This window comes from Catharus ustulatus, chromosome 10 (assembly GCF_009819885.2).
Source record: "Catharus ustulatus isolate bCatUst1 chromosome 10, bCatUst1.pri.v2, whole genome shotgun sequence".
NCBI classification, from domain to species: Eukaryota; Metazoa; Chordata; class Aves; order Passeriformes; family Turdidae; genus Catharus; species Catharus ustulatus.
This window is the reverse complement of record NC_046230.1, coordinates 4,796,995-4,865,171: the sequence shown is the minus strand read 5'-3', so window position 1 is coordinate 4,865,171 and position 68,177 is coordinate 4,796,995. Positions and strand designations below refer to the sequence as shown.

Below are 68,177 nucleotides of genomic sequence, written 5' to 3'. Positions count from 1 at the left end.
TATTTTGTTCAGAAATGATTGTTTGGGAATGTGAGCTAATCACATAGTGCTAAAAACCATGATCTAAAGGAAATGTTTTGAAATTGTGAAAGGGTAAGGTTGCAGCCAACCTGAGACTGCAACTTTCTTCTGCTGATGAAGCTTTCCAAGAACAGAAGTTTTGTCTGGATTGGAGATGGGAGGGGTTGGAGGTTCCTTGAGTTCTCCAGGTTTGAGAAACCTGAGACTACAGCAAAGCAGGGCTCAGATCTCTCAGTTGTTACCAGTTTTCCTTCCATTTCTTCATGGAAAACTGACAGAGGTTTTTATGGAAAACCAACAGGACAGTGCTCCTCCATCCAGTGCTCTGGATGTGGGTCCACAGGGACCTGCTCCCACCCATTCCACAGAGGAGATGCAAAAAGGCTCCTCCTCCTGTCAGGAAGAAACCAAGAGCTTCAAAAACCACCCCCAGGTCTCCTGGTGACCTGTTCTGTGACATGTCACATTCCAGTACTGTTTTTCTCCTCGTTTGTTGGCCTTCCCTCAAGCTCCTCAATCCAAAACACATCCCACTGGATGTCTTGCCCTCCATTTTCCACATTCAAATGGGTGTTTCCATGAGCTGTGCCCATGGGGACTGCTTGGATGGCTCTCCATCCCCCTGGATGTGATGGTTGGATGGCTCTCTCCATGTGGTTCCATGGATCCCTCCTGCTGAAGTGGGAAGGGCCAGACAAGGATGGAAACTGTGATGGAAACGACTTCTGTGTTCATCAGCACAAATGTCATTTCCATCGGAAAATATTTCAAGGTGCTGCAGCCTTTCAAGATGAAACAAAATCATTCCTTGCAAAATGTCCATTCCAGCCATTGTTCCAGTTGGGCTTGCCTGTTCCAAGGAAAACAAATCTCACTTGCAAGGGCTCATGCCGATAGCAGCTCTTCATCAGCTCTTACCTGCCCACACTCAGAGTTTGGAGAGGCTCTTGTGATCCAAAACCTTCTCACTGTTTTGATTCCAGCTTCTCCAAACAGAACGTTTCCAGCACTCTTTGTAGGACGGACATTGCAGTTTTCCATCCTGCCCTGGGCGCCGCCCGCATTCTCCTCTTGGAGCGACGCCCGGGATGTGGCCAGAGCCGCCAGTACCAGGGGATGGCCAAGCCTCCACCTTAACTCTGGGGTCTGAGCTGCTAAATCTCAGTGCTGGGGGGAGCCCCACGGCCAGAGACACCCTCCAAAGATGTTTTGTGTGGGGACATAAAGAGCTCATAGTAGTGGTGTCTCCTTGGAAAACCTCGGGGAGGAATGAAAACCTTGGGGAGGAATGGAGAGGTGAAACCTGGGAGGAATGAAAACCTCGGGGAGGAATGGAGAGGTGAAACCTGGGAGGAATGAAAACCTTGGGGAGGAATGGAGAGGTGAAACCTGGGAGGAATGAAAACCTTGGGGAGGAATGGAGAGGTGAAACCTGGGAGGAATGAAAACCTTGGGCAGGAATGGAGAGATCCAACTGCTTTGAGCATCCAGAAATGGGTCTGTCCACCCCGATTCCCAAATCAGGGCTGTACAAAACTCGTGTCAGCAGGGCTTACTGGCTGCCCAACGTGCCCAGCCTGAGCAGAGAAGGTTTAGTGGTTTGTCCTGGGCTGTGCTGGTGAGTTTGCTGCCTGAAATCCAGGCTGAATTACGGTGGGGATTGACCCTTCCTCGGTGACAGCCAAACCATGCCGTGACACCCCACAGCACTGGGGAGATCTGCAAGGTTTCCAACCAAACAAGGAGTTTTTATGAAACTTCTGAGCAGCTGAAAAACAAAACGGAAAAAAAAAAAAAAAAGAGATGATTACACAACTTTGTTGGCACTCCTGTTGCCATCATCATTTAATAAGTCAATATATAGTATAATAAAAATATTTTGCTGCCTATTAGTGGAGACTGAAGCATTTTCCCTGCAAACACATAACACTCATTCCGTATTTAACAATGCCCAGAGCTTCAGGACTTGCAGCAGTGTGAGTGCAGAGCCAGAGACATTATGAATTAATTCACTCTTGCTTATCCTCTTTTTATTGAATTGAACCTTTTTTCCAGAGGGAAGTTTGTGGTTTTACTGTCCTTAGAACGGCTTCAGGAGGGATCAGATCAGAGCTGTGATCTTTGCACAGTGCTTGGACCAGCTCCTGTCATGTAATGGGGTAAGAGCCATTAAAGCTTTTGGATATTTTGTTTTGTTTAGTTTAATTTCCATTCAGTGGTGGCTGCCAGAGCACTCTGAGGTCTTTTAAAGGAGGCAAAACAGCTAAAGAAAATAATTTCCAAGTTTAAGGGTCATAGGAGCTGTGGCTGCCCCAACCCTGCAAGGCCAGGTTGGACAGAGCTTGGAGCACCCTGGGATAGTGGGAGGTGTCCCTGCCCCTGGCAGGGGGTGGCTTTGAGGTCCCTCCCAACCCAAACCATGCTGTGATTCCATGATGTACTCAACAAGGATCAGCTCTTGGAGGAAGTGAAGGTTTCCAGTGGGATGTGACCAATGTGGTGTCCCATGTCCGAAAGCACAGAGACCACCCCGCCCCTCCTGGCCCTTCCTGGGGTGTGTGTGTGGGGACTCACGTCAGTCCCTCGTGTGTCAGGGAGCAGAGACTCCTCCCCCACAGTGGATTAGAGGTGACACATCTCAGGTGTCACCTGCAGGAGATGGCACCTGAGCTCTCCATCTTCTCCTGGGGTGCCCAGTGCAGATGGATCCCACCCAGCTGGGACAGAGGATGCTGAGATGTCACCACCTTCCTGCCTGGGCTGGGATAGCCCCTGGACAGGGTGTCCCCCTGACAGGGTGTCCCTCTGGGCAGGTGTCCCCCTGACAGGGTGTCCCCCTGGGCAGGACCCGCCTTGAGCTGCTCAGGGTGTGCTGCAGCCCCACGTCTCACCCCTGGCAGCTCTGCAGTCCTGCAGGGATTCAGGGTGCTCCTACAGTTTTGGTGCTGCTGGATGCACCAGCTTTGCCCTGCAACCCATTTTGAGTCAGAGGAGAGCCTGGAAAAGTCTGTCTCTCCAGGGTGTGAGTCCCTGGAGGTGTGGAGGTTAGGGAATTTTACATAAATATTTGAGTCTACCTTTTCAGGCAGTAGAATCGTGGCTCAGGGGCACTGTTCCTGAAATATTTACCAACTGTGCAGTTTATTGGCAGTGGGCAGAAGTAATTTAGATTGTCTCATCGTGATCACTTGAAGCAATTTCAAGGAAATGCAATCCTGCTTTGAATGGCTCTGTCAGATCCTTGTCTGCCTCCTTTAATTGCTTTTCCTACAGGATACTGATGCTTTAGATTGCAAATCCTCCCAGGTAAAGACTCTCTCTTTGTTCTGCTGTGCAGTGGAGGCCAGGGCTCTTGGCTACAAACATCTGGCTGTTTGAAATGCTGTTCTGGGAGAGTGCCAGAAGGGTGTGAGGGCTGGGGGGGTTCTTTGGGTGCTGGGTGACCCCTGGAATTCGCAGCACCCACATTCCACGGAGGGATGCACGTCATCCTGCCTCCTTCCAGCTGCCCCTGTATGGCACAACACACATGGGCAGGGTGTGGAATAAATAATCTTAATTCCAATCTCCCACCTCCTCCTTTAACCAGCCAGAAGAGTTTCTCCTCTGGAATGTCCTGAGCTGAAGGCCCCACACGTGACACCTTGGGGGCTGGCACCTCCAAACGCTCCTGGGGAGAAAGGAGAGGTGGCAAAGGTGTCATGGGGAATGGAGAGTTGGCTCTGCCACCAAAATAATCCACCCCTCAGGCCATCTGCAGTTCAACTGGAGAGCTTCTGGTGTATCATGGCACTGATTTAGCTGATGGTGAAACTCAAGTGGCCTCAGAATTAACAAGAGTTACTGAAAAAGGCAGACGAGACAGTGGCTGTTTTAAGAGACACAAAGCACCACCAGGGCTCATTTAAAAGCATTTCCTCCATTCCCTTGTTAGCTCTTAAAAGTGGAGGAGCTTCTGCCTTCCTCTCTGCTCTTCCTGAGTGTCAGCCTGCCAAAATCACAGCTTCCTGCAGTCCCAGCCTGGCCAAACCTGCCTTCCCATTCATTCCCCAGAGTGCACCTTCCTTCTGCTGCTGCCCTGCCACAGGTTTGGTTGCCTGGGTTTGGATATGGGATGGAGTTGCTTGACGTATTTATTAGTCAGCATCATGGGAGGGAAGGTCTAACCCTGACACACAGCTCTGCCATCACCCAGAGGAGCTCCCTGCCCTCCACCCCACCTTGACCTCACTCCTGATCCTGGGTGTAGCTCTGGCTGCCCTGCAGGGCTGGTGGTGGCCTCAGAGGGAGGACAGGCAGGGTCACCTCCTGCTCTGGGGCTCAGCTGTCACTTGTCCCTAAAGCAAATCCCCTATGGTCTCTCCAGCGTGGGGACAGCAGTGTCCCCTCCCCAGGGGGCTGGGAATCACCTGCCCCATGCCCAGGCCATGTGAGCAGCCAAGCCTGTTCTTCAGGTAGAGCTGTGCACTCCCCCTGAGCACTATTCCTTCTCCAAACAGTGCTGCCAGATCAGCCCCAGCTCTGTAATTCCCAACCACAGGCACTGGCAGGAGCCACTGATGTCACTCTGCTCCTTGTTCCCCCCTGTGGCACACCACCAGCCCTGCAGAATAAATGGGGGCTCCAGGGGTGGGGTTGGTGTGCTGCTCTGCACCCCCAGGGACCGGCCCTGGTAACGTGGAGGGGGTTCTGATGTTCGTGCTTGCAATTCTGAAACCTCCTGGGAGCCCAGGGGCTTCGTGCTTGCTTCCCTAGCAAATTAATTTCCATTCAGAGCACTCTGAGGTCTTCTGGAGGCAACAGAATAGCTAAAGAAAATAATTTATTTGGCTGAATAAACAACTAAATAACTAAAGTTAAAAGTTCAGATTGGCTGCCCAATCCCTGGAAGTGTCCAAGGCCAGGCTGGACTGGGCTTGGAACAGCCTGGGATAGTGGAAGGTGTCCCTGCCCACGGCAGGGGTGGGACTGGATGAGTTTAAGGTCGTTCCAACCCAAACCTTTCCAAGATTTCTGTGTTTTTAAAGCCCAGTAGGCAACAAATAATTGAGCAGGACAGATTGGAGACACCATGGAGGAGAAGTGAGGTGCTTCAGTCCCTGCCAGGTTGAAGCAGAGTGAGCCTTGTCCTCAGCCCAGGACAGCATCAGCCACCACCACCCAGTGCAAATTGAGGAGGGGGATGTGGGGTGGTCATGTTGAAGCAGACTGATCCAATCACCTCCCCAGCAGAAGGAAAGAGCCTTCAGAGGGCTCTGATGTGCTGTGAACAAGGTGAGCACCCCAAAGAGGGACTGGGCTTAGCTCCTGCACTGGTGAAAGTTTGCTCTGGCCATTGGAAACGTGCAGGGTGGGTGTGGAGACAAAGCATTCCACCTTGTTGTGGGAGAGGGAGAGGGCTGGGTCAGAGGGTGAGGGCTGGGCACATGGAGAGCTGTGGCCTGACTCTGCCTTGCTGGCTGGAGTTGCTGATTCCCTCTCAGTCAGTGGCATGAGGGGCTCTCCTTCCCTGGATCCTGGGCCAGGGGAGTGTGACTGCTGCAGGAGGAACTCATTTCAAGGGCTGAATGACCAAACCCTGCCAGTGTGAGATCTCTCTGCCAGGCACTTTAACACCAACCCCATCTGACCAAGCTTGATGAGGAGAATGTGAAACCCAACTCTCCTCCCCTTGTCAGGACCACCATAAATCACTTCTCTCCTGTGCACTCATCTTCAGGATGAGCACTCCTTGCCAAGCACATGAAATGCAGTAGAGAATCCTCAAAAAGAGGTAAAAGACCCCCATTTTCTCACACACAGCTCATTTTGTTAACTCCTGTTGCACAATCTGAAGCCCATGATTTAAAAGCAGTGTTGGTGTAAGAAAGCTGGAGATGAACGTGTGTCTAAAGGCTGGAGTTCCTCTTCCAGCAGGATAAAAGCTTGGGAGATGTCAGCAGTGCTTTCTGATGGTCAGAGATGACTGGATTTTAATTCAGATTTTATTGTGCTATTATGGCTATTTCAGTTGCCAAGGCTTGGGCAGTGCTCCTTGCCCAGGAAAATGTTCACAGGAGCTCATCCTGGAGCACAAAGCAGGATGTGGAGTGGGGTGGGTCAGCAGGGTGTGCAGCCCCTGGGCTTCCCAGTGCAGTCCATGGCTCATGGCTGAGCATGAACCAGCTGTTTTCTTGCCTTACCTATTGCAAGAGCTGCACATTGAGAAATACAACGGCAGCGTGGTTTGCCAGCATCATTTCTCCCTGCCCTGGGGCAAATCGGCCACACTGGGGCACCTCTGCATGTCTGGGATCCAGCAGGGGCTCGCTGGGGCTGCCCAGGAAGGACAGTGGTGCCTGGGGGGACAGATCCTGTGCTGCCAAACACGTCTGAGTGGGGTGTGTGCTCAGTCTCCACCAAGGATCTGCATCCATGAGGAGTCTGGAGCACCAGGAGAGGCTGAGGGAGCTGGGAAAGGGGCTCAGCCTGGAGAAAAGGAGGCTCAGGGGGAACCTTCTGGCTCCGCACAACTCCCTGACAGGAGGGGACAGCCGGGGGGGTCGGGCTGTGCTCCCGGGAACAGGGACAGGAGGAGAGGAAATGGGCTCAGGCTGGGCCAGGGGAGGTTTAGATCGGATATTGGGAAAATTCCTTCCCAGAAGAATTGGAAGAGGCTGCTCAGGGCAGTGGGGCAGTCCCCACTCCTGCAGGGATTGAACAGAGGTGTGGATGTGGCACTTGGGACATGGATCAGTGCTGGATTTGGCAATGCTGGGGGAACAGTTGGACTCCACGGCCTTAGAGGGCTTTTCCAATCTAAACAATTCCAGTGGGGCAGGACATCCAGCCCCCAGAAGTGCTCACCAGAGGCAGAGCACAGGCTGCTGATTCCCTTTGGACCCACCAGAGCCTTGTTCCTCCCCTTGTGGGGGTCACCAACCCCCCTCACGGGTGTTCCCCTGCTGCCAGGCCGGGCTCAGGCTTGTCAGACATCCTCCCTGCTGTTCTGCTGTATGGAGACAAATTTGTAGGGAAAAGCTGGAGTCAGTGGCCAGAACAGCTGCTGCTCGAGGGGGTTGTTATGACAAAGTGAGCGTCACGGCTGCTGCAAAATAAACGGAGCAGGGAGAGGGTCAGGCACTGCCTGAAAAATTAGGTCAGTGGCACTCTGGGCTCTGGGGAGGGGGGGAGAGGAGCAGAGGTGTTGGTTTGCTTGAGCTTTTCTCGTGGTGAGGCTGAAACTTCCACATCTCGTCATAGAATGTTGGCTACAAGGGCTTGGCTAGCTCTGACAGGGAATAAAGGGTCTCTTCACACCATGTCCTGCCCCTAGATCTGGCAAATTCAGGGATGGGAGCAGAAAAAGAAAGCTCTTCTGCCACCCCAAAGCCGTGATACCCACCCACCCTGGGGCAGGGATCAGGAGCTGGGAAGCTGGCAGCCAAACGAGCTCTATCCATGTCAGCAGTGCCGATGTCCCGCTGCCCCAGGCAGGGTGGGATCCCAGGATCTCACCTGGGGAGGACAGCAGCACCCGGGAGCGCTTCCCACGGGTTCCAGGCACCCTCTCGCGGTGAGCACCCAGGGCAGGATGTGGGGCGGGGGTGGCACTGAGAGGGGCTCGGTCCTTGGGGGACCCGCCAGCAATCCCGGGGAAACCATCCCGGCAGCTGGGACGGATTCCTCCAGCTCAGGACAGCCCAGGCTGGGCTGGGCGTGGGGTCCCCCTGCTCTCCCCACCTGCTTTACGCAGGATAATGTGGACAAAACACTTGAAGCTGGTTTCTCCTCCGGCTGGATCAACCTGCCCTTCTCCTTCTGACGCGTTTCCCCCTGAGAGGAGCTTGCAAAATAAATCAGTGCTTTGCATAAACAAAGCCCGAGAGGTGCTGGTGAAAAAACCAGCGCTCAGGAGCTTCACAAATGCAGCTTTTTCTATCAAAGCAAACACAGACGGGTTTTTTTTGCCTCCACAGCCCCTCGGCCCAGGGAAGGATTTCTCCATCTGGCCATCCAGCTTCCTCCTCTCACCAGCTGGGAGCCAAACCTCAGCTGCTGCTGGCAGGTGCCTCCCCTTCCTCTCTCCCCTTCAGGGGGCTTTGAATTAAAATCCCAGCGCGTTTTCCCTGCGGGAAGGCTCCGCTGCCAGGTTCCTCGTCCTGCCACGTCCTGCAGCCTGGCACAGGAGCACAGGGGTGGCCCCGGTGTCCCCACGGGTGGGTACAGCACTGTCCCCCCAGCACGGTGCCCGATCCCTCGCCCCCACCTGCTCCGTGCGCGCTGCCTTTGCTTCCTGCGGCTTTAAAGTTCCCTCGGCGCACACGGCAAAGAGGGAGGAGAAAGCGTTTCATCATCGCTCCCGGGAGCCGACTTATAAAGAGTTGGCGCTGCCGCTGCCGGGCTCACTCGCAGCCTCGGAGGGGTTTGGGCACGGTCCGTGCGGGACGGGCCGGGAGCGCACGCACAGCCCGCAGACCCCGGCAAAGCCTCGCCATGGGAGTGCACCCCGAAGTTGGCAAATCCCCGGTTGACATCCCCAGGAGCTCCAGCACCTGCTCCAGGAGTATCTTCTGCAACATCAAGGTAAGGATGGGGCAGGGATGCTGGCGGGGAGGGGATTGCTGCCTGGAGAGGGACCCCAGCCCACCGCGCACATCCCCGTGCACCTGAAGGGTGTTGGTGATGCAGGATTCGAACATCAGCTCCTGGGGCAGCCCTGCCCTGCCGGGGGGCTCTGTGGGTTCGGAGCGATGCCCTGCACGGCACCTGGGTGCTTCACCCCGTGGAGCAGCGCTCCGTGAGCTTCCCCAGGTGTCTGGGACACGGTGTGCGGCTGCCTGGGGAATGATTAACTACATCCTGGTGTGAAAAGAAAGCACTGCCCTAGAATAACACGGGCTTGCTTTAAAAACCTTGGCTGAGCAGAGTTTTCGAGTGACAGAAGCGAAAGCTCGGTGGGTTGAGGTGAGTTTTGCGGTGCTGGCTGCCCAGTTCGTCACCTGCTGTCACCTGAGAGCCTGCGGGACAGCACAGCGCTCACCCGGCCGTGTCACACCCACCCTGCCCTTACACCGCCCCTCACTGCCTTTCCCCGGCTTTGGATGTGCACCCAGGCTGCCGCACGTGCTGGGACATTGGCCTGGATGTCCCTGGAGCTGGGGGATTTCCATGGCTGGCTTGGCAGCAGCTCCGCAGACGGGCACTCGGAGCAGCCAGGTGCAGTTTTTGGGGAGGCTCCAGGGATGTGCCAGGGGCCAGCGGCGGGCAGAGCCCCTGGGGCCGGGCTGTGCTTTCCCTGGTGCTGTGTGTCAGCACTTCCCAACTCGGATTTCGGGATGTGTGGCCGTGGATGAGGTGTCGCGGTCGGGATGGGTTTGGGGTTTGTTTGCCATCGAGCATTGAAGGACGGTGCTGCCCGCTCCTCCCCGGCTGTGCTGGATTCCGTGGGAATGCTGCAGGGTACCACGGCTCCTCCTGACAGCTCCCAGGGCTGGAGGCACGATCCCAGATGATGTTTCCCAGTCCCAAACCCATGAAAGTCCCCACTGCCCAGGCTGGTGACTTGGTGACACTTTTTGGCGGTGGGCTCCAGGAGAAAGAGCTTATCCTGTGTGATTTGGGGCTGCCCCCGGTCTACACTGATGTTCCTCTGCTCTGCTGGAGATGCAAAATGTGCCCCCAGCCCCCTCCAGGCTGCTGCAGTAATGACCCTGACTTGGGGTGGGTAAAGCCACCCAAAACCAGAGCCCTTCTTGTCGCTCATGCTCTTTCCTGGAAACTGGCAGCAAGCAAAAATATCCTGGAGTGAACAAACATTGCCAAACATGTCAAACTTTCAGATTGGGAAAAAACCAAAAAGCCCCAACAAATAAATGCTGCTCCGTTTGTGCAGCCCACAGGGTGTGGGGTGCCCCAGAGTCAGGCTGGGTGCTCAGCACCCCACATGCCCCAGGGCACTTGGATGGGACCTTTTAGGGACATCTGGCCAAGGGCAGATGACTTGGGGGTGCCACTTTGTTAGGGGCAGGAAAAGCATTGCCTGAAGAAAAGCTTTAAAACTACTTTTAAAACTCCTAGATTAAAATAATTTCTGGTTTAAAAAGTCAACAGTCTGGCAGTGGCACCATGCAAGAGCGTGAAGGAACAGTTTGAGCTCTGCCCAAACATGCTCGTTGGCATCAGAGGGATGATGTGCTCCAGCTGGGATGGTGGCACTCAGGACATCCATCCCCCAGAGAAATATTCTTGCTTTAAAGAGCAAATGTATAAATTGACAGGCAACAAGATCCCCCACCCTTTCCTGACCTATTCAGTCTTCCTGTCCTGAGGTATTTGCATTAGAAACATATACATTAACAAAAGGGCTGCTTCAGGGTCAGAAAGCACTGAAGTGTGCAGTGTCAGCCCTCTCAGCCCCCCAAAATGAGCAGGATGTCAAAGTGTCACAGTGGAAATTCCAGGTATGGGGAGTTTTGGAGTGAATGGTCATCAGAGGGCAAGGCATGGTCAACATCTGGATTTGAAAGGATTTGTAGCTTTTGTTTGTACAAGAAGCCATTGGTGCTATGAATGATGGATTATAAAAAAGCCTCACCCAGCCCCAAATTTTATGGGAAGCTGCGGGAATCACTCTCCCAAGAGACATCAGACACAACATCCTCATACAGGCAGTTGTAGTTTCTGATGGGGAGAGTGTTTCCAACACAACAAAATCCCCTACTTTTAACAGGAAAGACATAATTAAGACTTGGCAGACTTAACCACGATGCTCATATTTAATCCCCAAAGCCCATGTGATGGGATCACATTCAGGGTGTCTTTTGCAGGGCTGGGGCCAAAACAACGAATTATTTTTCTGTGTAAACCATCTTGTAAACCATGATCCCTGTGACAGGGACCACTACCCCTGCACCTGCCCCCATCTCTCTCAGGGTGTTTTCCGGAACTGGACCCATGTGGAACACAATGGTGACAAGGATGGGTGTCAGGGAGGGAGGAAAGGAGCAGTTTGAGGGATGCTGAAGAGTAGGATGGGCTTGGAGTCATGGGGACAGTGCAGGGAGGCAGGAGGGGTGCAGCAGCACTTCAGGAAGGAATTCCCCGTGGATGTGGGCTGGGATCTGTGCGGTTCCAGCTGCTCCCCGCTGCCTCTGGAGCCCGGCTGTGACATTCCATGCTGTGCTGGAGTCACTCGGGTCACACAATGGCTGTGCCAGGGACACCCAGCGGGCTCGGTCCGTGCTGACACTGCTGGGCTGTGCTGGCCTGGCTGGAGTGTGATCCTGCCCTGCCCCACCTCAGTGACCCCACACTGCTGCTGCTGTGAGTGCTGAGCCCTCTGCTCCCACCCTGATCCCCCTGGCAGATCATGAGCAGAACACAAAGAGCCTTCAGGTTCTGCAGCTGGGAGGGTTTGGGGCTGCTGGGCTCTGACCTCAGCCAGAAACCTGGAGCATCGCAGTAACCCCAGAGTATTGGTGGAGATGGGGATGATGATGAGATATTTGATGGGATATTGGGTAGAAATTCTTCCCTGTGAGGGTGCTGTGGCTCTGGCACAGGTTTCCCAGAGAAGCCCCATCCCTGGAAGTGTTTCAGGCCAGGTTGGATGGGGCTTGGAGCAACCATGGCAGGGGGTGGAACAGGATGGACTTCAAGCTCCCTTCCCACCCAAAACATTCTGTGATTTCTCTGCTGAGCAGGGACATCCCCCTGCTTGGGTGTCCACCAGAGCTGCCAGGGTTGAGCTGACTGGCACTGGCACTTGGGGGATTTGCAGCTCAGCAAATGCAGGATGAACCCAACCCTCAGGTGGATGCCAGCACCTGGTGGCACTGGGGACACCAAGAACCTCACAGCCTGAAGGATTTAAACAGGTTTAAAAGGTGGAGAAGGTGGTTGGTCCTTTTGACCCCATCAGAGTCTCCCAGTCCAGAGCTCCAACCATGTGATTTAAGCTCATGTTGGGCTTGATGATCCTGGAGGTCTTTTCCAGCCTTAATGATGCTATGATTCTATGTACATTTTGTGCTCCCAGACAACCACTGGAAAAGGATTATTTCACAGGAATTCTCTGTTTACAGGGCCTCAGATATTTTGGCTTATTCTCCTTTACTGTCTCATTCGTGGTTTTGAACTATTTTAATTGATTTTGGGATCCCCAGAAAGATGACAAGGAGGAGAGCTTTATAAATATCTTTTGATTTAGAGGAGCTGGACTGGTTTCAGCTGGAAGCTGGAGAGCACAGAGGAGCAGTGTGAAAGTGTTGTGAGTGCAGGCAGGGGAAAGCTTTATTTTCCATGCCTGCAGACTGCCTGGCATGGAAAAGGAAGCAGGAGGACAACAGAGAATTATTCTCACTTATGTCAGCCGGAGGTGATCCAGAGAGAGATTAAAAAGCCTCAGGAGAGGTTTAAATTGGGTGTTGTACTGGGGCAGGGAGAGGGAGGGGATGGGAGAGGGTAGGAGAGGGGACAACAAGGTCAGGAGGAGACTGTGAGCTCTCAGAGTGTGACAAGGCTTGAAAGCATCCCAGGGTGAAAGTGTTGGGAGCACGCAGGGAGCAGGGAACAGGAGCAGGGAGCTCCCACCTCCCTGGAGAGTCTGGATGTCTCCTGCAGAGGAAATGGAGGTCTGAGGTCCCAACAGCAGCAGGGCAAGTTTTTTGTCCCTTCCTTCCAAGGGTCTGAAGGAATTTGCTGAGGAGTGTATTCCAGAAGCTTGGAGATGTACCAGTTGTGCTCTCACATCCTGTTGGAAAAGATTATAAATGGCTTTGTTTAGCCAGAACAGGAGATTCATCAAGCCACAGATCTGGAGGCAGCGTGGCTGTAGGTTTGGAGAGGGAAGCCCAGAAAAGAGAAAGTCATGGCTGATTAGAGCCATTGATTTAAGGAAGAAAATCAAAGCAATATTGCAGTCCTGGGGGCTGTGCAGGCAGGCAGTGCAGGCTGGATGAGTGTTTGTGGCAAAGACACAAAGAGGGTCCTTAGTGACATGAGAAGGACCTGCAGTGACCAGGGTCTCCCAGCATTTGTGATGATGGTGCTGGCACCAGACAGGTTGCCTTTGGATGGTCCAGCGCTGTGGTCACACCTGCTTTTGGTGGGATCAGGCTCCAGAAGGGAAGGACCACCTGGTGTTCACCAACACCGCCACCACCAGGGTAAGGAAAAAGATGGGCTGGGAAGTTTAGTGGGATCAAGGTCTAGGAGACCTGAGACAAGGCAATTTTATGAGGGGTGAGGTGGTTGGGTGCCCAAACACAAGCAAGGAGTGGTCAGTGTAGATAAGATTATGGGGAGCAGGACGGGAGAGGAGTGACGCTGATAGGAGCACGAGGCACGGCCGGCCGGGCGGGACGGCTGTTTGCACACACTTCTGGGTCAGCCAAAGCCCAGCCAGCTGCACCTGCCCTCAGGGAAACCCTGCTGGAGGCTTCCTCATGCCCCACTACCCAAAGAGACCTTCAGGAAAGAAGGGAGACCCAGGCTGTTGGAGGGAGGAAAGGCTGCGGGATGCCTGGCATCCTATTCCTTGGGAAGCGTCACATGCTGAGGGTCTGTCTCAGCAATCCTCCACAACCAAAATCCTCCATTCTGGGCAAAGCTGGGCTCACAAAGGTCTTGCAAAGTTATCAGGATGCAGTACCAGGAAACCTCGTGTCTTGTGTTGCAAAAAGAGCAAACATTGTCTTTGCACATGACAGTAACGGGTGTAAAACGTGCTCGGCGTGGCAGCAGACAGTTGTCATTGCAGCATGCTTCAGGCAACTCCTGATCAGGTTAATTTTTATATTTTTTTATTATTTGCAGTAGAAGTCCCACTTAGAAGCCATCTTCTGCCATCAGACCAGGCTCAGAGGCTCTGTGCTAAAGGATGGGCTCTGTGCAGGGTGTTTGGCTCCTTTTGGGGAAATGCTGTGCTTTTTTTCCATCTTTCATGGTGCTTTTTGATCCACAAATCCAGGCAGCTGCCCCTAGCAAAGTGATGCCAAGGAGGGATGTATTTCCCCACACATCCTTACACTTTCCTTTTCCATCTGATACATTTCTCAGCTGTCCTACTGCAGGAGGATCTCCCACTGTAGTAAGAGTTGATCATATGCAAACTCTAAAATAAACACTCTGTCTTCTCCCTATTAAAATTTGGGGGATATTATCAATTACTACAGTTCCCCCCCTTCCTTTCCTTTTTTTTCTCTTGCAAGCTCAGGAGATTAAAGTGGAGGGAGTGTCAAAGGTGGGCAGCTTGGACTCTGCTGCTTTGGGAGGAATGTTCCCTGATTTTGGGAGGAAAGCCTTCTGACTTTTCATTCAGGTCAAGCAATTGTGCTTTGGACTCAGCTCCAATTGTACCCTGTGTAGGGAAAGAACTAATGGAGCATCCTTACTCCTAGTCCTTTCCAAAGGTTTACTCCATCCAACCAGATTAATTTTGCTCTTGGCCACATCCTACTTCACTTGGGTGAAGTGCCCAGCACTCCAGGCAGTCTTTGTGTCCATGTGATGAACAAAGCCCTGGCTCTTTCCATCCCACAGCCGTGGGAGAGATGCTGGGCACGGAGATTAGCACAAGTGCTGTCAACATTTCCATCCTCTTTATCTCCAGCTGGGGCTGCCAAGGGGAAGACACTGAAAAATGAGGTGAGGGATGGCTTTGGACATGAGCTGTGGAAGCAGAGGAAGGGATTAACCCTTAACTCACTCCTGCAGGCGTAGCAATGGCCATGCCACACATAGCAGGATCCTACCAAACCTGTGATCCCTGCAGAGCAGAGTTAGGCTCCTGCCTGGAAGAGTTTTATCCTGACTCCTGGAGATCCCTGGGGGCTCCATAGAGATGGTTCACTCCTATGGAATGAAACCTAAGTATTTGTTGGAGACATCTCAGACAGAAGTTTAGGCTGGGGTTGACTGAATCCTTGCCAGCTCCCGTTGCCCAGAGCATGGAAGGACCAGTCCTCCCCCTTCCCTGCAATGGGGTGGGTTTCTCTTCCTTTGGAAAAAGCACTGCCCTGGGAAGTGCTGGTCCCCACGAGCTGGGTGGGGGCAGCAGCCTGTGTCCCCCAGGAGTTTGCTTCCCTCCTAAATGCAGCTCCTTTTGGAAAGGAGTCAAGTGCCTTGTATAAACAGCCCGGAGTCAGGATTGTCCGGCAGAATTCCGAGGGCATTTTGGGAGGTCCATGTGGGTGCACGCCTTTGCCCTTCCCGTGCTGCTCCCTGCCTGTCTGCAATCACTGCTTGCCTGCAGCTCCAAAAATACACCAGGCTCCCGTGGGAGCCTGTGCTCCGGAGGGTCAGCACTTGGGAGTGCCCCCGGCTCCCAAACCTCCCACCGCGCCTTCGCCCTCGCGCCGGCTTTGCGTCAGCCAAACCTCCCTGAGAGTGAGCGAGCTTGGCTTTCCTTGAGAGCCCCTTCTTGCCATCAGAGAAGATGGATTAGGGCAGCTCCCTCCCCTCCTGGGGAGCGTGGGGCAGCACAGCACGTGTGGTGCAGCTGGAAGGGCCAGGCCAGGCTGGTTTCCATGCACCAGCAGGGTGTGGGTGGTCAGCATGAACACGTGGGGTTGGGAATGTGGGGGAAGAGAGGCAGGGATAGGAGAGGCCGTGAGGAGCTGTGAGGGGACACAGGAGAGTGGTGCCCCTCATGTCCACCAGCCTCAGGCAGTGCATGGACTCCTTGTGGGGAGCCCTCCAAGAAAGGTCCTCTCCCAGTTTTTTGTGCTCAGAGCCTCCAAGGTTTGGGATGTTGTTGTTGTAATTAAAACTGAGTCTGCTGAATGCAGGGAAAGTCTTGAATCAGGTCTCATCCCTCCTCCAGACACTCTGAGTATGTCTGAAAAAGCCACCCTGGAGCAAAGGTCATTTTCCCTTTCTCTGGCTGTTTTGGGTAGCAGGTCCATCCCAAGGGAAAAAAAAAATCACCCCTGCCCTTCCCCTCCCATTTTCTGAGCTCTACACATCTGAGGGCTGAGGCTGCTGTGTGGTCTCAGGGTGGGATCACATCCCTGGAGCATCCGTGTGGCTTTGCTGCCTTTCCAGTTAATCCTGCACATGGGGGCTGGATTAGAAGGACCCGTGGGCAGGGGGAAGCAGCCACACCCCAAGGTTTTCACACCCCAAGGTTTTCCTCTCCCTTTGCTGGTACTCTCCAGCTGCACTTCTCCCACCTCATCTTCCTCCTGTCAGGCAGCCCCAGCCAGTTCCCAGGCATCTCTGGATCCAGGAGCTTTGGCCATCCCAGGATATCACCAAGGCACAAACACATCTCAGGCCATCTCCTGGCAGTTCTGCCTTTTCCTCCCTGCCCTCTCTACCCACAGCTTCTCCCTCTCCTCGTTTCCCATGCTCCCTCCATGCCTTCACCCCATCTCCTGCCAACCCCATCATTCCAGGGAGCCAGGCTGCCTCTCCTCCTCACCTTCCCTCCGTGCCAGCATCCTCTCTGTCCTCACCACTCCGTCTGCCCGGGATTGGGCTGACATTTGCTGCACTACATTCAGCCCTGCTGGTCCACCCTCTTCCCTCCCTGTTGGTAAACAGCTTTGCCTCTCCAGCTGACGCCTGGCTCCAGGAGAAATCCGTGTCCAGCTGCCCTGCAGTGGCTCCAGTGGCTTCAGCAGAGTCTGGCCAGAGCCACAGGAACAAAAACTAATGTTCTCTGGCAATGAGATCCCCACTCCAGTTCCCATCCTCACAGGACTCTGCTCCAGGTCACTCCACAATGATTCCAGGTCATGCCTGGGGAAGGTGGTGGATGCAGCTTCCACCCACAGGATTTTGTCCTGGGATGGGATTTTCAGTGTGGGAGGGGAAAGAGCTCATTCAGCTTCAAGAGTTTACTGGCAGATATTTCACTTCCACTTTGGCCCTGTCTGGGAGGATTTCCCACGTTACACCCCAAATTCCTGTTCTGCAGCTTTTTGTCGGGGCAAAGTCCCAGCTTGGGACTTTGTCCTCTCCTGTTATTGCAATGGCACTGCCAGCCTGATGCCAGCCTGTCTGATCTCACCCCTCCTAGATGTGGCTGGGGACTCCTCATTTTTTGGGTGTTTGCCTTTCTCCTTCATCTTCCCTGTGGCCTCCAGGTTTTTCCAAGCCTGCCCTCACACTGCCAGGGCTCCATTTTCTCCTTTCTCTTCATCTCCATCCTCTTCTCCTCTGCTGTCTGTCAGCATCTCTCCCATGCCTTATGCTTTTAGATTCCCAGCCAGGTCTTTTGGCTGGATCTCTGCTCCCTCACAGGAGAAGACTCCCAATAAATCATTTTCTTGCCCATCTGCTACCCAAATTCTGCTACAATTACTGGGCCTGGCCCTGCATCATCCTCTGCTCCCAGAACACAACTCCACCCACTAATGGAATTTGCATCCTCCAAGCTGGGTGGACAATCTTTGATTTTTTTTTAATCACTTAATGGGTCAGGGTGACTGGTAAATACTCATAAGGACTATTGCTACTTTCCTGGCCAAGGACATGAGGAATTTGCAGTACCTTTGATCCTCCATCCATCATCCCTCACTTCCCAACGTTATCATTGAGGGACACTCTTCCGGTATCCAGCAAATATTTGATTTCCTGTGAATCTAAATTAAAAGCCTTCCCTTTTTTTGTTGTTGTTGTTGTTTGATTGTCTTGGTTTTTTCTTTTAATTGATTTTAAAATGCTTTTGGCGCCGTGTGGATGCATTCCATTCCAAGAAAAATAAAGGAATGCTGTTCTGGCTAAATATAGATCAAAAGACACTTGTGAGCTGCCTCTTGCATCCCTGGCTGAGAGCGCTCTTCTCTCGCAGCCCACCCAGGTTCTTTCCACCAGATTTCTCCCTAAACTCTCTGTATTCCCTTCTCTGCCTTGCTCAGCTTGGCTCCTGGCTCAGCTCACTGCCTGGCTCAAGGGAAGACGCTGGGTTTGGAATAATTTTTTGGAGTCTTCCAGTAGTGAGACCTCACTGTGCGTATTTCACCCTCTCCCTCTGGGGCTTTTAACGCTCTTTTTTGACTTTTCCTAGCACACCCCTTGGAGCAGGTTTGGTTAATGGACTTTCCAGCTGAGTGAATCCCAGGATGCTCCATGCCAGAGGTGCAGCCATTGGCCAAAAGCAGCTGGAATACTCCTGCAGGATGTGCCTGCAGTTACACAGCAGCAGGGCACTGCGGTCCCACATGGCCTCAAAGGGTGCATGGAGAGGCTCACATGGGATATCTGGGGAAATTCTTCACTGGAAGAGTGGTTAATCATTGGAACAGGCTGCTCAGGGAAGTGGTGGGAAGTTTCAAACCTTCCCTGGAAGATTCAAACAAGAGTAGATGTGGCACTTCTCAATATGGTTTAGTGGGTATGGCTGTAATCAGTCACAGGCTGGACCTGGTGACCTTGGAGATCTTTTCCTACCTTAATGAGTCTGTGATTCCAACTGGCTCCTCACTGGAGTGGCACTCTTTGTTTGCCCACAGGTGTTTGTGCTGTGCCATGGGCTCCTCCAGCTCTCCCAGCTCCTCTACAGCGCCAACTTCAAGAGCAGCCTGACCACCATCGAGAAGCGCTTTGGGCTCTCCAGCCTCTCTTCAGGTTTCATCTCCAGCTTGCACGAGGTAAGTGGAGAGAAGCACCCAAAGGAATCCTGGGGGCACCTTCCCAGGGGGATCTCAGGGCTGCTCACACCCAGGGCTTCCTCAGCCCACAGTGCTGGGAGGGGCAGCTGTGCTGCGCTCTGGGACACCTCGTCACACCTCATTCTGCTCTGCCACATCCAGGGGGGAGCAGAGGGTCCTGTGGGGATGGCCCTTGGACAGGAGCAGACTTCCACTGCATGGAATTCCACAATGGTTTGGGTTGGAAGGGACCTTAAAGTTCCTCCCATCTTACTCCACCACCTGCCATGGGCAGGGACACCTTCCAGTAGCCAGGGTTGCTCCAAACCTGCTCTTGGACATTCCAGGGATCCAGAGGCAGCCACAGCTTCTCTGGGCAACTGTGCCAGGGCCTCACCACCCCCACAGGGAAGAATTACCTCCCAATATCCCATCTAATCCTGCCCTCAGGCAGTTTAAGGCATATTGCTGAGCTGGCTGAGGATTTTCTCACAAACACTCTCTTATCAAGAAATCCCTTGGAATAAGTTTTCTTGTTCACATTTTCAGGAATTCTGTCCTTCCTAGCAGCTCTGGCAAAGATCAGGAAAAGATCTGTTGGCAGAGACTTTTTTGCTGGCACTAAGTGGCAGCACACTTGTTTGTGAGCTCCTGGTGAGCACATGGGATGCTCCATCAAAAAGCTGGACACTGGGAATCTTCCTGTATCCTTGGGGAAGTGGATGCCCAAGTCTTACTTCAACCAGCATGACTATTTTGGGATTTAAAAGATGTCTCAGGGCCCACTGAGACTTCCTGCTGTCTGTGACTGTGTGAGGTACCCTGCCTACCCAGGACAACAATCTTATTACGTTGGCAGTTTCAAGAACAAAACCCACAAAGAGACAAACAAGGGAGCCCACGCAAACATAAATGCAAAGTTTTCTTGGCCATACATAGAATCACAGGATGGTTTGGGTTGGAAGGGACCTTTAAAGGCCATCTTGCCCAGCCTCCTGCAATGAGCAGGGACAGCTTCAACATGCCAAAGATAAAAGGATGTTTAGCTTGCCCAGAGCTGTCAGAGCCCATGTAATGGGAGTTTTGTGGTGTTCACCCTGAGTGAGCTGTGTGGTTTCATGGCTTTCTAGCTGATGCTGTCTGCAGTTGCAAATGTCCAGGGCCATAAATATTTGCAGTGAGCTGGACTTTGTAGCAGGGCTCATTGTTTGAGTCACAGGGATGGAGGCAATATGTTTCATTCCTTGCTGCTTTTGGAGGAATTGTCAGTTTATGCCACATTGGTCGATCTCTTCTCCCAGGGAACAAGGGGCAGGGCAAGAGGAAATGGCCTCAAGCTGTGCCAGGGGAGGCTTAGTTTGTGTATGAGAGAAAATGTCTTCACTGAAAGGGTTGTCCAGCCCTGGCACAGCTGCAGGGGCAGTGGTGGAGCTCCCATCCTTGGAGGGGTTTAACAGTGTGGATGTGGCACTTGGGGACGTGGGGCAGCGGTGGCCTTGGTGGCTTGGGAGCAGCTGGAGTCGATGCTCTTGGAGGGTTTTTCCAGCCTAAATGATTCTGTGCTGCCTGTGGGGTGGGAGACAGGTGGGGGTGCTGAAAAAGCCCCAGAGCACAGGGAGGCTGTGATGTTGTTCCTGCCAACAAGGGATGCCCAGAGGAGGCCGAGGAGTGACGCTCTGGCTGGACATGAGAGGGGAGCACTGGGTGCTGTGGACACACAGGGCGAGGGGAAGCTGTCCACCCACCCAGACACAACCAGAGGGTCTGGATGTCATCTGTGACATCTTCTCACATTCCTCCTGATTCCCTGTACCTTTTCCAGATCGGCAACGTGGTGCTCATCATCTTCGTCAGCTACTTCGGCAGCCGAGTGCACCGCCCGCGCGTCATCGGTGTCGGGGGGCTGCTGCTGGCCCTGGGGGCCTTCCTGGTCACCCTGCCCCATTTCCTGTCGGGCCCCTATGAGTACACTGCACTCAGCACTGGTGAGTGCCACCAGATGTGCCCCACAAACCCAGATCCAGCTGCGCCGGGGTGGCTGAGGTGTGGCTGCCCAAAAAAAGGGGTGTTTCCAGGGCACACTGGGGTTTAATTGTGGTTGAAGGCACAGCCTTAAGGTGGGCAGCTGCTGATTAAACCTGACATTGTCATAGCTTTGTAACCCCTTCTGAATGCAAAAATTACATGTGGGATTTCTTCTGTCTCTCCTGCACGTGTTATTCCAGCTGTTTTTACAGAATCATGGTTCAAGTTTGAAGGGACCTTAAAGCCCATCTCATTCCACCCCTGCCATGGGCAGGGACACCTTCCACTACACCAGGCTGCTCCAAGTCTGTCCTTGAGCACCTCCAGGGATGGGGCAGCCACTGTTTCTCTGAGAAATAGCAGGTTTAGTTTAAATATTAGGGAGAAATTCTTCTCTGTGAGGTTGGTTAGGCCTGGCACAGTTGCCCAGAGAAGCTGTGGCTGCCCCATCCCTGGAAGTGCCCAAGACCAGGCTGGACAGGGCTTGGAACAACCTGGGACAGTCAAAGGTGTCCCTGCCCATGGCAGGGATGGAATGAGATGGGCTTTAAGGTCCCTTCCAACCCAAACCGTTCTGGAATTCTGTATAAAGCAAAGCTCCCCTACCTCCAGAGCCTGTTCTGCTCTGACCAGGATCCTTAGGATCCAGCCCAAGGAAGGCTCCTGCTTTAACTGGGAAGGCTTTGGGAACAAGCTCATGCATATGATGACAGCTCTATTTTCCACACAGAATGGAATAAGCAGAGGAACCAGCATCACTTTCCACAAGACTGCCTTTGGTCTCTCCAAAGTGCTTTTAATCCCTAAATCCTCAGAATGCTGATGACCCTCTCAGGGAAACCCAGACCTCCGCTCATCCCCATCCCATGATTTTTGAGTTTGGAAAGTAAATCAGGCATCAGATGCCAAGCTTTCCAGCAGCTTAAGGTCATGTATCAGGCTGTGCACAGGTCAGGATTTGGGCCAGGGGCTGCTCTTACTGTGAAGGAGATGAGGAAGGAGCAGGTATCACCCTGCTCCCTGCTGGAGCTGGGCTCCCTGACTGGGGGAAGGATACAACAATAAGGAAACTGGACAGGAATTATGCATTGGTCCTGCTGATGCCCCAATTGATTAGTGTTGGACTTGTGTGCAATCATGGAAGTACAACCATAAATCACTGAAAAGGTCAAAAGAAAGTACCAAGGACTGTTTGACCCAGAAGTTCTGTACAGAGCACGATTCTTGCAGAACTCCTTTGCTAAACTGAACAGGATTAGAGGATGGCAAAAACAGATGGACAGGGCAGAGATACTGATATTATGAGGACTGCCTGATGATGGCAAAGAATTCAGTGTGTGAAGATGCTTCATTCTTGACTGGAGTGTCCATGGCAGTCTGGAGCAGGGTGAAGATCCCAGTGTCTGGGCTGTGTGAAGGAGCAAGGGCCATTTTTGGAAGGAGCTGGGCTCCTCCTGAGCCATGGGGCAGCAGAGGTTCAGGGCAGGTGTCCTGCTTAGGACAGCCAGCTGACCCCAGAGGGCATCACTCCCTGTCCCTGAGCAGAGAGCACAGGCACCAAAAACCAGCCATTAATTAGGTCTGCCCTCAGTGAACCCAGAGCACTCTCACTCAATGGTATCAACTCTTTAATTGGTTAAAATCACAGCCTGGTTGTTTGCTACCCTGACCTCAGTGCAATTCTCCAGAGCAAGGGCAGGGTGATGAAAACTGCTGAATAAAATGAGCAATCCATCCAAAATCCAGCAGTTTGTGCCCACTCAGCAAGTTTGGGGGATTCCTGCTCTTTGGGGATTGAGTGTGGGAGGAGGCAGGGGACGTACCCAGGGTTGAAATGCTCCTTTTGTTCCCTCCCAGGTAACAAAAGCCAGGTTGAGCTGTGCAATGCAGAGAGTAAATTTGTGTGCCCAAACACCACGGGGGACCCCCAGAAGGAGGCCAGCAGCGTGTGGGCCATGATGGTGATTGCCCAGCTGCTGGCTGGGATTGGCACTGTGCCCATCCAGCCCTTTGGGATATCCTACGTGGACGACTTTGCAGAAGCCAACAATTCCCCTCTCTATGTTGGTAAGTGGCACCATTGCTCTATATTGTTTTGTTTCACAGAATCCCAGGATGGTTTGGGTTGGAAGGGACCTGGAAGCTCATCCAGTTCCACCCACCTTCCACTAGACCAAGTTCTGCAAGCTCCAGTATCCTTGTCTTCCCTCTGCAGTGAGGGATCACTGTTCCAATGAATTGTCCCACTGATCCCTTAGAATTCCCAAATCTGCAAGGCAAATGAAGGAAAGAGGACTGAAGGAACCCAAAAGGTTCTGAAGAGGAAGGGAAGTGGGACTGGTGTGTTGTTTATAATAGAGGTGCTCCCTTCAGGGCTGTGGGAATGTCTGTCAGGGTGAATGGCTCTGGGTGACCCAGGTTGCCTCAATACAGCAGAAATTCCATCTCCCCAAGTCCTGTTTCATTTTGTGTCTGATGCAGCTCAAGCTCACTGTCTCCTTTTAAATATCTTGAGAAGGCTGTGTAGTTTCTGTCAAGGAGGGAACTTGGATCCTGTCCTTGCAAACAAGTCAAAAGAAAATGTTCTGACCTTATGGGTTATCTAGTTCAGAATGGGAGGGTTCAGCTGCACCCAGAATGGTCTGGTGGCCTTTTAGTCCTCAGAATTTTTCACCTCTCCTGACATTTGTACCTTGGACTGAGGATTAGGGTGTGTTTGTTTCCTTGGCATCCTAGAGGAAAGGAAGGTCTCAATCACCTGTGTGAGCCCAGGATGTCGCTGCCCTGCTGCTCCCTGGGGTTCATGAATATCATGGATATCCATGGTATGGCTGACAACCTGTATTGTGTCAGCAAAGCCCTGATGGCAGCAGAGCAGAGGGACTTTTCCCACAGGCAGTTGCCTTACCCCTCTTGCTCCTGTGGAAAAAGTGTTGGGGCAGTGGGGACCTTCTCACCATCTGAAGCATGATGAAGGGTGGTTTCTCCCTGCATCTCCTGGGAAGACAGAATCCATATCTGCGTGGAAACTACCACTCCCTGCTCACAGGGGCTCTCTCTGCTCCCTTTCCCAGCCATCCTCTTTGCCATTGCTGTGTTTGGCCCTGCCTTTGGATACCTGCTGGGCTCCGTGGTGCTGCGGCTCTTCGTGGATATCGGAAGGGTTGACACTGGTGAGTGTGCTCAGGCAGCAGTGGTCCTAGAGACCCTCTGAGATGAAAGGTGACAGAACCACCAGTCCTGTGACCCATAGATCCCACTGCCCTGGAAAGACCTACCTGGAAAAGCACCCCCAGCATACCCTCTACTGTGTCACCCCGTAAGGACAGAGAGAGGTGGTCCTGACAGCCCCACTGAAGCCGAGCCCTGGGCTAGGGACACTCCAATGCCCAACTCATGGTGCTGCACTGGAGGTCATGGCTGGGGTCTGCCCACTGCCCCCACACTGAGGAGGTATCCCAGCTTGGTGGTGGAGAGGAACAGGAAAATCACAGAGCAACCACACAGAGTCTACTCCTCCTCCCCAGCACCCACCACCAGCACCTGCAGGGAGAGGGGCTGAGCTGATGCCCCACAGGGATAATTTGCTTTATCTATGGCTTGTGCTTATTATTTCTGGTAACTTAATCACTAAAGAATTCTCCCCAGCTCCATCATTAACATGGCTTTTCCTGTGTTTCCTTAGAGAGATCAGAGCCTGCCTGACATTTTTGTCCGGTGCCTGATAAGAATAATAAATGAACGTGGGCAGGAAACGCCAAGAAGCGTTTGGCCCACTCCCCGCGGCGGCAGACGGATTTAGCAGCCTCTGCCTGGTCGCTCCATGATGACGTCCAAGCTCCAGAGTGGAGTGCTCCTGTTTGGGGAAGTGGGATGATTGTTTCAGAGGGGTGTGGGCTCCTCTGCTCTCACAGCCTGGCACGGAGCTCCCAGCCAGAGCCATGGACAGCCAGGTCCCCAGGCCGAGCCAGCAATCTGTCAAACGTCCCGTGAGCATCTCTTGGCCCAGCCAAAGGATGTTGTGCTGGAGACAGAGCGGCTCTCACCTTCTCCTCCTTTTTCCGGACAAGGCGCCCGGAGCTTGGTCCACTCGGAAACTCAGAAAGCAGGAGTTTCTGCCAGCACAGGGCCTTCCCTCGGTCCCTGCAAGCAGAGGTGACCAAGCCTGAACAATGGGAGAGCAGCTTGTTCCAGGAAAGCAGCGTGCCCTTCCCCAGTGCCTGTGTTGGCTCAGCATGGTCCAACCCATGCTCCAGGCAGAGAATGGAGCTGGACCCCCATAATCTCTGCCCCACTGCTTGACTCAGGGGTTAGAGTTGAACCTGTGCCTCCAGCGTGCTTCCATGCTGACCAAATCCACCCTGCAGTCACCTGGGAGGCTCAGTAGGGATGAGTACAGGGCCCTAGCCAGGGAAAACACAGATTAAACACAACCAGGGCCGGTCTTGCTGCAAACACTGGTGGGAGATCCCACCTCCATCCATTTGCTCTTACATACGAGTAGAGAGACCCTTGGGCTGTGCCCCCAGGGACTCTTCACACTCCACCAGTCCGTGGATGACAGGAGATGTGTCCCTGTCACCCTTGGAGCTCTGACAGCCTGTCCTTGTGTTTGCAATGGCAGTGGACCTGGCGCCCAGTGACCAGCGGTGGATCGGAGCCTGGTGGCTGGGGCTGCTCATCTCCTCGGGCTGCTTGGTGCTCACCTCCATCCCTTACTTCTTCTTCCCTCGGTACATGCTGAAAGGAGAGGTGAGAGCTCATCTCCAGGGGCTGGAACGTCCTGGAGCCAGGGATGTGCTCAGGGAGCGAATACCTGTCCCCAGAGGAGAGGGAATACCTGTCCCCAGAGGAGAGGGGTGGGAGGGAGGAAGGCAGTCCTGCAACTCTTTCCCATTAAAACTCATTTTAAAAGATGGAAAATAATTAATATGTATTATTTTGGTGTTTTCAAAGCCAAACCCGGCTGGTTTTGTTACAAAAATACTTTAGTTCTATTTTGAAATTGTTCTCATTGCTTGTTTAAAGGCAAAACCCAACCCAAAATATTTCAAGTTATAGCTACTGAACCATCTCTAATTTTCATTTTCAGACTTTTTGCAGAGTTAAAAGGGAAGTGTTTTATCAGGGTTCAGGGGAGGAAAGATTTCCAAGTTTTTAAAACCTCCCAACAACAAGCTGTTGTCTTGCTGCTCTGCTCAGGGGTGCAGCGATGTTTGAGATAATTCACCCCTTTAATCACAGAATCATAGGATGGTTTGGGTTGGAAAGACCTTAAAGCTCATCCTGTTCCATTCCCTACCATGGCAGGGACACCTTCCATTGTCTCAGTTTGTTCCAAGCCCTGTCCAACCTGGCCTTGGACACTGCCAGGGATGGGGCAGCCACAGCTGCTCTGGGCACCCTGTGCCAGGGCCTTGCCACCTCAAGAATTTGTCCCCAAAAATGGCAGTGGGAAGCCATTCCCCATTGTCCTGGCATTCCAGACCCTTGTCCAAAGTCCCTCTCCAGCTCTCTTGGAGCTCCTTCAGGCCCTGGAAGGGGCTCTCCCCAGAGCCTCCTCTTCTCCAGGTGAACACTCACAGCTCTCCCAGCCTGGAGAAGTGCTTGGGGATGGGGCTTTGCTGTAACTGTCAGGCTTGGCTGGGGGGGTCAAAGGCCCTGGGACAGACCCTGCCCCTGCAGAGCCTCCCTGTGCCAGGCCAGTGCCAGCCCCTCTCAGCTCAGTGCTGGTCTCTCCCCTCCCAGGAGCGGAACACGGAGGCTGGGATGCTCAGGAAGATGGAGGCAGCTGCTGAGGAGACCTCCCTGCTGGAGTTCATAAAAAGTAAACTGCTGGAGGGTCCAGGAGAGGGTGGGCGGGGATGCTGGGCTGTGCTGGGAGGGTGGGGACCACCACACCTGAGATCCACACCAAGGAGGATTGCTGGGAGTTCCTGGGAGCTCAGCATCGTGTGTGGACCAGCTCCAGCACCACGAGGGGTTAAGGACCACGGGAGGGTGGGCACTGAATTGCTTCCAAATTTTGCACTGAGGACCTTAAAGTGGTAGGAGAGTGCTGGAAAAGGGTCCCTGGGAGGTTTAAGCCCAGCTCCAGGAGTGGGCATGGGGCTGCCAGCACCTCCACGAGGTCACCTCACTGCAGCTGCCACTGTTTATGTGGGGCCAAAACAGGCTGGAGAGGGATGGCACTGCTCAGGGACCACATCAATGACTTGTAGCTCCAGGAGGATTTCTTCCCAGATAGTGCCCCTCCCTCCTTGCCTCTTCCTCCGGCAGTCATATCCTGGAGCTGCCAGTTCCCTCTTTTCCCCTCTTTGGCCTTTAATGGATGCTGGCTCTCCACCACTCTCTGCTACTTAGAAAACTCATAAGTGACCAAGGAAACAGAGCTGCTCCCAGGGTCCATCTGCCTCTGCTGACAGGGCCAGAGGACACAGTGTCCCACCAGGAAAACACATCCATGGTCCTGCCAGCTGCTGGGACACCTCAGGCTGTCTCCCCTCCTGCTTTCCCATGCCCACAGACATCCCCAGCAGATCATCATCATCATCATCATCATCATCATCATCATCATCATCATCACCATCATCCCACAGCCATCCTTACTGGGAACAGGCTTAGGGTGGGGATTTCTTCCCAGTACAGATTGCTGCCCTGAGGATCACAAGGCTAAAAGACATTTTTCCTGTGGTTTCTCTGTAGGATTCCCAAAGATCTTCTTCAGGCTGCTGCTCAACCCCCTCTTCATCCTCCTGGTGCTGGCTCAGTGCAGCTTCTCCTCCGTCATTGCGGGTCTGTCCACCTTCCTCAACAAATTCCTGGAGAAGCAGTACGGTGCCTCCTCCTCCCAGGCCAACTTCCTCATAGGTGAGCAGGGATGGAGGCAAAAAAATTCCACCAGTAGGGAGCCAACTGCCCACATTCCCAAGCTTTTTAAATCCTGGAGAGGAGCTCACTGAAAGCTCATTTTTTGGATGAGACCTGGGGTTCACCTTGGGGTAGTTGGTGACTTTCCTGACCTGTGGTTTGGGCTGCCTTGGACAACAGTTGGATTTTCGGGTTCTCCCAAGTCCTGTGAGGTCCAGGGAGGGGTTCTGGGCAGGCAGGATTCCCCCTGATGGCTCCATTGCCCTGCAGGAGCTGTGAACCTGCCAGCAGCAGCACTGGGGATGCTGCTGGGAGGGATCATCATGAAACGCTTCTGCTTCTCCCTGCGGGCCATCCCGCGCTTCGCCGTCGTGGTGCTCGTCTTCTCCATCCTCATCTGCCTGCCCATTTTCTTCATGGGCTGCTCCACTGGCCACATCGAGGGCATCTACCCCCCCAGGTAACCCAGCTGCAGCTCCTTGTTTCTCCAGCTCTTCTCCATGGGGAGGGATATGTGGTGGTGGAGAGGCAGAAGACATCACCATGCTGCTTCTTGCTCCTTGATCCCCACTGCACAGAGGAAATCACAGCCCAGAGAGCTCAGGAAGGTGTTTATCCATGATTTTCTGGGCCAAGCAAGCAGGGTGTAACTTTTCACTCTGAACTTTTAGGGGAAAATCAGTACTATTGTGTTCACATCACTTCACTGCTCCCAGTGTTGCAGCTGGACATCATCTTTCTCCTCACCTCAGTGGATATTTTTGGCCCTTACTTCTTAAGATCAAAATGACATTTATACACAAGCAAGGCTTGATGTCAAGTGCATTGAGCTCATTTCCCAGCACACTGCCAGCAAGGAAGAGATTTCTGATGCCATTTTCCCACAGGAGAGGATCCCACCCTGCCCAAGGGCAGCTCCCCAGTGCCACATTCCCGCAGGATTCAGGCTGTGACTCCAGCAGATGCACTCCTAGGGGGAGTGAGGGAGGACAGGGCAGATTTAGGGCTGTGCTCTTCACTTCCACAGTCACCAGGCTTGTTTGGGAACATGCCCACTTTCAGTTTGTGTCCATGTGGTGCTTCCAGCTGTGGCTGTTCACACATCTGTTTGTGCAGCTCTGGATGGAGCCCAGATCCATTTCTCCAGGCTTTTGGCCAATTAATTTTCAGCTTAAAAAAAATAAAAAAGAAAAAGGAGAAAAGAAGCGTGTGAGTACTTGTTTGTAGACATAACATAATTCCTGTGACATTCACTGCACACTTCCAGAGGTACCTGCAGGGATCAGGGGCTGGCAGAAGGCCAGGCAGCTGCTGGCAGTGTCCCAGCCCAAACAGGAACTGGAAAACTGCTCAGCTAGTAAAAGGGCTTTTTTTAATTTTTTTTTTTTTTTAATTCTTCCTGTCCTATATATTAATTTTTTACCTATTTTTCTCCCCTCCTTTCTGGCAGCACACTCAATTCCCAGCAGGTTAAGGCAAGGGATGGGTGTCAATGCTCTAAGCAGAACTTCAACCCTGTGTGCCGGAAGAACACCACGGAGTACATCTCACCCTGCTTCGCTGGCTGCACCAGCAGCAGCACCAACCCCTCCAATCCCAGAGAAGTGGTGAGTAAAGCAAGGTTAGCAAAGCAGCCTTGCTGGGAATAGTGGAGTGATGCTGCAGGAACCCCACAAATGCAGTAAGGGGGTGGAATGTTTTCCTCACGGTGTGCTGAGCCCAGGGAAGGTGCCATGGAGAATTGCTGTAATGCCCTGGGAACCTGCTTGGAGGAACAGGGATGGTGGCAAATCCCATTACAGGATGCCATGGCTGTGCCTTAAAACTCTACTTGGTGTCCTGCACAGGGATGTGGGACAATGGGTCATGAGAATCCTGCTCCTGCCGCTGGAAGTCTGACATCTATTTTGTTCCAGATCTACCACAACTGTTCCCTGAATGGGAATGAGCTGTTCTCCACCTCCATGGGCTCTTGTCCAGTCAGCTGCTCCCACATGCTCCTCCCTGCCATATTCCTCATCTCCTTTGCTGCCCTGGTCGCCTGCCTGTCCCACAACCCCCTCTACATGATGGTGTTACGGTGAGCCAGAGGGGTGTCCTGAGTTGATAGGATGGTTCCCCATGTTGGGATCAGTGGGATGTCATAAACCAGCCCAAGTCTTGGATGAGTCCAGCACCAGCAGCTCTGACCTGCTGTGGCTTCTCCCCTGCAGGGTGGTGAACCAGGATGAGAAGTCGTTTGCCATCGGAGTGCAGTTCTTACTGATGAGACTGTTGGGTGAGTGCTCATCTCTGAGCGAGGCTGGGCTCTGCTGGAGCTGTGGGAGGCACTGAACCTCTTCAGGATCAGCACCTCACTCCATCCTCTCTTCCCTGCAGCCTGGCTGCCAGCCCCAGCCATGTTTGGAGCCCTCATCGACTCATCCTGCATCCACTGGCAGCAGCAATGCAGCCAGCGCCGCTTCTGCGCCTACTACAACAACGATTTCCTCCGAAACAGGTACCCTGTGCCCCAGCCCCGGGCAGGGGAGGGACCCCAGCCCAGCCTGGGACCAGCTGGGAGTGCCAGTCCAGGTGTGGCATGTCCCTGCTCTTCTCCTGGCAGATACCTGGGGCTGCAGGTGGGCTACAAGGTGGTGGGCACCGTGCTGCTCGCCCTCGTCAGCTGGAAGGTGAAGAGGAGCAAGGAGTACAACGTGCAGGAGAAGGCAGCAGGGCTGGTGTAGCCCCTGAGGACTGACACACCCCATCACCCACTGCCACTACTTTGTCTTGTTTGGGTTTGTTTCACTTCCCACGGGAGCGACTCAGAGCTCCTCTCCTGCAGTCCGGGTGCTCCTGGTGAGGGATGCTCTGGGTCAGCCCCATCCTGGGAATGGAACTCCTGGGAATGGGACTGCTGGGAATGGCAGCTCCTGGGAATGGCACTTCCTGGGAATGGGACTGCTGGGAATGGCAGCTCCTGGGAATGGCACCTCCTGGGAATGGGACTCCTGGGAATGGCAGCTCCTGGGAATGGCATCTCCTGGGAATAGCACCTCCTGGGAATGGAGTCCTGGGAAAGGCACTTCCTGGGAATAGCACTTCCTGGGAATGGCAGCTCCTGGGAAAGAGACTCCTGGGAATGGCATCTCCTGGGAATGGCATCTCCTGGGAACAGAAGTCCTGGGAATGGCAGCTCCTGGGAATGGCAGCTCCCAGGGTCTCCAGCACCCTGGGGAGGAGCAGCCCCCAGCCAGCTGGAGCAGGAGGCAGAGGAGAAGTGCCTGCTGTGGCCATGGTCCTGCTCTGCTGTGACATTCCCTGCTGGGACAGGAGCAGGGGAGGTGGCTGCCAGCCCTGGTGTCCCCACAGCCCGAGGTGAGCAGGGACACAGCACACGTGTTGGGACAGGTCAGCACAAGGGGTTTATTGCAGAACATCTGGGGTTTGTTGCTTTTTATTTTTTAAATAAAGGTCACTTTTCCAGCTGTGGTGCTTTCTTGGGTCTCCCCCCACCCCCCACCAGCAAGACACGCCCTGGGCAGGCTGCAGCTCAGTCCAGCACATGCTGAGCCCATTCCAGCTGGGAAAGGGGAACAAATGGTGGCAGAGGGGGCCATGCTTCTCCTGCAGCTCCATCAGTGATGGCAGAGGGCTGCTAGGGGCTACACAGAGCTGGGGGCCCTGCCTGCAGTCCCAGGGAGCCTGCCCAGCCCTGCCTGCATCTCCCTGATGGGCAGGGCAGGGGGCCTGGGCAGGGGCTGCAGGCACAGCAGGTTTTGACCTGAGATTCTCATCCCCAACAGGTTTATTGGCACAGATCAATTCTGGTATTGGGTTGCTTGAACTAGTGCCATGAACAAAGAAATACCTGGCAATTAAAAAGCTTCATTGCCCCTCCCTCACACCACAGTCTCAAGGGTTTGTATGGGTGAGTCCTTCTCACCCTTCAGTGCTTGGCTGTTTTTGGTTGTTTCACACTCCTCAGGTGTTTTGGTGGGTTCTGTGGGTCCTCACTGTGATTGGGTTGTTACAATGCACAGACACAATCTGCACAATTTTAACTGCAGCTTTGCCTATTCTAACGATCAGTAATGATCTTTACAATTATTAATTGATCAGAGTCAGCTCCAGGTTTCCTTCTGATCCATGTCTGCCTGACACAGCACAGCCTCAGGGTTCACATCAAATTCAACCCATGGCCTAACAAGTCCAGCTATTTATGTCAAGCACTGAGCTACTTTAAAATCCTGTAATTTTTTCAATGCAGCAGGCTCTGGGCAGGGTACAGTGGGTTTGGGGCTTTTTTTCAGGGCTTTTATAGGTTGACTGTATTCAGGCCCCATGGCTTTTCCCTCTGCTCTTGGCCCTGCTGCAATCCATGTTCATGGAGGGAGTTGAGGGAAAGGAGAGGACAGGAGGGCACCTGCCCTGGATCATCAAAGTCTTCACAGAAAAGAGCTCTCTCCATGTTATCCCTGTTCCTGTTCCACCTCCAGCAGATTTTCCCTGAACCTTCCATACATTTCTCCACTTCTTCCTCCCCTTTCTCCCAGCAAGACAAGCCCCAGGAGGGGCTGGTCACAAAGTGCACAAGCTGGCCCAAATGGGGCCAACAGAAGCTCCCTGTGGCTCTGTGCACAGGGAAGGTCACAGCTGGAACCTGCTTCAGGGAGCCTTGGAAACCACCCCTTGGGATGCTGATGTCCAGGCATTGTTATTTTTGCTTTTCTCTGCCTTTCAGCAAGCTCTCCTCCTCTTTCAGGTTTTCTGCTATCCTGGTTAGCACTGTGCTTGTCATTCTCCTCCAAAAACATCTTTCCCAGGGGAACAATTCAGAGTACAATCCATAGGAAAAAAACACTGACCAGAAGAGCTTTAGCACAGTGAGGGCCTCAGCCCCTGGGGCTGTGTGAACACAGCAGGGTCCTGACTCAGGCAGCTGGAGCAAGAAGGGCTTGAGTTTATCACATCCCACTGTCCAGCCAAAGCCACCCCAACACAGCCCTGCCAAGCTGCAGCCTCAGGAGCAGCAATCCCAGCCAGCAGAGCCATGGGCTGGGAACAAGGTCAGAAGAGCAAAGAACAAAGCACAGAGCTGACTGGGGAATAAAGAAAAACAAGAAAACAACACTCACAGTTGCCAGTTCTGCTCTTTTCTCTGAGCCACTGGGGAAAAACAGCCCTGAGTATTTAAATATTTTAAAATGGAGTGAGGCCCAAAAAACTCCTGGAGTTCTGCTCTGTGCTCCAGCATGAGTGTCTCTGTGCAGCCACTCCCCAGCCTGGGAAAGCTGAGGCATCTCATCTCCATCCAGCAAAGCCACAGGGTGCCACAGGCACCTCCAGGGCAGAGCAGCACTGCTCTGTCACCACAGCCACCGCAGCTGGCTGGAGCTCTCCTGTGCACATCAAAGTGCCTCTCCATTACGATTTGTGGGTGGTTTTTGCTATGTGATTATCAATTTCTCAGTCAGACCAAGGAGTAAATACAAAATCAGCAACAAAAACAACCCCAAAGCCCTCTGTGTGCAGAAAACAATGTTTTTTGACAACACAGCCCTGGTCACAGAGCAGGTTGATCCCCAACACTGTGCTGAGCAGGAGCAGAGCCCCATCCACGTGGATCTGACACTGCTGGGAAGAGCCAAGGCAAACACACAGACTGAAGCAAGACTTGAGAACAAACCTTTAGGCAAAAAAGAATTTACTTAAGGAATACCTTTAAAAAGAATAACTTAAAACCCCCTGTGGTACCTCATGGTACCTTCCCCCCTTAAGCTGAGGCTGGTGCTTGGCCTCTGCCTCTTTGCAAGAACAATCACTCAAAGAAACAGCAATTTTTGCCCAAAATCACTTCAGCATTATGGATTCAAAGCAGCAGCCCAAGACCTCCAGCTAAAGGAGTTCAAAGCATGACAAACATGTTCCAACAGGACTCTGCCTGCAGGAAACAGAAGAATGTAACATGTCTGGTAAATATAACCCTCCCCACCTCTGGCATGGATGGTTCCTGAGGCTGGAAATGCAAGGACCAGCTTCAGCACAGGGGCTTTCCTGATCTTCCCAGCACTTGGCAATGCTGCAGGGAGGCAGGAAAAGCCCCAGAACACAACAGATGAGCTCAGTGATGAAGGAAGCATCAAACCACAGGGGAGAGGGGGCTACAAACTACAAAAAGGGTCTGCCAGGAGCCAGTCACCCCCTCAGCCCTAAAACAACAGGGGAAGCCACAAACAAAGGGAAAATGTCACTGCACCAGGACTCTGCAATGTGCAGTGAGACAAACTGGGAAAATCTCCCATTTCTTTTCCCTCTTCCTCGACTATTTCTGTCAGGAGGAGGAAGCACACCCTGGTGCTGGCAGCTCCTTGACTCTCCTTCTCACTTTGCCACAAGTGCTGATTAATTAATTATGCACAAAGCAAGACCTTCCTGCAGCCACTAGAGCAGGAGGCAGAGGGAGAGTGCACAGCAAATGCCTGGTACAACAGGTCCCAGAGGCAGGTATGGCTCTGAAATTGTGCCCATCTCAGTGTCATGCCATGGCCCCCTGCAGCTCTGCCAGTCTTAGGAGTGTTTGCTCCTGGCTGTGGGAGGAGAGCCTGGAAGGAGAAGCAGAGTGAAGCTTTCAGGACACAGCCTACAGCTGAAGAAAAACTCCCAGGAGCTGATCAAGAGAGGAAATCACCAGACATGGGCACAGAGCTGGGGGTAAAGCAGGGCAGGCATCCTGGTTTGGGCATTTCACATTCCTCCAGCCCCACAGAAATGGGGCTGCACCAGTTTGGAACAATGGGAAGGCAGACACAAAGAGGAAACCAGCTTTTTATACTCTCTCAGTGCCTGCCCAGCTTAGGGAGCTTGTGCAGTGCTCCCCAGCACCCCCAGCCATAAGGTGCTCAGTGGCTCTGAGAGCCAACAGGGGCCTAAACCATGGCAGGCACACTCCAGTCTCTAAAAATCACCTGCCAGTGCACTCCTTCCTAATTTGCTTGGCAAATACCAAATAAAAAGCCTGAAGATTAAGGAAAAAGCAAAGCTCAGAGGTTCAGCAGCCCAGAGGAGGGCAAGGGGAGAGGATAAAACACTGCAGCATGAAGGGACAGTCAGAGATAATCACACCAGCAATTGTCATGTCGCTCCCAAGCCCACGAGCAGCAGAGGAAACACCACAGTGCTGACTTCCAGCTCAAGTTCCTTCTTTTTACATCATGTTGACATTTGGGGGCTCCAGATCATCTTTTTCCCTTCAGCCCCCCAGCCCTGTCCATCTCTGTTCAGGCCACCTTCACCAGCCACTTCTCCAGGCCCTCCAAGTCAGCCTCTCCCTCCTCTCCCTTGCTGCCTCGAGCACTGCACTCCACAAATTCCACCTTCATGGGCAGCTGGGAGAAGTCGAAGTCCTTGCCCTTCTTCCCCAGCTGGGCAGGGCCCCCTGTGGCTGAGCCATCCAGGCTGGTGGGGGCTGCAGAGCGTGTCACCCGCAGGGTATTGCTGCAGGGAGAGAAGGGAAAGGGTCAGCAACTGAGCACCAGCAAATATCACTGCACCATGGCTCTGGGATGGCACAAGGCCCAGCACTGCCCTGCAAGGCTCAGTAGTGGGCACTATTGGAAGGCACAAGTGCAGAGGTTTAAGGGAGTAGCAGGGCACTCAAGGAGAGGTGTTCAAACAGGTTTGGTTTTGTAATAAAGGACAGCAGAAGTCAGGTGATGATGATGAGGATGATGATGAGGATGATGTCCTTATCCCAATCTGCCCATGGTAAAGACTGGAATAACAGTGCCTAACAGGGCACAGTAACTGCCTAGAAATCCAACACCTACACACAGGTAGTTGGCAAATGCTCAGCATCAGAACAAGCAATCCTTATTTTCCTGGAGGATGTGAATAGGTGGCAACTAACTGCTCTGCTCAAAACCAGAAGGTTGGGTGCTCAGCCTGGAAGAGGCACAGCACAAACACCCTGCTGCCGTCTGCTGGCCAAAGGGATTATAGATCCAGGGATTCATTTAGCTTGGAAAAGCCCTCTAAGACCATGGAGCAAACTGTAAATCCAGCCTTGCCAAGCCCCAGGCTGAACAGACTGTTCCCAATTCCACAGAGAACTCAGACATGGCTCAAGGGAGCTCACTGAGCACTGAGCTAAGAGAAAAAGGACAAGAGGAAAAGCTCAGAGGAACTGAGATCCCATTCCATACTTACAGCTCCTTCTCCAGCTGCTGCTGGATGAGTTTTGCTGATTTTGCCATTGTGACATCTGGAGAGAAAATAAAGAAATCAGCTCTTTGGTTGTCAGAATTCAGAACCTGGTTCCTCCCCCTAAATTAAGGGGGTAGGATGAGGGATGCTGGAGCTCTGGGATCACAGGCATGAATAGAAACAACCCAACAGTCTGATACAATGCAGGGAAATAATTTCTTTTTGCAGGAAGAAAGTTCAGAGGATGGGTTTGATGCACCTGCACTCCCCCTGCCCCGTGCTCTCCACCCGTGGCACACAGAGCCATGAAGGCTTCAAGGAGCTCCTGAGTTAGTGCAGGAAAGAATTACAAAACCTAGCTCTGATGCTGCCCCAAAACACCCAACTGCTACAGAGAGACCCACACTGTCACTGTAGAACTTGTAGGGATCTGAAAATGGAAATCCAGTAGCTGGATTCTGGTTATTCCAGAGAAAACAGGGAACCCTGACAGCTGAACAACTCATTTTAACTTTGAAGCTGCCAGGTGTGTAGGGATGGTTCATTATGCTCCAGCTGATCCTATTTCCTGCTCCCTGGAGACTGAGGAACAGCTCTGCACAAAGCAAGCAGAATCAAAAACCACACAAAAGCCACCTGCCTTGCTTACACCCACCCAAAGAGCTGCAGCCCTTCCAAGCAGTCCTCCAAACACTCCTGCTGAGTTTAAACCTAAATCCCAGCCTTCCTTGTGCTGAAATGCCCCCCCCCAAGTCCAGCAGCTGTGGCAGGAAGCCCTGGCCTGCAGGACTGGCCATGCCCAGCCCAGAGCAGCTGGTACCTTGCTTGTTGCAGGCGATGAGCAGCGGGGGCGCGTTCCTGAGCACGGTGCTGTCCACCAGCACCTGGTACAGGAATTCTGCCACGTCCTTCACCTCCCGCTGGAAGGCCACGCTGTCCACCACAAACACAATGGCTCTGGGGCAAGAGGGAGGGACAGGTGCTGAGGATGAAGCTCTGCAGTCACCTTGCCCTACAAGTATTCCAGCCTGGGCTGAGATTTCCACGCTTGGTCTCACCCAGCCCATGTGCTGGCTGAAATGCACCCCGTGGCCAGGACTCCAGCAGGAATTCCTGCCCTGTCTGCCCCAGCATACCCCACACCCCCCAGACCTCCCTGCTGCACTACAAGCACAGGTAAGTAGGAAATTCATGGTGTGATTTTGTCAGGAGCTGGACTCAATGATCCTTGTGGGCCCCTTCCCACTCAGGATATTCTTTGAAGGCAAAGCAAAAATTAACCACACCACCCCACAGCAGAGCTCTGACTCTTGGGGCACCACCAGCCCAGCTCCCAGCATTCCCAGCACCATTTGGTTTATCCCTTTCCAAAGGACCACGTGCCCCCTCCTCCCCTGCTGACCCCTGCCTGTTACCTGGCTGCAGCCTTGAACCTCTCCAAGAACTGCAGCCTCAGACTCTCATGGCCTGGAAGGTCGATCAAGGTCACACTGGTGCTCTGGAACAGAGGAAGAAGGAATTAACAACACCTGACCTGGGGTTTCTGTCATCACAGGCTGGGGAGAACCCTGGATTTGTGTCCTGAAGTCCCAAGCCCATCTGACACAGAACATAAATCTGCAGCCTCTCCTATTCACACACACCCAGTCTCCCCAAATACACCAAATCTTGCTGGGAATCACATAAAATTGCCTTTGCAAGAGCCTTTTTTAACTGAAAGCTGCAAAGGTTTCCCTTCCCAGGAAACAAACAGCCAAAGGCAGCACATGGGAGAGGACAAAGAGCTGAGCAGGGCCACGTCACTGCTCTCAAGATAAGGCTGCAGGAGCCCTTTCCTGCCCACCGCCCTTGGATTTCACTGGAAACCTTGGCTATGATTAAAAAAGGATCAGAAAAGCAGCAATCTGCCTTGCAGCATTCCACTGCCTCACCCCCTCCAAATACTTGTCTGCTCCAATTAGAGACACAAAAATGGAAAAAAAAAATTTAAAAACCATGCACATCCTTCTACCAAGTTTGTAACCTTATTGATAATGACTAATAATGTTAATAATGACTGAGAAGGTGAAGCACAAAACCACTCTCTATCTTCAATATTCACCAGCAGTTAAGGTGCTGCCAGCATTCTGCTCTCCCTGCCACGTGTGCATCCAGCACAAGAGATTTCCAGAATGAAAGAATTGCCAAAAACTGAAAATAATCAGGTGTGTGACAGCCCAGGACTTAAAAATAACAAAATCCTTTCTGACACCATATCAAGTGCAGCTGGAGCCTCTGCTTAAACCTGATAAAACTTTTAATTTCAGATTTTCTTGGGAGAAATGGATATTAGTGCTGAGGAAATAAACCAATGCAACAGAACAATGAATCCCCCCCAAATCTCCCTCCTGTTCCATAGTTTTCAGTCAGGAAGGTTTCATTATTTTACAAGCAAAGAAAAAGGAACCTGTGGAGCCCAGCAGCATTTAATACATCCCAGTACTTCCCAACTTCCTCAGTGTGCATTGCCTGGAAAAGGCTGTCCTAAACTGAGGCCAGACTGAGGCTGAGCAGCACAAAAAGCTCCCAGGTTTAGCACAGGGAGCAGGAAAAGGCAGCAGCCAGAGCTGAGTGTGCACTCACCTTGTCCTGGCTGACCCTGTAGAGGGCAGAGCTGTCGGTGATCGAGGTCTGGGTGTCGCGGTACCGCCCCGACAGCAGCTGGGGGAACAGGCAGAGCTTCAGAACAAACAGCCTGAGAGGCTCCACACCCCCAAACCAGCACCAGCACCACGTTCCATCTACCCACAAACTGAAATGGTCTGACAGGGGTGATGGCATCAGGGAGCTGATCTCAGTTTCCTGCAGGAAACTACTGCTGGGGTCACCTTCCCCAGTTAATTAAAAAACGGTCATTAAGAAAATAAGGATGTATTTATCTTGTGAATCTCCACTAAAACAAGAAGGAAGAGAGTGTGCCTGCAAACCCTTCAGTTTTCCAGCTGGGACCACGGTAAGCATGGCTGTGCCCCTTTCATTTTCAGACTTAACAGTAACAAAAGGGACTCACCAGGACCATCAGCCCAACTCTCGGCACTGCACAGATACCTCAACAATCCCACCCTGTTCATCCCTGACAGCAATGTCCAAATGCTCCTGGAGCTCTGGCAGCCTTGGGACTGTGCCCATTCCCTGGGGAACATGTCCACTGCTCCACCACCCTCTGGGGGAAGAATCTTTCCCTGATATGCAACCTAAAGTCCCTTGGCACAGCTCCAGCCGTTCCCTCGGGTGCTGTCCGTGGTCCCAGAGAGCTGAGATTGGAGCTGCCTTTCCGCTACCCCTCGGGAGGAGCTGCAGACTCCGGTGAGGTCAAGTATCCCTAAGCCTTCTACTAGGACAAATTCAAACCAAATTTTTTCTGACACTCCGTGGTAGGCAAAAGTCGGTCTCCATCCCTCCTTACATCTATAAACCCCCAACTTTCAAGTTTCGTTAAAGGATTAAAAACCGAACTAAAGGGAACTCCTTCACCGACGTACAAGAAGCCCCCGCTCCGCTCCCCGCTCACCCGCGCGAAAAGCAGCGTCTTCCCCGCATCGCAGAGGCCCAGCAGCAGCACGGCCTTCCGGCTGCTCCTCCTGCCCTGCACGAAGCGCCAGATCACTGCGGGAGAGAGGAGGATGAGGAGGAGAAAGGGACACCTGAGCCCGCGGCTGGCGGCACCGGCGTCCCCCCAGCGAGCGCTGGCCGCCGGCAGGCCGCAGGGCTGGGGCAAAGGGAGGTTCCCGCAACTCACGGAAGGTGACGGCGACGACGATGAGCGCGACGAGCACGGAGAGCACGGCAGGGCCCTGCAGCTCCCGCCGCAGCGCCTCCAGGTGCGGCTCCAGCCCGCCCGCCATGGTGCGCACACGTGGCCATGCCAGACTTCCGCTTCCGGCCCTGCGGCATGCCGGGAAGGGCGGCGCGCGGGGGCTCATGGGAGTGGTAGTTCTCCCGTGGGGAGTTGGGATGGCAGGGTTTCCCTGGGGGAGTCTGGGGAAACATGGAATGGGTTAGGCTGGAAAAGCTTTCTGACCGCAGCGCTGCCAAGGCCACCACTAAACCATGTCCCGAAGTGCCACATACATAGGGCTTTTAAATCCCAGGCGGATGTGCAGGGCTGGACAGCTCATTCTGGGAAGAAGTTTTCCCGATGTCCAACCTGAACCTCCCCTGTCACAGCCTGAGGCCGTTCCCTCTCCTCCTGTCCCTGTTCCCTGGAGCAGAGCCCGACCTCCCCGGCTGTCCCCTCCTGTCAGGGAGTTGTGCAGAGCCAGAAGGTTCCCCCTGAGCCTCCTTTTCTCCAGGCTGAGCCCCTTTCCCAGCTCCCTCAACCTCTCCCTGTGCTCCAGCCCTTCCCCAGCTCTGCTCCCCTCTCCAGACACGCTCCAGCCCCTCGATGTCTCTCTTGCTGTGAGGGCCCCGAGCTGTCCCAGCACTGGAGGTGCCTCACAGGTCCCAGCACAGAGGGACAGTCCCTGCCCTGGGCCTGCTGGACACAGCGTGGCTGGGACAGCCCCGGGGCCATTGGCCTCTGCTCACCTGGGCACACCTGGGCTCGTGTCCAGCGCTGTCACCAGCACCCCCAGGGCCTTTCCCAGCTTCCCAGCCACTCTGCCCCAAACCTCGAGCATTCCTTGGGGGTGTTTTGTCCCAGGAAGGGATGGCTGTTTGTGCCAGTCTTCCCACAGTGGTGCAGGGCAAGGAGTAGCAGGAACTCATTGAAACCATGAGAGGAATGTTCTCCTTTGGGGGCTGCCAGGAGCAGGACAGCTGCCCAGCCAGGTTTGGAGCTGCCATCGTTGGAGGTCAAGCCTTGAGCACCCTGGCTGATCCTTTTCCTTGAGCAGGAGATCCCCAGAGGTCCCTCTGGCTTGAGTGATCCCCTAGTGAGTTTCCTTTTATCCCTTCTACTTATGGGACAAGGGCTTACTCCTGACATGAAATGCAGATAGTGCAGCTTTTTTAGGGGGAATTTCCTAACTGTAGCCATACTGAGTTGTAGAAACAGCGTGTTAGAGGCACCAGTTCTCTTTCTTTGCTAGTTTTGAAGAATGGGTTAAGAACCCACCTGTGCAGTGTATTCATCCTACATAAACTGAGGGACTACATTGAGGGACTACATTTCATCCTTTCCTGTAACACTCTGCATTTCTGCCATCCTGGGGGATTTTCAGTCAGGCTGGTGGACTTCTCATACTTACCATATGAATCTAAAAAATCATCAAAATTTAATTTCTTCAAAGCCAGGAGCTTTGTGCTCTCAGCAGCTCCTCCATGCCTGCCTTGACAGCAGCATTGGGACACCCTGGATGAGCCCAGGTTGTTCCTCTGGAGCAGAGAGCTTCAGCAGCCCTTTTTGTTTCACCTTTGTAGTTTTGCTGTGGCTCAGAATCAGGCAAAACAAACCACTTGTTTGTTTTCAGGTCAGCAGCACAAAATCAGGCAGAATACCAAAACAAACATGTTTCTGAGCAAATGCTAGATTTTTCCAGAAAGGAAGCCTAAGCCTGGACTCTCCCCATCAATGCAGGTATGTACTCAGTGAGTCCTGCCTGGTGCAAGGGACTCAGACCCAGCCAGCTGAGATCTGAGACACAGCAGTTTCTGTTCACACCTCCCATCTTATTCCCACTGTATTATTTTGGTCTGGAGTGGTTTTTATTCCTTCTTCAGCTTCCCTGATACAAAGACTCTCCCTGTGTCCCCACCACACTGGAGAACCCTCACGTGCCAGGGAGACAGTGGGGTAATCTGGGCAAAGCAAAAGCACAGAGAGTACAAAGCATCTGTTAACTGGGCTCCAGGATATATTAAATCCATTTTGCTTTGGCAAATGGTGCAAGAAATTTCCCTAAGGGGCAGCAGTAAGTGACAGCAGCCATGCTGGTATCTTCAAGAGGCACTGAGGAAGGAATGAGGTTAAGAAACATTTGTAAAAATCTCAGGACACACGTTTAGATTAGAGATTTTATTTTTTGCTGTGCTGGCAGCAGAGAATTGTAAAGTGTCAAAGAGCTACTTTCAGAGTGGTGAGGGAGGGCAGAGAAAGCAGTGAAGGCAGAGGGCCCTCCGCAGGTCAGTGTTTGGTGCTGAGGGCACGAGAGGAGTCATGGCTTGAGGTTTTCTCCCCCACTTCAACGATCCTTCCCATCTCACTACTGTTCCCCAAGGAAGGTGCACACCTGGAGAAGATCTGGAAAGGGAAAAGACAAAGAAAAATTCAGATCCTGCTTTTAAACACTCCCATCCCACCAGCACATACCCAGTCATGCCAACAATGGGACACCATGGAAAATCTACCACAAAAAAAGAGCTTTAACCACAAATCCCACATGATGGGTCCGGGGGGGCTCTCTGTGCTGTTTCTCAAAGTCCATATTTTCTAAGGGTGAGGAAAAGTCTTTTTTTTCACTGCCAGAGCAGCAGATTTTAAGTCTGTTCTCAGTGCATCCAAGGAACTCTGAGAAAATAATATTTGCATCTTCTTCCTTTAAAGGCAGTGAACGGACAGTTCCAGAAGAAACTGCTCATGCCTGCAAGGTAAGAACTGCAATTCAGGATTTCCTCTGGGGCTGTTCAGTTACCTGATGGATTGCAGGTGTTGAGACTGGCAAGTGAAGCATAGTATTTATCTCCAAGGAATTCCTTGTATGACATTCCATCACGGAGCTTGATCAGGCACTTTGTCTGGTCTTTAAACAGAAGATCCTTGGATTCATATGCAAACAAGTTGAAATCTTTATTCCTGCTTCCTTTTGCTCCAAACAGCCTCTGAAAAAAAAAAAAAAGGCATGAAGAGAAGTAGAAAGCTGGTCTATTTCTTGTTCTTTGGACTTCACCATCAGGCTCCAGAAATTTAGGATTGAACCTTCTGTCTGTATTGCCAAGGTGGCAGAGGAGGAGGAGCACTTGGGAAGGGACGGAAGAAGGGGGAGGGCAAGGGACAGCAAAGCTGTCACCCTATAGCAGTGAGGTAAAAGTTTCCACCTTACACTGACTTGGGTAAAACCAGATCAACCCCACAATATTTCTTCTGCTCTCAGCACTACAAACCTCTTGGTTCTCCAGCATCTGACGGACTTCTTGTGCTTTCTCAGGACGTGTCATCACAGCGTGGGTAGGGACTTTGGCCAGGTTGCATCTCCTGTAATCCATGACATTTGCCCGCTGCCCATCAGTGCACAGCAACTCAAATTGGTCCATTTTCAGATTTTTGGCCCAGCTTTCTGTATTTTTGCCTTTAAAGAGAATGGGTTTGGAGATTCAGAGATCTTGTGTAGAAGGAGGACATCAGCTGAGCAGTAGTGCAGATGGGGAAAGCATGACCACATACCATCAGTGTTCTCCTGAACGATGGAATGCTTGATAAAGGCCACATCCCCCTTCTCAACCAGACACCTGGGAAGTAGGAAAAGAGGCCAGTGATGTAAATGCTTGAATCCTGTCCCTTTCCCACAGATTTGATTTAGACTTGAGTCTTATAATGTACAATTAATCTCCAAGGACACCCAGCTGTAGGAGCCCTGCCACAAATATTTTAAAGAGATCTGAAACACAGTCTTTACACTCCTTATTTATGTTAAAAGAGGAGCACCTCTGCCATTGTGGGAAGGCTTGTGCCCCTCCAGATTTGCCTGTGAGTTTTACAGAAGGGGGATATTTCACATCAATTTTCAGAAAGCAAAGAAAAAGCACGTGGCATATGTATAGTATTACAGCAATACATACTTCCAGTGGTGTAATGGAGAAGAAGAGCAAATTAGTGTGGACATGAGGCTGTACTTCAGCTGTGCCCTGCCCTCTGTGAGCAGCCCCAGGACCCTGGGCAGCCTGGGTGTCCCAGCACGTACCGTAAAGCTCCGGTGTATCCATAGTACTGCTCGTGGCTGCTGGCCACGCAGTTCTCCGGAGGGACCCCTCCTGAGCCCTTGCACAGCTGGCAGAGGCGGGATGTGGGAGGAGACCCAGGAGCACAGCCCTCGCTGAAGTATTCATCTGGAGGCAGGAATAGGAGAAATTCACTTTTGCTGCCCTGAGAAGGTTTGATTTCAATAGCACATTCTTGCCCTGAGTTTGTGTTAGCACTCGTTGGGGAGATGGAAACGGGCTGGGGGAAGGAGCATGACTTAGTGGGCAGCAAATCACATACTGCCAGCTTTGACCATGGAACTTGGGTCCTGTTATTATTGTAATTATTGTTGTTGTTGCCCAGAGAAGCTGTGGCTGCCCCTGGATCCTGGTAGTGTCCAAGGCCAGGTTGGATGGGGCATGGAGCAACCTAGGACAATGGAAGATGTCCCTGCCCACGGCAGGGGGTGGAATGGGATGGGCTTTGAAGTCCCTTTCCACCCAAACCATTCCAAGATTCTGTGACTCTGTGATTCTGTGATCTTGTTACTCTGTGATTCTGTGACTGTGATTCTGTGATGAAGCAGGGCCTAAGGCTCAAGTGCAATAGGCACTATCTTAGCACAAAAAGAGAAATGTTTTCCCTGCAAACCATTCCCAGCTCACACACAAGCCTCCACAGCCTTTATGGGTCAGCAGAGATGCATTTGCCACCAGTGTCAGAGCTCTTGGGGTAGAAGGGACAGTGGGAAAGGAAGGCAGGAATAAAATTTGCTACCACTAATGTCTTTGTGTGGTTAGACATTTCCTTTTAAAAATTATATGCTTACTTTGTCTTGGTTGATAACATTGATAACATTTCCAAATTATTTTTGTTGGACCATAACTCTCAGTGAATTCTCAGGCAGTCAGATCAAACCCTTTAAGTTTCTTGATCAGCCTCAGTCCCCTGTTCTCAGCCCTTGCCCTCCCTTTGAGTTCCATCCTTTATCCCCACTCCACACCCTGCACAAGCACCATACATCATTCCCTTTTTGGGAATACCTCTTGGGCTGCTGCGAAGGGAAGAGGAGAGATGTGAAAAGAAAGCAAAGACCCCCAAAGCAGCTGATGTGCCATATCTTACTCTGAAGCAGACACCAAAAACCTAACATTTTGCTCAGTGAAACCTTTAATAACAGAGCCTTCTCCATTTCCTCCCTCCAGCACACAATCTTTGCAGCACAATGAACTTTGAAAACCCAATGAAGGATGGTAAAACATTTTTTGTGAGCAGATTCCCAGCTCAAAGGAACAGATGCCAAACTGGACTCACCGAAGTTGCAGTTGCCTGTCCTGTTGTGGATCAGGCCCATGGGGATGTTCCAGCCAGCAGTTCTCCCCACGGCGGTGTGGCACGACTTCTTACCCTGCAGATTGTTCCAGTTGATGTCTGTGTCAGCCTTCTTCACAACAGCCACAGCAAAGTAGGTTGCTTTCAGAAGATAAAATAGAGAAGAATTGAGGCCTGGCCCAAGGATGCCACTGATTCCTTAGCAGAGGGCACTGGTTTCACTTGGGAAAGGGCACCTATGAACAGCACAGAATTACTTTGTGCTTATAAATACTTAGTCAGGCAGCAACAATGGAACAGTTTGTAGATGTGATGGATCTACTTCCACCACACTCCTGGGAAATTATTATCCCTGACATTTCCCTGCCCTCCAAAGCTCTGACACCTGAGTTTATGAGAAGGCTATGAGAAGACAAGACGTGTGAGGATTTTGTATCCACTCCTGATTTCTTATTCTCTGCCTAGCAAAGGACAAAACCCTCCTCTCCTCTCCTCCTTTCCATTTCCAGAAAGAACAATTTCCTACTGCTGCAGCCCAGACCCTCTTTGTCTGTTCACAGCCCTGACACTGTTATGGTGTGACCACACCCATCTCTGCCACTACCAAATGCTTCACCTTGACCTTAATGCAGCCCCTAATTTTCCCTCCAACCGCTAAACCTGTCTCCCAAAATTCTAATATCTACACTGGACACCCTTTAGGTGGAGATTGGCCATTTATTCTCTACTCATGACTCATATCTACTTTTCTACTTATATCCCTCTGGGCAGTTTTCTGTCCCTCTGTTGGCAGTAATTACCTGGTTCTTCTTGTGAGTTACAGGGTTTATCTGCAGAATTATCTGTGGGAGGGGAGAAGAAGAAGATGTTAAGTTAAAGAGATCTCAAATCCAGAAGAAGAATCGAGCTTGCTAATTTCTGGAGAAACTCTGTTGTAGAAGTGACCATTTCATTTCAAGTACCACCTTGTGCATCAGCAGAACAAAGCACAGCCTCCAGCTGCTCCTCTGAGCTAAAACAAGCAGTTTTACCAAGGCTGGTGCTAAAGGACCAGGACATCCTAATTAAAACAAAGAAGAGTTCCTGACTCTCCATGCCTGCTCTGCCAGGGCTTCCATGGAAAGACAAGGAGTGCAATGGTGAGCAGAGTGGCTCAGAGCACCATGCATTAGGTTGGGTATCAGGAAAAAGTTCTTCCCCCAGAGTGTGCTGGGACACTGAACAGGCTCCCAGGGAATGGGCACAGCCCCAAGGCTGCCAGAGCTCCAGGAGCCTATGGACAATGCTGTCAGGGATGCACAGGGTGGGATTGTTGAGGTATCTGTGCAGGGCCAGGAGTTGGGCTGATGATCCTGGTGGGTCCCTTCCAACCCAGGATATTGTGTGATTTCTGCAGGATGCAGCACTGCAGCTGCTTTGTAAGATTCCAGAATGAAAGGGCACCAGCCCATTCCCCACCACCTGGACCCTGAGACAGAGCTGTGCTTACCCTCATAGTTCTCTGCCATCACTGGCACTAAGCCACACATGCCAGCAGTGTAAACAAAGCCTCCATCCAAGCTGATGGCATCTGCTTCACCTTTCTGCAAGGGAAAGGCACAGAAATGACACACTGTGCATCCCCAGCCCAGCGCTTTGCAGAGCTCAGATGGCAAAAGAAGCACCTGAGAAGTTCACAGTGAGAAGGTAAAAAAGCTGTACCATGATCTTAGTGATGCATTCCTTGGTGTCATCTGCCACAACACACTCCACATCCCCGTTGCTCATCACACTCCACACGTCACACTTCTTCTTCTCGTCCCTGCCAATGGCACACCACTGCACCTTTGTGCCTCTGCGGCTGGGGGTCAGGCCATCTGCAAAGGGAACATGGGCATGAGCCTGGGCACCAGGGACTCAGCCACAAACCACCTGTACACACCAGCCTGCTGCTGCTGCTCTGGGCAGGGAGTTCTGGTAATTAAGCCCTGGGCTGGTGAGAATAGAAAAGGTGGTTCTTGAGCTGAAGTAGGCTCAAAAATCAGCTTCAAGGTCAGAAAGGTGAATTGCTGCATAACACAAACCATTCAGGCAGATTTCTGTTAGCTAAAACAGCACAGCCACTAAATGCCCCTGTGATAACAGAACTTGGAATTGCTGCCTGTAATTTGTCCCACATTTCTGCACTCCTCACAGCCCAGACAGCCACGAGACTAAGACCAGACTGAGCTCGAAAATTACACCCCAGTTATGTTTCTGTAAAACAGTGCTTGAATGTTCTGCTTTGATGCTATGTGAAGTCCATTCACCACCTTCCATAAATGCCACTTAACAGAAGTGAAGTACTTTAAATTGTACTGAATTAATTCTAAGTGGGTTTCAGAGATCATTTGTGGGGTATTAAAGCTATCAGAAAATGTTCAATGAGTCTCGATGGAAATCAAGGACATTGTTTCCCTCAAGTGTCTGAACCTGTTGTCCTGGGATGTCCCTTTTTTTTACATCCCAGAAATGGCTTTTCCAAGCAGCAGTTTTGACCATGCCTGATCTCTACCACCAGCTCAATAACTGGTGTGGAGTTTGTGTAGATTTTTCATATTTGTTAGTGTGATGATTTGGGTATGGATACAACAAATTCCTTTGTTGGTGCAAGTGAAGTTTGAGAAGGTTCTGTGATTCCACAGGGAATATTTTGCACATGGTACAGTCTGTGCCTGAAAAAATCATGTTCCTTTTGCCAACTCTTCCACACAGCCCATGCTGACATGCCATTGGTATTTGATGTCCTGCTTACCTCTCTGGAGGCTCTGGACAGCAGTGTAATACTCATAGCCCAGGTAGAGCTGAGCATCCATCAGTGAGGGGATTTGCTTCAGCTGTACTGCAGAGTCTTTGAAGAGCAAGTCTTTGAGGCCTGGGTCCTTCTTGCCAGGTGGCCCGAAGAGGTGGAAGGTGCTGGTTGTGCCCACACCATATTTTTCCTGCCACAAGGGAAAAACAATCAGCGAATAACCACACCAAAACTCTTGGAAAGCTGGGGACAGCAATCAAAACCGGAGGACAGAGGATGTTAGAGGAAGGGAAGCAGGGCTTGGTGATACCTGTGCTTTGGAGAGGAAGTTCCAGATGTCATTGACCTTGCTGTCATCTCGAGCCACCACAGCATGAGCAGGAACCCTGGCCCAGTGACAGGACTTGTAGTTGTCCACGGGCTGGCGGGTGCCGTCCAGACACAGGAGCTCGTACTCATCCTTCTCAGCTGGGGCATTTTCTGAAGGAAGGGAGCAAATATGACATGCAAGACCATGAAAATGGGCAGAAAGGCCAGGTTGGGAAGTTTTGTAATTTATTTATTTCTGCTGAAGCTCTGGGGGGAATTCTTTGCAGGCACCCCCCTTGCATTGGGGTTAGCTTGGGCAAATGAAGGCAGTGAGAGATCCCCTCAGCCTCTGCCCTAACTAACCCAACAGTACGAGGATTTATGCACACAGGGATACAAACAGGTTTACAAATCCCACATAAATGGATTGAGCAGGTCAGGAGCTGCACAATGGTCTGTGAAGGACAGTAGGTGACTAATGTCAAGGCTGAAGACAAAGCCCAGGACTGACATCACAAAGTTACAGGAGAATTCAAGTGTGAAGGGACTTTTGAAGATCCCTGGTCAAGGCAGGGTGTTCCCTGCAGGAATGGAACAGGATGTTCCAGGTAGATCTTGAAACCCTTCAAGGATGGAGAGTGCACAGCTGTCCTGGACGACAACCTGTCCCACTACCTCACTGTCCCCAAGGGGGAAAAAATTCCCCTTGTATCCAGTCCCAGGCTGATTAAGTCCATTCCACAGAGCCCTTCATTGCAGGACAGTTATCCCTGCCCCATGACCACCTTGGTGACCCTCCACTGAGCTCACTGCAGGTCCTTAGGTGTGCCAGGCCATCCTTGGTCTCCACAGGGTAATAAATAAATAAATAAAATTAAAATGAATAAATAAAAAATACCTATTAGTAGATATTTAGAATAGAGACTCAACAAGGTTGAGGCCTTGTCAAGCCTCTAAAGGAGGGAATGATGCCTTAAGTTTTAGCCTTCATGTTTTCCAGATTCTGTACTGTACTAGGATATAACTCTGAGCTTCATATAAAGTGTTACAAGCTCTCCTCACAGCTCAGGCATACAAAACAATCCTTTTCCAGCCCTAGAACCAAGGACACCACTGCAGCTTCAGGTTCAAAAAGTGCAAACAGCAGTGAATTGAGGAGAGAATCTGGGAGGGTGGGACTGCAGAACCTGGAGCTGGAATTGGACAATTAACCCAAATTAACCCAAACATATAAAAGTGTGAAAATTCCTGACCAGGTGTCCATCTTGGGTGTAGCCATGGCCTGGCTCTTGTACAGCCCAAGGTGAATCCTTTGAAGGCCTTTTAATAAAAACCTGCTTTATTCCTTTAACTCTGTCCAGCCTCTGTTCTAGGGAGCCTCCCAAGGCATCATAGTGAGCCCTTGTTGTGGGCTGAATTCCCTCCAAAATCCCTTCAGAGGGATGGGTGACCTGCTCAATAGCTCACATTACAGCTGGCTCTGAGATACGGCACCAAGCAGGTTTTCCAACTACAAAGAACCTCAGAGAAGAAGAAGTGGATCCACCATAATCCCATTTCTCAATAACACGGATGAGTCAGTTCACAATGTACAAAACTCTTTTCAAGAGATGAAAGAAGAATTTGGGCCTGGAGAGGAATGAAAGCTGCACTGTGGAGACAAATTGCAGGATGGAGTGGCAGTGAGAGGTGGGACCAGAAAGAGGAGAAATGAGGGATCTTGCAGGTGTACCTTGAACAGTTGTGTGTTTCACAAAAGCCACATCTCCTTTCCCATCTTTCAGACACCTGCAGGTGGGAGGAACAGAAGAGAAGTTAGAAAAACTGACATTGTGAGTCCCTATCTCCCATTTCAACAAATTATTTTTGGCATAAACTACAGCCATAGAGCAATGGTCTTCCCCAGAAAAGTTGTGCTGGAAGGGAAGAAATTGTAATGGCAGAGAGGTAATTGAGTCTCCTCAGGACCCCTGATTCCAACACAGCCCTCCTTGGTGTAACAAAAACTTGCATGTGTCAGGGGTAGAATATTTGCCCAAAGGAAAAAGAACTCTCACTCACTGGAAAGCTCCAGAATATCCAGAGTAAGGTCCTGTGCGGGACATTTTGGTCTTGGCATCCCCCTTGCACTGACGGTACAGCTTGGGCTCAGTGGTGGCACCAGGAACACAGCTGGCAGAGAAGAAATTGGCCACGGCTGCGGATGAGGAAGAAGGAATAGCTGGTCAAAAACTCACTTTTAGGAGGATAGGGAAGGGAGGGGATCCACAAGAAATGTCAGTGCCCTCCAGACCCCTACAGAAGATTGGGTAACACCCCTTTGACCCTGGCTGAGCTCCCACCAGCAGTGTCACTGCCCCACCTCACCTTGCTCGATGGAGCCCGAGTCCTTGCCGTCCCACTCGATGTCCTCGCGGCGGATGAGTGTCCCGATGGGGATGACCCAGCCAGCAGACCTGCCCAGCCCCGTGTGGCAGGAGGTCTTGCCCTGCAACTCATTTACTGAGAAGCCTGTTCCTTTCTTCACCACAGCCACGGCGTAGTAGCTGGTAGTGGAGCCTGCAGTGCAGGAAAAAAGGAATAAAGCAATGAGTAAAGAGGACTTAGGAACATTTCCAATCATGCTAAACCCCCAGCTTCAGGGAACAAAGTGCTGCATTTCCAGACACTAAGTGAATTTGGTTGAACACTTATGATTTTCTCATTTTCTTGGGGTAGTCTTGTCATTGAGCTAGTGCTGCCCATATTGAACTAATGCTGCACACTACAGCTTACAGTAACGGACCCGAAAATGCTATCACATTCAAGGTGCCATAGTTCTGTAAGGAACTTCAACTAAGCTTTTTGCAAGTCTCTTCTCAAATGCCATTGCCCACCGATGCCTTGTGAGACTGAAACTCCATATTTAGTCTTTAGAATTTCACCCAGTCTGTCACCTGCTATATATGGATACAATGACTGAGTTTTGGGGGTGGTAGAGACCTCAGTTTAGGTTTAAGATCTTTTCCTTAGCTACCACATTGGGAATGATTCTGCAGCGTTGCTTTGATCCTGAATATTGTGTACAAACAGGCTGAACTGCAGGGAAGAGGTCAAAAGAGATTGGGAGCTTTGGATGTGGCAGGAAAATAACATCTGTTTGGCTCTCAGGAAAAAGGTGGGAGAGATGAAGGATGGTACAGTGAGTGAATAGGGATGGAGCCATGGATCTCACTCTGATCAGAAGGGATTGTTGCAGAGCCCTGTTTATTCCCTGGGGATTGCCTGCATTTCTTGCCTCAGTGATCTCAGCTGGGTGTCCCTCCCAACCACTAGTAATGCTGTTGCCTCTCCAATCATTTTTTTTTTCTGTCTTGATGACTGCACTGAAAATCACAGAACTTATCTGTGTCACCCAGCTCTGTGTTTCACCCACAGAGTTCAAGGCCACTGAAAGCAGATCTCTGGGACCAGCACAATTTTTATGCCATGTTTCAGGAGGACTATGATTTCTGCTCATGGGATCAGAGACACTTTCACTGCAGCAAATGACAAGGAATGGGGCACTGGATCCTGTGACCATGGGTGATGATTCACATTTTGCTGCACTGCCCCCCACACGGAGCTGGAAACCTGGGGCAATATCTTGGAACCCCAACCAAAATATATGGGAACTCTGCAAGGAAAGGATGGCCTTTGCACTCTCAGTTTGTTCTCACCACTTGGCTCATGGAAATGTACCTTCACTGTGTTCATAGACCTCAGCAGCGATGGGCTTCAGCTTGTAGGGAGCGAGGCCTGCCTCAAACACTTGACCTCCATCCAAGCTAATGGCATCTGCTTCGCTATTCTGAACAACAAAGAGATTTCATCAATTAACAAAGAGCAGGGAAAACGCTTCCCAGAGTCTCTGCTGGATCCTTGTGTACAACAGGGGATCAGGTAACCACCAGGGACTGAAAGGAAACTCTATCTCCAGCTGTAACAGGCTGCTGAAACATCCCAGCAGAGGAATTTCCTGCCCACTCACCAAAATGGCTTTTATGCAGTCGAGGTACGATGCTTTCTGCAGGCAGCTGAAAGCAAAGTTCTCCTGTTGCATGTGGTCCTTCAGGCTATTGCATTTTTTCTCCTCTGCTGAGGATATTGTGCACCACCTGATGCTTGGCTTTTGGGGAGCAGCAAAACACAGAGCTGTAGAAAGAACCAGAAATAAGTTGTCTCAGAGAGATAGAAAGGTGTTGATTGGAGGGAAGCAGCATCTCTGTGAGCACAAGGTCACTGCTTCCCTGTGGTGATGGCCATGTGCAGGATCTCCCAAGCTGTGCAGGAAGCTTGCTTCTTCCTTCCTTTCTTTCTCTCTTTCTCTCTTTCTTTCTCTCTTGCCTGATGTGTGCACCATCAGGAGCATCTGGGACGACCATTCCTGTCCCTGGACTATTGTGATTCAAGCAGCCTGGACTCACAGCAACATCCCCAGGATTAGGAGAACGAATCCACACACTTCAATAGAAATCAAGCTCAGGCTTTTGCAAAGACAGAGAGAACAGTTGGAGCACTGAAGCAGTGCCTGTGCCAATAACCCTGGAGGGGGAGCAGCTCTGACCTGGCCAGGCTGGGTGCAGTGCACTGCCACTCTCACCTCCTTGGCAGCTGAATGATTTATTGAACTGTCCCTATGTCTCACCTGCTCCACTGCACTCCATGAGAGAAGCCACAGCACCACCACAGTCCTTCCAGGAGTCCCCCAACCAGTAACAGCAGCCGAATGGCTGCTCTGGGGGACCAGAACAAAGCAAAAGCCTCAGGTGGATGCAGATTTATGTCTCCTCCAGAAACCTGAACCCAGAAATGCTGGAAACTTGCAGTTCAAGGATGAGGCCAGCCTGTGCTGACACTTCACCTTCCCTCTGCCCCTTCCAGGCAGGGCTGTGCAGACTGAGTTCACTTGCACCCCTCTCTCCCTCCAAACCATCAATGGCACATTTCATCCAAACACCTCCAGATTAACCTGTGTGGTTTTCATCTTCTCTTCCATCTCAGAAATAGCCACTCTTGATTTTTGAGCCTCCCAGTGGAGCTGCTGAATTTGGCCACAGGGAGAATCCTTAGCCTCAGTTCCTCTGGCCACCACCCCTTTTTTCATATGTTTTTCAAGTTCATCATACATTTTTCAAGGGTTGGCAGCACAAAGCCATGGTCACCTTAACCTGCCTGGGGCAGAGGCTGGGTGGGGACCTCCCGAGGGAGTCAAACCAGCTGCACTGGTGGCACTGGGAAGGCACTGGCAGCCTGAGTGCCCAGCATCTGTCACAGAGCTTTTGGGTGACCTCTTGTCTCTTTCTGTGCAGCAGAGGAAGAACCATTAAAAAAACATCTTTTGCATGCTAATATTCAGCAGAGGTGCTGAAGGGCTTCCTGATGCCAGTGGCACAGGGTGCACTTCCTTCCAGAGGACATTAATCACCACCACACTTTATAGGGGATCAGAAGAGACCTGCTGCCTACTCCAGGAAGGAGATCCCTCTTTCCCTGTCCAGGCATCACTCCCCAGGCCAGGTGCAGCCAGCAGTCTCCTTGCCACAGCAACCTGCACATTGCCAGCCACAACTGCGAGCAGAGAAAGAGGAAAGAATCGCTCCAAGCAGCACAAACTTGGCATATAATGGACAGGAGTCTGAGCAAAGTGCAGCTGCAGCAGCAAGACAGAGTGGGAAGCACGCCGCATCTTTCAGTATTTAAGCTCTATTTTACTGTCACTGCCCTCGGGTTTAACCAAACACAAGTGCAAGCTTGTGGCAGGTGTTGCAGTGATTTGTCCCCCCTGGCTGAGCCCGTGCCGGAGGATGAGTTTCCCCTTCACCCCGTGACACAGGAGAGCAGAGCCCGTCCCAGGCATTCTCCTCCGCGGTGCTGGGAGCGGAGCATCCCTGCTCCTTGCAGGGTGGGCATGGGCAGTGTGGGAGCTGCAGCCCTCCCTCCATGCCAGGGTAACACTCAGAACACTCCTCCTTGACACAGGCACGGCTGCCAAAGCCAGCACCGCTTCTTGTCCCGGCTTTTCCGAAACTTCTGGCGTGTGCCGCAGCCCCAGGGCAGCCTTGCCTGGGGTCCCTTTTGGCTTCCTTCCCCCAAGGCTGCTGTCAGCACTTACCCACGATCCCGAAGGACAGCACGGTGCCGAGTGCGAGTTTCATGCTTGAGCAGGGGGTCGGGTGCCGAGGGAGGGGAGCAGCAGCCTTTGGTCACAGACCGTCCCCTCCAAGTCTGTGATGGCTCTGGAACCGCTTTCTGCTCCTTTTATAGAGGAACAGCCTTGGCTGTGTTTGCAGAAGCAATGACCTAACACTGTTTGTCCTTCCTTGTTTCTCAATAGCTCCTAAATCGCCCCCCTCCCTGGATCAGCCCATTTTTAGGAAGCCTTTCACTTTGGCACTGAACCCTTCCGCAGGCAGGAGCCGGAGCAGGGCAAAGCGCTTTGCATTTTACAAGGGGCTTCAGATGGAAAATTCCCGAGTTGTGACATTTGAATTCTCCTGCGGGCTCAAACGCCGCAGGAGGGACGATTTTCTTTGTGCTGCCCACCCCCTGCCTTGCCCAGAACTAATCTCAGAAAGTCCCTGCTGGATGCAGAGCCGAGCTTTGTGCGTTTGCCAGGAGCGCTGCCGAGGTGCCGGGCGCCCCTTGGCTCGCAGCTCCGAGTGCCTGGCCGCTCCCTCGCGGGCTCCGGGCAATGGCAGCGGGCTCCAAAGGCACTCAGTGGTTCTTACACATGGTCTGGCACAAACAGCCGACAGCAGTGACCACACAGCGCCATGAGCGCCCTGCAGAAGGAAGCAACACGCTGCACTTTGGGTAAATTTTGGGGATGAATCTGGGAAGAAATGGTGAGATGAGCAGTCAGCCTCCTCCCACTTCTGCAAACCTTCTCCATCCAGTTGTGTCACTCCTGGCCTATCCCCTCGGGGCATGGCTCGGTTTATGAAGGGCAGTCTTTGTGATGTTGTCCCATCCTTCAAGTCCCTACCTCTGCTGCCAGGTACAGGACCAGCTCCAGCCTTTGGCATGTGCACACAAACTGAGAATTCCCTGGACCACGTCAGGCAAAACAGAATCCCTAGAACACTACTAGGGCTGTCCACTCACCATGAGCATCCCACAGAAGCTGCAGGTTTGCTGTTGGAAGCCCACACCTTGCTTTAACACCACGAGGCTCCCTCAGAGGGAGGATCCCCTGCACAGGTCCTTCCTCTCCTACAGCCTTCACTCCCTACACAGCTGGAGGCTGACTGGAAGCACCTGGGCTGGCCCTTGTCCCTTCTCCCAGCAGGCTCAGGGCAAAGTGACCTGCAGGTGCTGCTGGTGGTGCCCAGAGTGGCTTCAGTACAGGTGGGAGCCCAGTGCCAGGCCAAGGATTTGGCTCTACAGAGTGTCCCAGGGAGGGTGGAGGCCCTCAGGCAATGACCACCTGCACTATGATACCCGGAGCCCACCCTGCCTGTGACTGAATGAGAGACACTGCTGCCACCCTAGTTATTGTAGCACCATCCCCAGCACTTCCTTCAGCATGGGTGGTTCCTATTCCTCATCCCTTCATCCTCTGCTTTCCCAGAATAGCAGAATTTCTTGTGACCAGAGCATCTCCAAACACACTGCAGCTGGAGGGGGATTTCTCCCTGACTTTCTCCAACCTCAAGCCTCTCCTTTTTAAAAATCTCCCATCCATATTTACTCAGACAAGCTGTAGCCTTCCAAGGTCTTTTTCCACCAAGACAGGTGGAAAATTAAATCCACTGAAATTCATCCCCAGCTTCCTGCAGGTCTCACTGATCCCTGCCTCACTCCTGCAGCCTTAGCAACATCCCATCCATGGGAAAAAGAGGCACAAAGGCTTGCAGGAGCCTTTTGCTGATTTCTTCCAAAATGCCTCTTCTAACAGATATTGAGAAGCTGTAGCTGCAGCTGAAACAACAAAGACACCTGAGCACATAAATATTGCTGGCAATGATTGGACATATTGACTCCATAAATAGTTACAGTGCTACCCAGATAAAGATACTTTTACCACATGACAGATTACAGGGAAAGATGCAGAAGAGGGCTTGGAAAACATAAAGGATCCACTCAACAGAAGAGGTGGAAGAGCCCAAGCTATCTTTGCCTTCTGCACATGGTTCCCAGACATTATTCCATGGATAACTCCTGCTCCTCTCTCTCCTCTCACATTATACTTTCATCTCAGTGCCTCCTCTACCTGCCAAGGGGATGGCTGTGGTGTGCTGATGGGTGGTGTTCACATCTCTCTCCCTTGCTCTCCCAGATGGCATCAGGGCAAATCCAGGGGTGAAGGAAGAGGCTTGGATTGTAATATCTCTTGTATTCCAGCAACCTCCTGCATTTCCAGATGTCCAGCCACAAATCACTTGGAACATCACCAGCCACATGCAGAGGTGCTTCTACACCTGCTTTTGGTGGTAGCAAATCCTGCCTTTCTCCATGATGGATTTTTCTCTCCTCCTGGTGTACATCCTTCCTGTGGATGCTCTTTCAACAGCTTTGACTCCTGTGGCCAAGCCTGCAGAGAAGAAACTCTTCCAACTCTTCCAACAGCTCTCCTTGGAGGTACCCCATGGCAGAAGCACAGCAGGCCAGGGCTGTGTCCTCTGGGCCACCTGGGCTGAGGGCTCAAAAGGACCCAGCAAGTCTCCAGGGTGATTCTCTCTGAGGAGCACAGCCCACTATGGGAAGGAAAAGTGTCCTGGGTGGCCTCCAGCTGCAAAGTGCCGTTCTTTTTGGAGTCCAGGAGGGATGAACTGTGTGATGCAGTTTTCTCCCCTGAACATCCATCAGACACCTGCTTTGACAAATTTGGAGTTAGAAAATACACATTTAGTCACATGGTGAATCCTGCCTCTCACTAAGTGCAGATTCTGCTCAGACCTGTGCCTTGCCTGGGTGTATGGTTGGTCCCATTCCCAGTGCCTGTGTCTGGCTGGCTGAGCTGAGATTGAACAGCAAAGCCCAATTTTTAACACTGGAAATTCTTGTTGCCTTTAAGGCAGGAGCTCCATGCTTGGTTCATGTGAGAAAAGACAGAGCTAAGTCAGTGCCCCTCAGACTTTGTCCCATTTATCCAGAAACATCAACCCTTCTGCAGTGCACAGCTTCATGGAACAGCCTGAATTATTGTCACACATCCCAAGTTCGTTGCATTGCAACACTGCACATCCCGGCCGTTGTGTTTTCCAAAAGAGGATGCTGCTGCTAAAAGTTACATGAACGATGAAGAAATACAAATTAACACACCCTCTGCCCAACCACGGGTCATTGGTGATGCATAAACACAGCTGAACCCTGGGGAAAGAACAATGCCAAGAGAAAGAGAAGGTAAAATGATACTGTTTATTTCCACATCTCCCTCATTACTGCAAGGCCGTGTGTGTGTGTGTGCCCTGCGGTTTGTGGCTGGGATGAGGCTGTGCTGGAGTTTTGGCTCTGTCCTAAGGAAAGGATTTTTTTGCAGCTGGGGTAAAGTTAGAGCTGGCATGGCTGTGTGGGAGAAGGCTTGGCTTTATCACAGGGCTGGCTGCTGCCCATGGCACAGCTCATCCTGGAGCCAGTGCAGCTGAACTGAGCTCTGGTTGTGTGGAAAACACCAAAAAAGAGGGGAAGCTGAGATCAAGGCACCACACCATCACAGATATCTCACCCAGCTCTGTGGAGCAGTTACTCCCATAGAGGTGCTCCTAGGCAGCTGTGGAAGCCTGTGGAGCTAATGTTGGTGTTCCCAGGGGTCAGCAGGGTGGCAGCTGTGATGAAAACCCAGCTCACCTTGAGTGATCTTGGGCTCACCTTCCGGAAAATGGAAGAAAAAAACAAAGGAGAATCCACTGAGCCTCGAGGTAGGGTGGGCTGAAGGAAGAGAGCAAAATACACACCCACCAGGAGTGTCAGCTTCTCCAGAGATAACTTGTTTCCCTCTAGACATAGGAATTTCCAGTCTGTGGCTTGGGGAAGGCTGGAGTGTCCCCACGACAAGGATGTCAGCATGGTCAACCACAAAAGCTGGGCTCAGGTTCTTGCCCTGTCCTGGCCCTGCAGGCGGAGGCAGGAGGAGCAGCCTGATGGGAACACATCCTCCCAGATCATCTTCAGCCAATAGCCAGGGTGGGACAGCAGCTGAGACTGGCACTCACAGCAGCTGAGAGTGGTGCCTATCTCAGGAGATGTGAGATGGTGACTCTGGGTCGGGAATGGATGGGGAGCATCCCTGTGGAGGAGGATTTGGGGAACTGATGGGTGATGAATTGGACATGAGCTGGCACTGTGCAATTGCAGCCAAGTGTCTGCTGGGCCACATCCAAAGCAGTGTGAGCAGCAGGACTAGAGAAGGCTCTGGGGAGACCTTAGAGCCCCTTCCAGTGCCTTAAGGGACTCTAAGAAAACTGGAGAGGGACTTTGGACAAGGGCATGAAGTGACAAGGCAAGGGGGAATGGCTGCACAGTGCCAGAGAGCAGGGTTAGATGGGACATTGGGAGGGAATTCCTCCCTGTGAGGCTGGGGAGGCCCTGGCAGAGGTTGTCCAGAGAAGCTGTGGCTGCCCCTGGATCCCTGAAGTGCTCAAGGCCAAGTTGGAAGGGGTTTGGAGCAAACTGGTGTAGTGAAAGGTGGCAGAGGGTGGAAGGGGATGGTCTTTAACAGTTACTTCAAACCCAAACCATTCTGGGCTTCAAGATTCAGGTGCCCAGGAGGGGTAGGAAGAACTCAGGGAACTTCTGCAGAACTGGTTTACCTCACCTGTGTAAGAACCTGGGGGAAATCCCAGCCAAGGCTCTCCTGGAAGAGGGAGTCACTGATGCTCTGGAGCCCAGGTCAGCGTGGGTTTGCAGCAGCTGTACATCACTGTGGGAGTGCCAGCTCTGGGAGCATGGCCTTGGCTGATGATGGACTGGGACCAGCTTGGCATTCCCCACAGCTCCCAAGGCCTGACAGATACCTGGAGAGCTGTGGCTGGCTTTCCAGAAACAGGCTTGCAGGCCGTGTTTGGACCTATGTGCCAATTTTGGGGCTCCAATTGCACAGTCACCATGCTTAGTTTATTTTTCAGGAAATGCCACAAACCTGTTTCCCCGCTGGTTAGGAGAAATATTCCGTGTCAGGTTTTGACCGTGTTGCAAAATGCTGTTTTCTACCTGGGATGAGCCAAACTGGCCACTGGAGAGTTGGAGCTGATGTTGTTTGAGCCAATATTTGCTTCTAAGTATTGCTTCTAAGTATTGCCTAATTTCTAAACCGCACAGGGCAAACAAAGAGCTCTCTGTCGGTTTTAAGCCGCTCTTCCCAGCCTGGAGTGCTAAGCCCAGCTGCAGACTGAGGCCTCTTGTCCAGAGCTGCTTACCAGGTCATACCACGACAGATTGGCATTTTTAGGTTGGAAACTAATGGCAGCTCAGCAGCCAGGTGCCAGCAGCTCACCCCTGTGTGCTGTGCAGCATGGAGGCACTGCCCCACGTCCTCCCCGTGCACATCCCCCGCCCCAGCAAACACCAGCAGTGCTGAAGAAACAGGTTTTCCTGACCTCCTTTCCCAAGCAGGCCCCCATCAACCCCCCAGCCCCCCTGCTGAAGTCAGCAGTGGCTTCTGCTCCACCAGCCAGCGGTCCATGCAAAACTCACCCTCTCAGACGTGCAATTAGTGCCATTCCTCCTAATGAAGGATCTCTGTTTGCTTAATTAACCCAAAGGTTAACAGGATTAGCAGCCACTCTGTGCAGCACCCGGAGCTGTGATATTCCTGAAAGGATTTTGGAAGGGAAGGTGGTGAATTCCTGCTGAAGACACCCTTGCAAAGAGTGCAGCTGGAGCCTGATAACACTCAGCCCTGCCTCCTGTGTATTTTCCAAAGATCTATGGGAACAAACAGGTAAACACTGTTATCTGGGAAAGAAATGGCAGGAGTGCCAGCTGCCCTGTGTGGCACAGCAGCCTCTGCTCCTGTCCTGCAGGACCCCAGCTCCCACGCCAGGGCACGCACGACGCCCTTGCACAACTCCTCTGTCCACAGAGTGGCTGTGCCCAGCTCCCTGGGATGTGCCAGACACTTTCCACAGGGACACATCCCCACAACGAGATGCTGGACCATCCCAGAGATGTGGCTGGCTGAGAACAGGAGAAAAGGTGGAAATCTGGCTCTTGTGTGATACCGTGCACACGTCCAGGGAGGTTCTCCTGCAGTGGCAGAGCCCAGGACACTGGGATGGGGACACAGGCACAGCTGTGGCAGGGATGGTCAGGAACACCTTGTAGTGAGAGGGGAGGAAGAGTGGAGGAGCACAGGGTGAACCTGTGGGTGAGCCACTGCTATTCCACCACCACAAGGCAGCAGGGGGACGTCACTGAGGCAGGTCCTGGCAGATGCAGCCAGGGGAGCAGCTCTGAGCTTCTTGCAGAGTGATGCTGGGAACTTTGCTGGACCAAAGGTCACTTTGCATTTGACTTTGCTGTGGGCATGGAGTTACAGGTGGAGCAGGCAGCAGAAGCCAGCAGCCAAAAGGACACAGAGGAGAAGGCAAGGGGAGACACCAAGAGCATGGGAACCAGTTTCCCAGGGCAGTGTCAGCAGTACCAGACCTGGCACCAGTACCAGTCCAACTGCTGGAGCAGCTCTCTCTGCTAGATCTGACCCTGGGAGCAGGGACTGAGCCTCTTCTCGTCCTCCCCAGTCCCAGGAGCCCAGCTGGGCTGGCATGGACACCCACCACTGTGCCCAAGAGCTGCTGCTGGGCTGCTTGGGCCAGAAATGAGATTCGGGCATTAAAAGAACGGGGAAAGGGTCAGCTCAGCACTGGGTCAAGCTGAACTCTACCACTTTCTGTTCAACCCCTCTCCAGTTAGTTAATTTATGGTAATCATTAATTCCAAGCCCCTGTCCCTGTGGGAAGCTTCACAATAGCTAATTTTTAATCTGCCACCACAACTACATGCTGCTACATGTGTTCTGGTTGAAGCTACCTTCCCATTTAAAGACTCTTACAGCCAATATAATTCCCTGGTGATTAATAGTGGTTGTTTTGAAACCACCAAAAATCTGTTGGCCAACATTCCCTTCCACTCTGTAATTTTAAAACAGCATTAAAAAGGAATTAATGGAAATAACACTTTAGAATAACAGCAAGGCTTAGTCCTTATTGGAGACCCTTTGAACTCTAGTTAAACTGATTTCCCTTTTGCTCTTGAGATTTTCAAAGACAGATCTGTCACGAGCCGTGCAAACATCTCACCCTTTAGAGGTCAAGAGCTGAGTGTGACACCAGTGAGCAAATATCGGCCCCAGGAGCTGGGAGGGCATCTCCTCCCTGCCAGCCCAACACCACACCACCAGGGAAACACCTGCCCTGCCCAGGGATAGCTGAGGAGCCCACGGGCAGGCTTGACCTTCTGGTGCCTCCTCTCACTCCTGAGTGACAGAGGAATTTGTTTCCTGCTCGCTGGTCAAGATGTTCTCATCAAGATAAAATCCGAGGGGGATGGCTCCTCCCGCGCTCACTCCCGAGCCACCCAGGGCTGGCACAGCCTCGAGGCACCGCTGGACCCTGGCTCTCGTCCTTTCCAGTAATTGCTGTTTTGCAATGTGGAAAATAATATTAAAAGTTTTTGGGACTGTCAAGAGCGCTGGGAGGAGAAGAGAGGGGGGAGCAAAAGACCCAGCTGAGCAGATTTCAAACCCCCTCCTGTGGGCTTTTAGACTCCTGTGGCATTTTAATCCTGATTGCATTTCCAGCTGCAGGGATAAAGGAGCAGAAAACGTAGGCAGAGATGGAGGGGCTCCAAGGGCACAGGTCTGGCTGGGGCTGGTCTCAGTGAGGCAGCTCTGGGCTGGGGTGGACATTGAGATGCAGCAGCACCTTCCCAGAGCCCCCCAGCATCACCCACTGGGTCCTTGTCCCCACCCTCTGTCATGTGGGTGCTGTGGCACTGGGGAATGTGATGGCAAAGCCCAGCTGCAGTGGGACATGGCCCTAACAGCTCCTGAAAATGTTGCAAGAATAAGGAAGGAACCAGAAAAATTCTTGCTTCAGATGTTTTGTTAAAAGTTGCGTAAGGTGGAGGGACATGGCTGCACTCTGCAGGTGTAACCATAAAATCCCAGAATGGTTGGGGTTGGAAAGGACCTCAAAGCTCATCTAATCCAGCCCTCCTGCCATTGACAGGAACCTCCTTCACTGTCCCAGGGTGCTCCAAGCCCTGTCCAACCTGGCCTTGGACACTTCCAGGGATGGGGAGTCCAGAACCTGTCTGGGCAACAACACCATTGTAATTGTACAGTGGTGATTGATCAGTAAAGATCAGTTGTGTTCTAGGCAAGGTATAGAGAGAAATTATTTCATTGCACTGCATTACTGAATTACAATTCCCTTGTAATTGCAGTGGGAAAGGAAAATGAACTCCTTTTGGGGAGGCTGCTCACTGCCAGGCACTGAGGGTCTCAGCATGGCCATGCCCACAGCCTTGCAGGACCTGACCTGACATCTGCTGTTCCCCCCTTCAGCACAGGTTCTGCCCTTCCACCTGCACACCTCTGACCACCAGCATCCTCCTCCTGTCACCCACTGAGTCCAGCTGTTATCCAGGGCCCATCCTGATCACTTTGGATGGAGACTGTGGGGGACAAGGATCACGCTGGGGTCCCCATTCCTTAGGGAGCAATCAGCCCTTGGGCTACTCTGGCATGCAGGCAAGAACACAAAGCTCTCCCCTGGTTAAAGGAATGGGAAACAAGATCCTCCTTTGTAGGGCTTTGATCCCACACCTCAATCCATTTCCATCCCACTTTATCCTGATTTCTTGTATGCAGCAGAAGGATTTTTCCATCAAACCAAGCCTTTCTACTGAGTCCTGGCTCTCACAGGAGTCCCAGAGCCCCGTGCTGACATCAACACCATCCTCATAAACATGCCATGGAGACACAACATGAACAAACACCATGAAAAGCTTTGTGGAGATCCTGTTACAAACAAGATTTTTGTTCCTTTTGCACACTTCCTGAGGTGGGAAATCCCCCAAAAAAGACTGGGCCTTTAGTCAAGGTCAGCAGACTTGTGCAATGACAGCAGGCTCAGGGAAGTTGGAGCCACCAACCTGTGACTCCTTCCTTGTCTACCACGAGGGATGCCAGCACAGATTTTCAGAGCCCAGCAACAAACAGCTTCCCAGTGGAGAGCTTTACACCAAATCAGCTTTTTTCTCATTAGCATAACATTTCCATTAGCAACTCCTGCAGGTTCTGGCTGTGACAGAGGACATACTAAACTAGAGAAGACAAAAGAAGGGAGCAGGTTGTGCTGGCTTAGCCCCTAAAAGATAAATGTGAGCTGCCTCTCTCATTCCACAGGGTAATTACAGCAGAGGTAGTATGGAGTATCTATGTTAAAGGGCACAGGAGGTGGCTCAGAAGTTATTCCCACCTTCAGCAATCCAAGCTGAATTAAAGGATTCACTGCAAGTTGAGCTGTCCTGGTTCTAAGGACAGACCTGGGCACCTGGAGCAGTTCAGGGTTACCTCTGCTGTGCTCACAAATGCCAAAGTACAGGTGCTCAATTGTCTAGCAGCCATGGTGCAGTTTCTCCTGGTCACAGGTGACCAGGCAAAAATAAAAGAGGTGTAAGCAGAAAGGGCATGGGGGGACACAGAGGATGTGCTGTGGCCAGAGCCCTGTGGCAGGGACATTGTCCCCAGCTGGGGCACCTGGATTTTGGGACTTTGGCCAGCTCCTGTTCCAGCTCCTGGCAGCACTCAAGGGCTTGGCTTGAAGGGACAAACCAGGGAACTGTATCCCAACCCAAACCTTGGACAGCATCATCTCCTGAAGGATTCAGTGGGGTGCTGGGTCTGCCTAAGTCATTTCCCTGCATCTGCAATCTTCCTGGCTGAGCCAAGGGAGCTCCAGCTTCAGGACAAGACACAGCCCTGCCCCAGGAACAGCACACACAGCTGGGGCCAGGGCTGCACCTTGACCCCTAACACACTGCAGGATTCCCACTTTGGGTTCTCGCTTTGAGGAACTATCCCCTTTTCCTTCTGCTTTCTTTAACTCATCCCTTACTCAGTTCAGAGCTGTCTCCTCACTTCTCCCCAACCTGGACCTGCATTCTCCTGACTCAGAAATTGCCTTTTCAAAGATGGAATCGACTGATGGAAATCGGAAACAGCTTCTTATGGTATGTGGTGTCCCAGCTGCCTGTTTGCAATAGTTTCTACTCCATTTTTCCCTGCTTCCCAGCCAAGCTTTGCTGGGTGGATCTGACAAGGGAAAGAGATCTCATGACCAGTGCCAGTACTGGCACCATGCCCCCCATGCCTGCACACACCTCTTGCTTTGATCCACATTGTGTGCCATCTGCACTGCAGGGAATTAGATGTTTTCCTAAATATCAGCTCTTGCCTCCTTTCAGCATCCCAGGGACAGGCACCAAAAACTGCATCAGCTCTACCCAATTCCATGTCTGGTGGGACAGAAGCTCCTCTGAGCAGCCCTGCCAGCTGCCCTGGGCCAGGGATTGCAGAAGATACAGAAGATAACTGGGAGGAAGAACCATGAGGCAGCAAAGATAGAAAGAGAACTTATCCCAGAGAAGCTGTGGCTGTCCCATCCCTGGAAGTGTCCCAGGCCAGGTTGGACTGGGCTAGCGGAAGGTGTTCCTGCCCATGGTGAAATTAGATGGGCTTTAAGGTCCCTCCCAACCCAAACCATTCTGTGATTTCATGATAAATGACCCAGAAGAAAATAATTTCCCTGGCCCATGGCAGAGAAAAGAATCCAAAGCCAAGGCAGCAGAGGTGAGGGGAGCACAAGTTGTAATAGGTGATTCCTGGAACAAAGTTCAACCCGCCTGGAGCTTGGTGAGTCCCATCTGTGCAATCAGCAGCTGCTTGCTCAGCAAACACTCCTAGCCCAGCCTTGCTGCTGCTGCTGTCACAGCCCCACAGCATTTTCAGAGAAGGGGATATTTGAATATCTGCAAAGAACTGGTATTTGGACCACTTATGCAACTGTGGGGTGGGGGATGTACCTTCACCCTCAGCCCCAGTGCACCCCATCCCCCCAGTAACCCACAGCATTTCAGGGACTCCACCCCCACCTCCTTCAGCTCCTTGGCTCTCTGTTCAGTTCCTTGGGACAAACGTGCCCTCAGACTGCCCTCAAAGATGAGAGGGGACTTCAGAGGAGACAGGGCAGGAGGAGGGAAAGGAGGCAGCACAGAGCTGGTGCAGGGGCAGAGCGCGTGGGTGCGCAAGGGAAGGAGCGGATTGTGCTCCTCTTCCTCACAACATCCACCTCAACCTGCTCTTCCCTCCTGCCCCAGAGCCCTGCATGGTGCACCCACCCTGCCACCCCTGCCAGTCCCCCAGTGGGAGTCACAGAGTCACAGCTCTCCTCACACATAGACTCTGGACCCACCTCTGTCCCTCTGAACCTCCGACCTGCTGCTGCCAACAAGAAATGGCAGCGGCAGCCTTGGCCCGGCACGTAGCGCTGTTTGCACAGCCCTTGCTCAAACACAATGGCCAGAGCTGGCTCTGCAGCCCCCCCAGCAGTGCCAGCACCCCCTCAGTGCATGGCAGGACCACTGGGGCATGGTGCAGCCCCCCCTGAGCTCGGGCACCCATGGGGCCAGGCTGTCCCCAAGGCTCACCTCGTCACTGCCCAGCTAGCCCACAGTGCCTCACAGCCCACCCACACCCCAGGCAGGTCAGCTGGGGAGCTGGATATGGTAATCAACCATAAACAATGGCTTCTAGTTAATTAATTAACATATGGCTAATGATTTCATGGCTAATGGTTTAATTAACCATTAACAATGGCAGCATCGCACAGGGGGGCTCCTTTGGTCTTGGAAAAGATGACAGGGGCTTGGCCAGTGTCCCAGCCTTGGATACCCCCTGTGTGCTGAAGGCAAGAAGGGATGGGAATGTGGTTTATCAACAGCCTTGATGCCAGGAGAACCAAGCAGGGAGCATTGCTTTGTTGAGCAAACACTCCCCCTCAACACCTGGAGCCATGAGCAGCACCATCGCCTGAGAAAGGCTCAAAAATTAATAAATAATTGAATAAATTAATTAACTGATCCATCAGCAGGTCAACAAAGCACCAACTCCCCTTGTGGGAGAGCTCCAAGTGCAGTGCTGCTGGAGAAAGGAGGGCTGGGCACCCTTTGTGGGTTCATGATGTGTGTGGGGGAGCAGCTGTAGGACACAACATCAGCTTTTCATTCATAGTTGAAAGCGTCACACACTCACTTGTGGGAGCTCCAGGGACCAGACCACAAGGCTGGACCAGCACATCTCAGACCTGGGAGGATTTGACTTAAAATTCCTTCTTTCTTGGGATGAAGATGGTGGTGAAGGAGCCAGGCCACAAAAGACCTGGAAAAGCAAAGGTGTGAAGTGAGGCTGTCTGTGAACTTTATCCCTTTGCAGGTTTCCAAGGCCCACAGATTAATTTTCTTGCCCTTAAAACATGTCAAGTTTCCTCCATTGCAACTGAGGACAGAAAACACAAATCTCAGGGTTTTTTACACAAAAAGTAACTGAGCAGGAAATACTTTGTCGTGCCTGTTCCCTGGGCAGGTACCTGGATTTCCACGCTGCTTTGATGACCCCTGCAGGGACAAACAGTAATGGTCTGGAGTTTTAATTCCTTCCTTACCTAGAATTGTGTGGTGTGGTCATGGACACTGCCTCAAGTTCGTGCTGGGCTTGAAAGGAGTCTGTTCTGAGAGGAATGACAGATTTGTCTTTACAAACAAGCTGTGGATCTGCTGGTAAATAAGACTGGCACTGAGAGATAAAAGAAACTATGGGAAGGATTCCACTGATTGATGAATGGAAAAAAATGATATTTGCCTTTACAAACAAACTGTAGGTTTGCTGATAAATGAAATTGGATATTGAAAGATGAAAGAGGCAATGGATAAAAAACATTATTTGTATAAGTATTAAAAATTACAAGGGAGGGTTATACATTAGAGAGGAATCTCAGGTATCATGTGTTCAAGGAAGTCTGTACCTCTCAAGTACCTCAGCAATGGGGAAAGAGAGGGAAATGTGGCCAGGAAATTGGGATAAAAGGGGGGCTGCATCGTCCAAAAATTTGAGAGACCCCAGGTGAATGCCCCATGGCCTGTCCCTTTATTAGAATAAAGTAAAAGAACTCCTCTGTCTCCTTTTTTGGAGGCCATTCCAGGAAGGAAGGTGGCACTTTCTGTCCTTCCCAGAGCAGCAGGAGGCTTGTGAGCAGTTTTCTGGTACCCAGAGGCAGATGCAGCACTGGCAGGGCTTTCAGCAGAAGCCCACACTGCTGCTGTGTCTGTATCAGCTCTCACACATCCCTGTGAGAGCCAGGATGGATCAAGAGGCTGAACCAGTATTGGATCCTCACCAGGATGTTGGTGTTTTCAGGCTCCAGGGGCACATTCAGGTTCCTGAGATGGCCTCAGAGCTGTCCTTCTCCTACCTGAGGTGGATCTTCATCCTCCCAGCCTCCTGTGACTCAGGCATGTGGCTGGAGCACTTGTCAGTGAAAAAGTCACCGAGTACCTCAGCCTTCTCTATGTCCCATTTCCCCTCTCCCATTTCCTTCCAGAGACAGCCCACAATTTGTCTAACATTTTATCTCCAGTTTACCTGTAGAAGCTTTTCTTGTTGCCTTTGATGTCCCTGGTCAGGTTTAATTCAGTGCTTTTTTTTTTTATCAGAGCTTTACCTTTCCTAACCTGATCTCTGCTGCTCAGACAACCTCTCTGTGTTCCTCCCAATTGATTTGTCTGTGCTTCCACCCTCTTCCTTTCTGTGGTTGAAATTCTCCAGCACCTCCTTGTTCATCCACACAGACCTCCTGGATTTTTTGCCTGGGAGCAAGCTGGTCTCATGTCCATGTCAGGGGGCAAAACAAGATGAGCTTTAAGGTCCCTTCCCACCCAAACCATTCTGGGACTCTGAGATTTTGGGATTCTGGGATTTCTCTTTTTTGGGATTCATCACTTCTGAGCTTGAGGAGATGATCCTTGAATATCATCCAGCTTCCTTGGGCCCCTCTTTCCTGCATGGCATTTTCCTGTGGTTCTCTTACATGCGGTTCCCTGAAGAGACCAAAACCTGCTCTCCTAAAGCCCAGGGCTGGGAGCTTGCTCAGTGCCCTCCCTGCTGCCTTAAGGATTTTTTTGAACCTTT

At 52.0% G+C, this 68,177-nt stretch overlaps 2 protein-coding genes across 2 annotated transcripts; one reads left to right on the top strand and one right to left on the bottom strand.

Annotated features, from left to right (window-relative positions):
- The first annotated feature begins 8,402 nt into the window (after positions 1-8,402).
- SLCO2A1 (solute carrier organic anion transporter family member 2A1) lies at positions 8,403-30,440 on the top strand. The gene is made up of 14 exons (XM_033068489.2): positions 8,403-8,586; positions 18,462-18,599; positions 20,422-20,584; positions 22,482-22,691; positions 23,699-23,797; positions 25,249-25,376; positions 26,373-26,451; positions 27,330-27,494; positions 27,765-27,954; positions 28,945-29,101; positions 29,411-29,574; positions 29,708-29,772; positions 29,874-29,994; positions 30,100-30,440. Exons 1-14 carry the CDS (start codon positions 8,497-8,499, stop codon positions 30,218-30,220), a joined length of 1,890 nt encoding a protein of 629 aa, XP_032924380.1. The 5' UTR covers positions 8,403-8,496; the 3' UTR covers positions 30,221-30,440.
- Positions 30,441-33,166: 2,726 nt separating this feature from the next.
- On the bottom strand, positions 33,167-54,441 carry LOC117000842 (ovotransferrin-like). The gene is made up of 24 exons (XM_033068892.2): positions 54,102-54,441; positions 51,978-52,141; positions 51,689-51,797; positions 50,336-50,527; positions 50,030-50,165; positions 49,701-49,756; positions 47,970-48,139; positions 47,663-47,849; positions 46,591-46,745; positions 46,379-46,472; positions 45,690-45,731; positions 44,872-45,030; positions 43,559-43,703; positions 43,042-43,106; positions 42,762-42,946; positions 42,293-42,479; positions 41,868-41,901; positions 39,460-39,698; positions 39,232-39,326; positions 38,304-38,381; positions 37,097-37,179; positions 36,502-36,638; positions 35,685-35,739; positions 33,167-34,973 (listed from the first exon to the last, which is right to left on the bottom strand). Exons 1-24 carry the CDS (start codon positions 54,142-54,144, stop codon positions 34,757-34,759), a joined length of 3,027 nt encoding a protein of 1,008 aa, XP_032924783.1. The 5' UTR covers positions 54,145-54,441; the 3' UTR covers positions 33,167-34,756.
- Between the last annotated feature and the right edge of the window lie 13,736 nt (positions 54,442-68,177).

Coding starts and splice junctions, on each gene's coding strand:
- SLCO2A1 (XM_033068489.2), top strand. CDS start 8,497: ATGGGAGTGCACCCCGAAGTTGGCAAATCCCCGGTTGACATCCCCAGG. Junction 8,587..18,461: donor GTATCTTCTGCAACATCAAG/GTAAGGATGGGG, acceptor GTTTGCCCACAG/GTGTTTGTGCTGTGCCATGG. Junction 20,585..22,481: donor GTACACTGCACTCAGCACTG/GTGAGTGCCACC, acceptor GTTCCCTCCCAG/GTAACAAAAGCCAGGTTGAG.
- LOC117000842 (XM_033068892.2), bottom strand. CDS start 54,144: ATGAAACTCGCACTCGGCACCGTGCTGTCCTTCGGGATCGTGG. Junction 43,107..43,558: donor GGATACACCGGAGCTTTACG/GTACGTGCTGGG, acceptor CCTACTTCCCAG/GTGTCTGGTTGAGAAGGGGG. Junction 34,974..35,684: donor CAGCAGCTGGAGAAGGAGCT/GTAAGTATGGAA, acceptor CTCTCCCTGCAG/CAATACCCTGCGGGTGACAC.